At 35.2% G+C, this 63,869-nt stretch overlaps 3 protein-coding genes across 3 annotated transcripts; 1 reads left to right on the forward strand and 2 right to left on the reverse strand.

Annotated features, from left to right (window-relative positions):
- Positions 1–16,282: 16,282 nt before the first annotated feature.
- On the forward strand, positions 16,283–32,453 carry LOC150098609 (BTB/POZ domain-containing protein 6-like). The gene is made up of 3 exons (XM_090405166.1): positions 16,283–16,395; positions 16,787–17,031; positions 31,104–32,453. The coding sequence occupies exons 2-3, from the start codon at positions 16,790–16,792 to the stop codon at positions 31,768–31,770; spliced, it is 909 nt and encodes a 302-aa protein (XP_090261292.1). The 5' UTR covers positions 16,283–16,395; positions 16,787–16,789; the 3' UTR covers positions 31,771–32,453.
- A 5,342-nt stretch (positions 32,454–37,795) lies between these two features.
- LOC150098610 (uncharacterized) lies at positions 37,796–46,485 on the reverse strand. Its single transcript, XM_090405420.1, has 2 exons — positions 46,245–46,485; positions 37,796–39,051 (listed from the first exon to the last, which is right to left on the reverse strand). The coding sequence occupies exons 1-2, from the start codon at positions 46,481–46,483 to the stop codon at positions 37,965–37,967; spliced, it is 1,326 nt and encodes a 441-aa protein (XP_090261546.1). The 5' UTR covers positions 46,484–46,485; the 3' UTR covers positions 37,796–37,964.
- A 9,815-nt stretch (positions 46,486–56,300) lies between these two features.
- LOC150098611 (BTB/POZ domain-containing protein 6-like) lies at positions 56,301–60,732 on the reverse strand. Its single transcript, XM_090405617.1, has 3 exons — positions 60,662–60,732; positions 60,283–60,527; positions 56,301–57,962 (listed from the first exon to the last, which is right to left on the reverse strand). Exons 1-3 carry the CDS (start codon positions 60,674–60,676, stop codon positions 56,801–56,803), a joined length of 1,422 nt encoding a protein of 473 aa, XP_090261743.1. The 5' UTR covers positions 60,677–60,732; the 3' UTR covers positions 56,301–56,800.
- Positions 60,733–63,869: the final 3,137 nt, after the last annotated feature.

Genomic DNA, 63,869 nt, shown 5'->3' on the forward strand with positions numbered 1-63,869 from the left:
TATATATTAGAGTATCAACATGGACACATTAGCGATTTTTTATGTCTAATGTGTGTGTGTGTGTGTGTGTGTGTTTAAGGACAGGTACTTTAAGAATATAATTAATTATTCAGAAAAGATCGAAACACGAGAGCCATCACGACTTTCTCTAAGAATTCCCACACTTTAACAGGAAAGAAATACCCAAAATGTATTGGAAAATTAGTACAACCATCTAGAGAAGAAAAAAAAACTGTATGTTTGTGTGACATAGAATATAGTTAAATTAAATTATCATTCCAAACTCAATAACAACAAACATTCACGTCACGATTCTTATCTTATCTTGATCTTGATCTGGTTAAAAGTGTCCCACCAATCACGAGACGATTACTTAACCACTAAAATCATCCTTCCCATTCAAAACAATAACGTCACTTATTTACAACTAACAACAAACATTCACGTCACGATTCCTTATCTTATCTTGATCTTGATCTTGTCAGAAGAGCCACCCCTACTACTTTCCTCATTCAAGCTTTCGACGTCGTACGAAGAACCTGCCTCGTTTTACGAACGCTGAGATGGCAGACATGCACCTCGGTTACCATATTAAGTATCCAACTACGATTGAACTGTTCAGTTACGCCTAATAAATTTTTTTACACTGCTTACTGCCTTGTGTTATTTCTGTATCCTTTGTGTCCCTGTTAGTACCTTCCGGTGGCGTTTCCGGTCATGCTTTCCTATGTGAATATGTTGATTTTTATGTATGTTCTCTATTTCCCCCCTCAAAGTTTTTACGTGGAATTTTGTACCACCCTGTATATATATGATAAATAATGAAAATGAGAAAAAAATAATTTATTATTTATAATGATATTTTCGTTTAAACAACAAAAATGTGTTGCCCTCAATACCCTTGCAGATTATATTCTTTTGCAAAGTAAGCAATTCTAAAAAATACGATTCTCTTAATTATTTCATACCCTCTCCCCAATCGGTATTCCAATAGAAATAATTTCTTTTATTTCCATGAATTAGAAATAATTTACGGAAAATCACCTTAATAAAAGAAATTATTTCTATTTTGTCTTTCAGCGAAACTTAATTGCTTAAATTGATTTTTAATTAACATAATCGAGTCCAGTTAACTAATACTACCTCAACATAATTTTGAATCCTTGCTCAGTGAGATCTTCCACTTCAATTTCATGCTGAGGTTCCTGCACATACATCAAATTACGAAGGGTGAGACTGCCTTCGGCTACTAACGACCTGCGAGCTGGAATTCGAGTCCTGTTGGGTCCGACTAAGAAAACAACATCAGACGAACGGGGATCTGACATATGGCGCCGTCTGCCTCTGACCAACATTTCTTGGGTGTCATCCCCTTCAACCATTACGTCCTTCAAATATAGGAAAGCAATAAAAATGTTATGAATAAAAAAATCAAAAACTAATTTAAAACAGAACTTAGCATTGATAGAAATAGAAATTAGAAAAAAAATAGAAAATAGCATTAATGTATCCTTGAGAAGATGAATAACATAATTGCTAACATAAATATCCGTAAATTGTATTCCACTATCTATCTTACCTGCGGTACTGGCATTGGGAAACTAGAGCAATAAGTCCTCCAATTGTCAGAGAATTATATACAATGAACCAAATGCGGTGTGCCTAATGCACACTAAGTATAAATAACACCTTCGGCTTTTATCAGCCACATGACTGGGAATTTACCTGTTAGATAAAGAGAACGCAGGACTGATAACAGGAGCGGCTCGTGCATTGGCACTGCGGAACTCTAGCACCCTGATTTTTCCCGATATATAAATATATTTATTAATTTATTTATATTTGCTTGTAATGTTTAATTTTATCGCCAACAATCTTATAAAATTCTCTTATTCTGTATAAAAATAATAAAAATCCATCTTGTAGCACTTAGGAGGGCGAAGGACGCTAACAGCACTGTGTTTACCATAGTGTCATTACTACGCGCGCAAGCCTATGCAAGTCATAGTGAGATACGAGTTATTAGCGTAATGCGGCACTGTCGGTCGCGCAGTTCCACTGTTGTTTATATGCAGTTTACGCCAGTAGTAGAGTATTCGTAGTGCTTATCGTGTTTACTTCGTCTCTTTAAATATTTGGACATTACAATTAAAGACATAATATTTGTTATAGTTTTTATTTCAGAACATTATTGGGGTTATGATAATGGATTTTATTTTTATGTAATTTCCAATTATACCAAACTGTATAATTTTATCGATAATAAACAATATTTTTCATGTTTAATTTTTTTTTCATTTTTACCATAATTTTGATATTTTAACCAAACACGTATACACTGTACTTACGGTGTATGTATATTTCGAAAGTTACAGAACCCCCACGATTTCTAGCCACCAGCCGTCACTGACTGACTTTAACAACGTTAAAGTTCTCTTAACTCTCGTGCTGTATTCCTGAAAATTAAAACTTTTCAAATGGAAGTAAACAACAACATGCTACATAATTATGGCTTCCGTAGCTGGTGCACAATTCACACTTGGCTTCACCTGAGAACTGTTAGGCTCTTGTCTTTTAAATGTATTCCTTTTCCAGATTTTACTTAAAAGAACCATCGAATCCCAAGTAATGTATTTGCTTTTCATTTCTAGTATTGCTTCATTTAGATTTAAAATAAATAAATGTCACTAACACCTGTTTTGTGATGCATTTTCTATCAAAAATGTCACCTGCTCATTCCTGTCGAGGAAAATTGTATCTTATCGGCATCCATGAACACGGCAAATATCACTAAAGTAGTTTCAGTTAAGTAAACATACTGTTCAGGATGTGGACAAAAGAATGAGTAATCTACAATAAGGAACCATTTGTAATGTATTAGTCCCCGTGTTCCCATTATATACTTTGGTTGACGGATTTATAAGAATGTTTTGTAAAAGACAAGTAAACTCAAAATGCTAAACATGTTTCTCTACGTCATGCTTTTAAAAACGCATCAGTTTTCCAAAGTCGAATATTAATGACAATAACTACTGAATTCAACATTCAAACATTTATTAGTTAATTTTATCTACGATTCTCTCTCTCTCTCTCTCTCTCTCTCTCTCTCTCTCTCTCTCTCTCTCTCTCTATCCGTCTCTTGTACATTTCCAAGAATCCAAAAGAACAAAATCCAAGAATCCAAAATAGGTAACCCTCGTATAACGCGGTACATATACATCTTTTCATATATTTTTCAACTGGCGACTTAAAAATCAAATTTTATCTTCGTTAAATTTATGTCTACCCGTATCGCGCATGTAGTGATAACTAGCGAATTTATTTTAGGGGAAAAACCCTTTAGCACGCATGTACGTCAATTGTTTATCATATAAAGTGTAATTGTTGAAAATTATCTTCGTTTTCTTCCAGGAGAGCGCTTTAAAACCATCAACTTGTTGATCTCAAGCTGTGCACTTTATTTTCTGGTGAGTTACATAAATACGTAAAGCTTTTTTTATGTAAAAAAATATTTTTATAGTAATGGCCATTTAGAGCGCTTTTGCGATGTGCTTAAAAACGAAATTAGTGAATTAATTTATGGGGAAGATTTAAATTAGAAGAAACTGGTACAATTAATAGATGATGTTGAACCAAATGGAGGGGCAAGTTCTGCCGAAGATTCTGATTGTGATGAATCCGTTAAAGAATTCTGTTTAAAGAAATTAGCAGAAGGATTGTACTTGGCAAGAATGTTAGGAAGCTATTTTACGGATAATGATCCCTGAACGGAGCGCTCCGGAAAATTCACGAGATAATTGGATATTTGTTTAGATCCATATTATGAACTTAATAACAAATTGCAGCATCGTGGTAAACAAGGTCTTATTACTGACTTCTTCATAACTAAACCAGCAGAAGATTGCAATGAAGATTATACAAATGATGTCCAAGAGATTTCAAGTGATGAAGACCTCCGCCCACTCGTAAATGAAGAACATCTACGAAATGTTAGTTCTGACGATAGTGATGACGATTAAAATATGCCCTTTATGTTCAATGAAGTTTACGTACAATTTGTAATTTTATAAGTTTATACAATATAATTGTTTCATAGTTTATATGTTTTCTTAACTAACATGAATTACAAGAATTAAATAAAAAATATATTTCGTTCGGTATGTCATTGTTGATTATATAATTAAAAATAAATAAATAAAAAAAAACGATTTCGAAACATAACCCTACTTTTTCTATGTAATCTGAGTCTCGTATAAAGCGATTCATATAACGCGGCTTTTCTATGGAACCTAACATCCGCGTTATACGAGGATAACCTGTGTGTGTGTCTATATATATATATATGAAAAGTTTTTTACCTTGGGGGATAATATATATATATATATATATATATAAGACGGCAATAATTAAAGAGGATTGTTCAGAATCCAGTAGTGAAAGATGTATTGAACAAAACACTCTGGAACATGAGTTTTATTTACAGACGATACAAAAAATAGTACACATTTCTGTCACCAGGGGACATTTGACACTATACGCACTTGGTTTGGGATTAATTAAATACAGTAATGGCTAGAAGAGACCCAAGAAATGAATTTTTGTGTTCGTACCCCCTCTGTCCAAAAAGAAATCGAGCTTTTCGAAAATAGAAGAAACTAGTGGCGCCACCTGTTGTATCTTTTTGTTGTCGAAAGCGGCAACCTTTATTAGTGTTGTTTCAACTGTTTATGACATTTGTTTCCTTAGAAGCCGAGTTATAGTGCCAAGAGTGACAGTGTGTTTTGACAAACGGTCGAAAAATGAGTTTCAAAAAAGAGCTGCGATTGGTTTTTGTGTTAAACTTGGTAAACGTTTTACCGAAATGCTTCAAATGCTTCAAAAAGCATACGGTGATGAATACTTATCCCGTAATCAAGTTTAGACTTGAGTATGGGATAAGTATTCATCAGTGGTTTAAACGATTTTAAAGTTGTCGTGAGACGCTTGAGGACCACAAAAAAGCCGGGCCGTTCAAAAACTGGACTGAGCGAAGTTAACATCCAGAAAAGTGCGTGATGTCATCAAAGAAAACCAGAAACCGTCGGTGAGATTGATTGAATATGAATTAGGTATTCCAAAATCAACTGTGCACAACATTTTGACCGAGAGTTTAGGCCTTCGTAAATTGAATTAGCGATTTTTTCCCCACAAGTTGACCGACGACCAAAAAATGTATCGAATTGAACACTGCAAGGACCTCATTAAAACCGCTCGTAAGGACTCAAACCTCCTTAAAACGATCGTTACTGGTGACGAAACGTGGTGTTTTGAGTATCAGCCCGAAACTAAACGCCAGAATGCTGAGTGGAGACCACCAGAAGAGGGACATCCGAAAAAAAGTGGCTTGGAAAAGTCAAAAGTAAAGACAATGCTGATTTGTTTCTACGATTCCAAGGGCATTATCCACAAAGAATTCGTTCCGCCTTGCCAAACGGTTAATGGTGAGTTTTATATCGAAGTTTTGAAGCGATTGATAGCAAGAATTCTTCACGTACGGCATGAATATTGTGACGACCGACGTTCGACAAATCGCACTGTCACTCTTGGCACTATAACTCGGCTTATAATGAAACAAATGCCATAAACAGTTGAAACAACATGAATGAAGGTTTCCGCTTTCGATAACAAATATATACAACAGGTGGCGCCACTAGTTTCTTCTATTTTCTAAAAGTTCGGTTTCTTTTTAGACAGAGGGTGTGTAACTTACAGATATGATTCTATGTCTCTGCTCACCACACCATCACCACATTGCTTTACTGTGACTTTCAGTTAGTGTAAAGGAATCTGATGGAACACGAGAATTATTCGCAGTCCAAGTGCGGCAGTTGTGTCAGTTAACACTTCACCATTCAGATAGAAATGTGCCTCGTCACTCCGCAAGATCGTACACGGCCATGCTCATCCACCTCCATTCGAGCTAAGAACGGCATTACAAACTGCCGTGGAGTTTGCAGTTTCCAAGTGGTGATACATACAAGTGGTGTATTATGTTATCCACCATCCACCCATTTCCCCATGTACGGTCCATTAATTATTTCTGCCTGTTAACTGCCTATGTGAAGGATGAAGAGACCACGTTAGCATATTAAATATGATATTGTACTTGGATTTAGTTCATTTTAAGTGCTGAATTATATTTTTGTTAAAACTGATGTAAGCTAGTAGAACAAAGAAAGACGCCTCATGAAGAAAGCGAACTTTGACAACTTTTTCCATCGTAGTTCAGCAAAAAAAGATTATGATTGTCATTGGTTGGATGTGAATGATTCCAGCATTGGATTACGAATGAAGAAGGTCTTCCTCTCTTCACAAATGCTACTAAGTTTGGCATCGAACACACTCGTTGAAATTCGTTGGAATAATTTCGGTACGTGTTATCTATTCGTTTTTGTTTAGAATTTAACATTATCAGGTCTCTCTCTCTCTCACTCACTCCCATTATCTCTAATGAAATTGATAAAAGCTTCGTATACCAAAATCTATGTATTATGAATGCATAAATACATGCAAATATAATCCAAAGTGACACGCGCTCATATTCCAAATAAATAAGGTCAACAGATTACAAACGACAACTGCTGAGATTCAAAGAATCACATTTATTAATCAAAACATGTTTTCCAAAAATAAAAGGTCACTAATCCTATTTAACAAACCAGTATTTATAGAAACTTTTTCCTGTTTGTGATTGCCTTATATATTAGCTTTGAAATGAATAACTATTAATAGAAAACCATTTCTTATTTCAATAAAATTCAGTCATGTTACCATAAAATTTAACCCAATTAAACTAGACAGATCTTTTTCGCAATAAAAATTGAAAATCATTCAATCAATATGCACGTGACTTACAACACCTTGCTTTTTAAATTATTATCTGAATCATATGCAAGGAACTTGAATCTTAGTACGTTTGCCCAGGTTCGTATAAGTGAGATCTGTAACCACAGTCATCATATCCACCTATTTAACCCTTTTGTTATACCTATTACACCTGTTTCATGAACTCCCTCTATTCTTTGTTTCCTGTCTGTTTCAGCGATGTATTTAGAAACTTAAATTCACTTGAATTCTTCTGCCAGATTTTGATTCACAGTTCCATCCTGTTCTAGAAATACTGTATGTAGCAATGAGAGTGGAAAGTGATTAATAAGATTCCAATAAATGAAGGTAACATATGTCGTATGATTCATTAAGCAAATGACTTGGAACTACCAGTTGTTCTTTATAAGTGTCATTTCGTTGTCGATACGAAAATAGATGAAATTATTACGAGTAAGGATTTCGAGGAAGCTGATCCAAGTGTTGTGGAATTCATAGTAAAAAGAAATTCCCTGATTCTATCTTCGGAATTTGCTCTTTTTGAGTCTGATTACAAGTGGGCAGGACTGGAATGTGATAGAAGAAAGAGTGTTGGAAATAGTGAGCCTTTGGAAGCAATACTTCTTCCTGTAATGCGTTACATTCGTTTTCAAGTAATGTCTGAAGAGGAAAAATGCCTTGTGGATACTCAGTATCATCTGAAGAACGTGATGTCTTGCAAAGAATCTGAAAAAAGACTGTATAAAGAAGTGGAAACTAATGATCTAAAGAAAGTCGAAAGTCATGCAGTCCTGAAGGCCGAAGAAGAAGAGAAGAAGATAAAGAAGAAGAAGGAGAAAGAAAAAGCCATTCGAATAATAGAAGCAGAAATCTGTGTAGACATTAAAGTAATAATGGGATATCTGTTTATCATTGGGGTTCAGTTCTCTTTAGATAATAGTGAATATAATAAGACGATTTCTAAGAGGTTTAAATGCGGGGAATATCTGGTGACATTCATCGTCAAAGATGGTAGTAAACCTTTAAGAAACTCTATGGAGATAGAAACAGAACTGGAGAAAACAACTATGAAATTGGAAAGAAAACAGATATATCATATTACGTTTATGTTACATGAACCTATTCTTTTTAAAGGCAGAGTTAATGGTACTTTAAAATTTGAAAGAGTGGAAAAAAGAATGACTCTAATGTGGCATGAAATCAATGTGAAGAAGACGTACCCACTTGCTGCCAGTGCCACCACGAAAGCTGAAATTTCGATTATCAAATGGATTGTTCCTAAATCAGAGAAGAAGAAATTCAACGTACAGTTGCTTTGGAAACCATAAACCTCAGGACTTAATAATGATTTCAAAGATCTTCTATATGAGCTGTCCTCACACTCTCATTTTGAAAACTTGTATTCTATTAAATAAAGATTACACATATGAAAAAATCTGGTTTAGCTGTTTCTCCCATAATCTAAACAACCAAACCCGAAATTTAGAATCCACAGTCTCAGTTCTATACCTGCCACACTTTCATAATATTGATTTAAATCATTCACAACACAATCCACTTCACATTCTTATTCATCTCAACACTTAAATTCCACAAATGGCTTTTATTCTACGTTAGACAGTTTTTTTTACATAGTCCAGAAATCCTGCTGTAGAAACAAAACATGGAATTTCACGTCTACATTAAACGGGTTCAGGTTGAAACCGGTCTAGGTAGTGACCTCCCAGCATAATGTAATAACAGCATACATTTCCTAGGAAATGTGTTTTACATTATGGAAAATACCTAAGAATAGCGATCTGAACTTTCTTCACCTTTGCAACGAGTTGCCCGAGATTGTACTTATTACTAGGACTACTTGCATTAGCTCACGCTACTAATTCGCCAATACTTTATAATTTACTATATTCGGCATGAAACGCTCTGATTCCAATCTTTCAGTTTCTTATTCGGTTTTAAAACAATGTGAGATTTAATATCCCCTTAATTTGAATAAAGAAAACATTTTAAGAAATAAGCTATCTCAGCATCATCATGAATCCTCTTTCAGTGAGATCATTGACCTCAATCGCATTCTGTGGGTTTTCTCCGTAGAGTAAATTTCGGAACACAGAACTACCCATTGCCAATATGCATCTGTTGGCTGAAACCTCAATCTTATCCGGACCTACTTGAAACAGCACATAGCTTAAGGCCCAGTCGTTCATTAGGCATATCATTTTTCCTTGAAGCATTCTTTCGTAGGAATTGTCCTCTACTTTTGGGTCCTATAAAATTAAGAACACATACCTTTATTTCATATTAAGTAGTTCAAGTAACTTGATACAGAATTATGTTTGGTCTCCAGTGGGGAATGCCTTTAACTTGTCCACAATGCTGATCTACTAATACTAGGTTTACAAATATATATATATATATATATATATAATGTAATTTAATCCCATATGAACATCTTTCTACGATTAAACCTTACCTTTAGTCTGGACGTTGGTGGAAAAATTCTAAACTGTTCTGCAGTGATTAAGAGAATTTGCAAAGTGAACTGTTGGTTAGAATTTATTAAAAATGATAAATTAAAAGTGACACTATTTTCTTATCATTGCCGGCAGGGTGCGCGTAACTAGAAAGCGAATATAGTAATCAATTGTAATATTAAAAATGATTAATTGCGAAGAATGCTTTGATAATGGGATAATCTGACAGAAAAACAGATAACAGGTCATACTTTCTTGTTTGGAATTCTGTTTGTTTTTTTCTTGGCATATAAAATTGAAAAAAATAACAGAAATGTTGTGGAACCGGCTATAAATATCTGACGTTTTTATTATTACTTGTTTTTTACTTTTATTAATTTTCAAACACAAATACATATCACAATATAGTCAACAGCTCGAGACAGACGTCGAATTAAGAGGTATAAGAGACAATACAGGAGGATGTATGACAATTACGAAGACACGAAGACCGTCCTAAGAAATATCGCTCAGCTAATTTTGAAATAAGTAGTTTAATGCTTTGGCCTCAAAGGCTTAATTGTTTCAGCCATATGGATCCAAACGTCATACACTACTTTACTCTGAAATGCTTTACTCGGAAGTTCAGAAACTATTCAGTTTAAAATATAAAGATTATTCGATGTGTTTATTTGGAAAGAGAATTTAATTTTTTCACCAGAAATGTGTTTGTGATTCTTATCGTTGAAGGCGCGGTTGTGGTGTTACAATGACGTCACCTAGGGAGAAATGATTCTGCGTAATTCAGTATGCATACATTTATTCATTGTTTCACGTTAATTACAGAAATGCATGAAATAAGCATCACAGCAGATATCGATTTGTGTGAAGGAACAGTGCAGAATTATGTTCCATTCTGAACATAATTCAGAATGGAATTTTACATAATTTAATTTTTAATTTAAATAGGTTGTTGATTTAATATTAGCATTAGCAATTAACTTCGTATGTCTGACATTTTAAAGGTGAATACCATTTCTAAATAAGATTACTTATTCTACCAATCGTTTCGTTTAATCCTAGTGGGTTGATTACGAAACAACACAAACTACAAATCATCAATCACCCAAAGTCATACATTGTCCATTTACTATGAAACGTTTCATTTTGATTGTAACACAAACTTCCGGCTGTCTATCAGCAGAATAGTTTCTACCTAGATAAAGCAACTTGACGTTCGTGAGATTCGAATGAGGAAGAAAGCAGTCACTAAAATACCTTTATCTGATTAGCTGGGTAGATAGCATGCAAGAATTACGACCTGGTGAATGACTATGAAGATGCAAGATGACATCACCCAGGAAGTGGAGTTCAAATTGGATTGGATTTTTTTGTTTTGTTTCATGAATGCTTATCTGAAATCGCAAAAGGGGTGACCAAATATAAATGTAGCTAATCCTCGGACCAGAGAGGTGTGAAAGTTTTCTTTGACACCTCCATGGTCCTAGGTTCTTTATTATTGTTGTTGTTGTTGTTGTAGATGTACCTAAATGCGATTGCAAAACCTAAAGAACAGCAGCACTTTGTGTGCAGGAAAGAACGAAGAAAGAAAGAAATAAACTTTTGATGGATTTCTTAAACAGCTGAAGATTATAATCGTTGGGATAGACGTGGGTTTAAATCTCGTTTAGAACGCGAAGAACTTTTATCAGTGCTTTTCTACTGAAGGTGAGTTAGTTGTCTCACACGCCGTGGTAGGTTTTCCTCCAAAAAACTTGAGTTTTTCGTCCCGCAACTAACAAAAACCGGTCAGAAGAGACGCGCAATACTTTTAGGCGTAGGGTTAATCGCCTCATCCTGGAGTTATTGTGACAAAATCAAAGGATACTTGGAGGGTGATGTGTGTTTAAGTACATGGTAGAACCACTGATGATGATGATGACGATTATGTGTAATTATAGAGAGAGAGACAGAGAGAGAGAGAGAGAGCAGATGACTAGGAGATATCCAGGTTACGTCTTGACGATATTTGCTGGAATTAGGAGCTTGTCGAGAAAGAAATAAATGGTGCTGTAAGTTGGATGAGCACAAACGAAGACTTGAAGGTAGGTACGGCAGAGAGCATTCCGGGAGGAGAACTAGAATCATGGCCGGACTAAGACATTTTGCGCCTAAGGTAAACTCCTTCTTTGGCGCCCCAATTTTTTTTAATATTAATGTAAGTAGGTATAGGTTTTCTCAAATGATTAATAATTTCGTAACTTCAAGATTTCTACTTATCATTTCACGAACAAAAAAAAAAAAATAAAATAGTACATACAAAAAAATTACTAACTTATTGGTTATTAAAAATATTATGGGTTTTACGCTTTTGATTTTATCAATTATCATTTACATATATATTTTTATTGATTTTAAAACTGCGAAAGTTTTTATTCTTTCACTAATGTCTATTTTCTGAGCAACAGCAATTTCAATAGATAACAAGGCTTAAGAATTTGATCTCTCGCTCCCCATTGTTGATGGCAAATATGTTTTGATAAGTTTCAATTTGCTGAAACTTCTCTCAGCTGTTGCTGCTGTAATAGGAATCGTCAGGAGAATTCTCAACCACGTATTTGGAATTATATTCTGCAAATTATTTGCTTTTAAAAATTGTAAAGTTTCCAATGGCGAATTGATGTTTTCCTGAAGTAAACTGTTTAGAGATTTAATTTCTTCAAAGAGCTCGTTCCGGTCAATGTCACTATTATTTTCATGATTAATAATTGAATGAAAATCTATACACTGATTTATTTAATTCATTTAAATCGCCAATTTTAGTTATATTAAAAAGAAAACCCCAATTTCGCTCGTACGTTTTTATTTGTTCAAATCTTTCTTCAACAGATGTTAATTTTGTGTCTAAAATGATGTTGAGTATTGTTATTCTAAACTTTATTCTCTCATCAACAGTAACAAGAGTGTCTTCAGATTCATAACTAAATAATTTCTTCCTACGAATTATTCTTTTTCAGTAAATATTGGCTCCGTTCCCAAAGGCTTTACTAATTCCTCGGCTTGAGTCAAAGCATTTTCAAATTCTAGCGTACGATATTATCTAATGAATTCCGTACATCTTATCTTCCTGTCCCTCTTTTACGTTGCGGTGTCGAGGGTTTATTAATCATCGGATCTCAAGCCCTTCACAGGATAAGGTAGTCAGTCCTACGCCCCGGTGTATCCCATGTCCGTAGTGTTGTGTTCTCAAGGCTGGTTTGCCTACTTGAGGGATGAAAAAGCCCAGATAAATTGGGGAGAAAAACCCTGCTCTCCACGCACAAGACCTGCTAACTTTTCTATGGCTGAGAAAGATCCTTCAGCTCCTCACGTCATCTAAGGGAATCGAACCCAGGACACTCCTTCCCCAGCTATATGATTGTGAAGCGTACAGCCACTAGGCTAAGCACTCGAAGGAATTCCGTACATGATTTTAATAAATTTATAACCGTTTTTAAATCCATACTCTTTGTTTGCATTGATTTGCTAACTATGCTAATCTGACGTAGTATGTCATACCACGTCACTAACATAACTGAAATAGAATAATCGCAAAGTTTTCCTGTTAGCTAGTGTTAAAGATTCAGATTTGGTGGCTGCATCGGTTGAATTTTCACTAAGTTTTATCAATGCATCATGAATTTCGACAATCTGATACCTAACTGACTTTATGCATTCAATACGACTCTCCCAACGAGTTTCACATATTTCTTCATAACAGTGAAATTTGGTACATTATCAGTTAAAATTTTCCATCTAGCAGAGAATGCTGAAAATAATGTATAAAGACGTTGAATAACACCAAAAAAGAAACAGATTCTGAGCAAGACATTGCTGCATCTCCTATAACTAAATTTAAAGAATTGCAGCCACAAGGTATGTAAAATGCTCGGGGATTTACTTGCCGTAAACGAGCTTGAACACCTTTATTTTTCCCTCGCATATTGGACCCATTGTCATAGCCCTGTCCTCTAATATCATTAGTATTTAATTTAAATCTAAAAAAAAAAAAACCTTGACACCGTAAAAGGTAGAAGAGGAGGATTAAGAAAGAAACAAAAGTGGTCTTTGTATTCTTGTTCTCCACAAAGAAACTTAGAAAGACAACCTTTCTACTTTACGTTTCTCCAGTATTTCCATTATATTTCGCTGTGGGTCGAATTTGTAGCTTTTCAACACAGATTCGGTACCAGAGTTTGGGCGTTTGCAGAGGGTTTAGAGTAGCTGCTCTGTAACCAGCACTCTAAGTATTTGAATCCTGCCTTAGGCATTAATGTTTGTGATTGTCTTTAGGTGGAAGATGACTTTCATCGCTCGATGTGAGATGGAGGCCTGAAGTGGCTTGAAAAAGTTCCATGGTTGGTTTCTACAGTGAGGTTTCCGAACTATGTAAAAAAAATAAAAATATAAATATATATAATTCATAAAAATAAAAATGCTTAACCTATTCATGGGACGAATGCACTATAGGTTTATAAAAAAAAACATTCGTGGGTGAGATCCACATATAAAAAGTAACCAGGATCGGCTAAGCAATAGTACACCTAAATACAGAAGTTTCAAAGAAAGCTTCTGGGTTAAGGTGCTGTGATTGTTCTTATTGTTGTTTCAGATTATACTGAGAACATCACAGGACACAAGCCAAATGTGTCATGTTGGCCATTTGTGTGTTCTTTGTCCGACTTTCGCTAACAAAATACAGAAACTAATGAGTTTCCATGAGGAAACATCCATCCTGCAATTTCTGGACCAACTTGCTTTTATATTACTTTGACGGTGTCATAGATTATAGGGAACAAGAAGCAAATGGTGAAGTCCTATTGATAATTTTTGATAACTTTAACCAATCCGGTTCAAGCTGGATACCTGAACTGTGGAAAAAATGGTTATATTCATCTTGAAAAATACTTGTAATTATATGACTCCATTCCATATGTACTTCTGGTTGTAATAACTCCATTTAGCTACTTCCATTAACTGATGATTTAATTGTTTATTTCTTTTTTTGTTTCTCTATTTCAGATAAAAAGTTTACATGTAATAATTTTCACCTTACAAGAAAAGAAGTAGTTCTTAGCAAGACAAATAATGAACGTCAGAAGGAGATTAATTTAAATTAAAGCAAAACGTCTTCGTAAACTGAAAAAAAAAACTTACTTGAGTATAATCTTGAATTCAATCTGTCACATCTTCAGCAGGCATATTATTTTTCTTCTCCAGTAACCTTCGAAGGGTACCACTCCCCATGGCCAGTATTCACCCGTGTGCTTGAATTCGTGTTTTGCATGGTCCTACATGGAAGGTAACGTCGGGAAACCTGTGTCCTTCCAAGAGACGGATCAATTTGTCTTCTAGAGTCTCTTTTTCCATATTGGTGTGCTTAAAACACAATAACAAATATTCAAACACAACTACGCACTTAATCATTACATTTTCAACAACATGACATAAGCTTACTTCTGTAATGAATAATTTTGGATTTATGAAATTTATATAAACAAGAAAATCGATCTACCGTAGAACTCACACTATGACAGACAATAATGTTAGTGTTAGAAATCAGAGACAGATGGCTAGATCTGTCTGTATTACATTCGTTTCTCCTTAGAAACTTGAATATAATTACAAAAAAAAAGTTAATTAGGGCTACGTGTGTGTGTGTGTGTGTGTGTGTGTGTGTGTGTGTGTGTGTGTGTGTGTGTGTGTGTGTGTGTGTGTGTGTGTGTGTGTGTGTGTGTGTGTGTTTTCATTTCCACATAATTGCCATATCATAGACTAAGCAGTGTAGACACATTTTCCTATACGATATATACAGTACATGCAGCTATATACAGTTCCTTAAAACCCCTACGCCAAATTGGATTATACCGTATTTTCCCTAAAATAAGACCGGGTTTTTATTTAGTTTTTGCTCCAAAAGACACATTAAGGCTTTTTTCAGGGGATGTCTTATTTTTTCATTACAACAATCTACATTTATTCATGTCCGATTGCTCATTTGGCAATAAGTCTCGGGTTCATCTGTTTACACAGGCGTTTACCTCTCGTCCAAAGGCGCCCGCTTCGGTATTTACAAATCATTAATTATATTATGATTTATTTTAAGTATTACTGTCAATAATATTATTTAGTTATATTTAATTATATATTAATATTATTATTTTATAATTCAATACGTCCGTCGTATGTTGCAATGGACGTAATAAATGCATCCGTCTGGCTGACGATCTTAAGTGTGGCTTATTTTGGGGGTAGGGCATATATTACGAGCCTCCTGAAAAATCATGCTAGGGCTTATTTTCCGGTTAGGTCTTCTTTTCGGGAAAATACGGTAGATATAATTTTTGATATCAGCCTAACCCCATTCTATAGATTTCTGTTCTTAATCGAGTTTTATTATTGTGATAAGAATGGAAGTATTTGTTCTGATGTTCATTCCCTATAAGCCATATTTCGTTGTACAGAATTTACAACTAATATTTATACTCATATACTTCGACAAATAATCCCAGCATATTCAATTACTTCTTCAATTAATTTCTGTTCCTACTTGAACTTCATACTTTTCTTCATTATAGAAGACAAAAAAAAAAATCGGTAGTCCTTACCTTCATTTGGTAATGGCTGAAAACAATTTCTCTCCCAGTTTCCTTTGTTGGAATATCCTGCAAACGAAACTATTGAAATCGTTGCCTTATAGACTTTAAACAAACATTTTATTCAATAAATAAAAAATACTTATTTCAATGTTTAAACGAAAACTTTAAAGTGGATGCTTCGTATCTCACTTTACTTGCTGATATAATTTATCAACAGGTGAAGTGAGATATGAATTATTGCATTGTGTAAGCACTTTAATCCATTTAGGGGAATCGTCTTCAGTTTACAGATAAAAATATAAAATGTGCATTTCATTTATCATATGACGACAATGCAGTTTTAGTTTTGCTTTGTGTTTCGTTGTTATTCCTGTGACATTTACGAGTTGGCTAAGCCCAAGAGAGGTCTTAGGAGTTTTCGTTCTCTAACACTATCACAGGTAAGATGAATAGTGTGAAATTTATATAAGTTACAAGAGTTAAATAACTATACTTTTTATCAAATATTTTATCGCAGAAAAAGAATTGAATTTTCACACTCGTGAGAGGAGATTCGATAACTGGATTGCTGGTGGGCGTCTTTTGGATTAATGGGGCACCAAAACGGGCCGTATGTTATTATGGATTTTTATAGTTATTTTTTGTAAGTGTAAATGTGAAAAAAAGTGCGTAAAAAATAATTTTTTTGTAATACTCCTAATAAAAATAAGTAGACATTATTGAATCTAACATCTAACTTATTGATAACAATGAATACATTTCAATATGCGAATGGTATTTTAGGTTTTGTTCTAATTAGTTTTATTTTATGTCATTCATTTGATTATTTAGGAGATGGAAGGCGATGCAAAGATGGACAACATTCTTCAAGAAAACATGCAGCGACTCCTGTTGGATGACCGGTCCAAAGATGTCACCTTTCGTGTAGGGCCAAAGCTGACGCCAGTTAAAGCTCACAGATGCATTGTGGCTAATGAAAGCGATGCTTTTCATAGTTTGGTGTACGAAAAATATCCTAAGGAGAAAGAAATTGTATTGAATGACATCCCCGTGAATGGATTTAAGATTATGCTCAAGTAATTGATTTCAAAAGTGAATTTAAAAAAAAGAAAATGATTTAAAATTATGGAATCACTTTCAGTTACTTAACTTCGATAGTGTCCATCACCCTCGAGTATCCAATTGTGATATTAATTCAGAGTATTTTATACAAAATCGGATATCAAAAAAAAAATCGACTTTTGGCCATAAAATTGTATTGCTCATTTTACAACATTTTAAGCACTCTCCACTTCAATGGTCCCCCTCTACTGGAGATACATCGATCCCAACGTTTCTTCCATTGTTGGTATGCTTCCTGGAACGCACTTTCCAGGAAGTGATGGTGCGCAGTTCTCTTATGGCATTTTCCTGAATCTCCTCTATGGTTTGGAAACGACGTCTTTTCAAAGTGGTTTTAAGTTTGGAAAACAGGAAAACGTGCTTGGGCTAAGTCTGGAGAATAAGGTGGATGGGGCACAACGGATGTCTGATGTTTTGACATGTTTTGTCTGGCGCATTGTCGTGGTGGAACATCCATGTCTGATTTACTCACAATTCAGGCATCTTCTTGCGCAGAGCATCCCTCAAACGCACTAAAACTTCTGGTGCAACTGTTTGTTTGCCATCTGACCACGTGGTACAAATTCATAATGGACCATGCGTTTCCAATCAAAAAACACAACCAACATCACCTTGATCTTTGGTCGACTTATTCGTGCGTTTTTTCCTTTGGAGACAGTTTGCTTGGTTAAGCAATTGAAATATTTCCTTAAAACGTTTAACAAGTTTTAACACACACACACACACACACACACACACACACACACACACACACACACACACACACACACACACACACACACACACACACACACACACACACACACACACACACACACACACACACACCACACGTTGTTCTTCAAGATCTTTCATTGTCACTTTGTCACTAGTCCGACGAACAGCTTGTGTACGTACTCATTTCAGCGGATGTAACTCGACGACTAATGCTCACAGCAGAACTGGGCAAATATCAGTTTGTTGTCAAAACCTGCTATTCACTCAACTGCATCTAGCGCTCAACTGCTATTGAGCGCTAGATGCCCTCAATAGCCGCAGCGCTCTCTTCGTGCCTGTTGTCGCTTTGTTTGAACACGCCTCATGTGTATGTAATTCTCACACAAAAAACGTAGAACAAGTACTTAATGAGTAATCTGTGATAAGGAGAAAAAGAGAGAACCAGATAGAAAGAGAAAGACAAAGAGGTAGATGGAGTAAAACAGGAAGAGGAAAACCATGCTCAGTACTCTTTTATTTACACAACAACGTAGTGTTGGGCAACTGCTGCTTGTGTTTTAACAGTCCCAATTGATAAAGAGTGACGATGAATGTCAAATTGGTGGAACATTATCAATGCAAACGAACCTGTAGAAAAGAGATGTGAGATGCTGTAATGAGTCCATCAGCGAGGGATCCTCTATCAGCCAAATTATTCTCCCACGGATAACATCGAAAATTTTTACGAAGGATATATGTGTATCACCGCCAAATTTTAACATTGGTCTAAGAATAAGTGATTTGAGATTTGTACAGAATAGGTATCTGACTTTTCGTTTGATTACATGGCAGAGTGGAATCATACCAGAACCACTTTATTTTGACCTCCAATGGGTCAGGGTGTAATGCGGCTATTTCCTTAAACTGGTCTTTGACTCATTTTCACTTAAAAAGCAAACCATTCCTAGTTGGAGAAAAACACCAACCAGATCTCTGAGAGAGAGAGAGAGAGAGAGAGAGAGAGAGAGAGAGAGAGAGAGAGAGAGATGACTTACGTTGCCCAATGAAATCCAAATGTGCTTTTTTCTGGAGGCCGAAAATCGCAGTTACAGTGTTTCGTCTCCGATGGGGAGTTTATTCTTATGTCTCCTCCTCTTTTTCCATAAGGAATGTTGAGCGATATTCATCGTGAACACCACCAGTTCATTTTGTTTATCTATGTGGTCCATTGTTCTTCCATTTGAAGTTATTGAAGTAAAGTGGCACTGCAGTCAGCCACTGTGAAGTATCTCAGATCGAAGTATCCTAGGAGACTTCCGACCATCTAGACAATCCTGCTTAACTCTTCTTCTACATCATCCCCAGATGGATCTTTCTTTCTTTCCCGAGTTGCATGTCCCTGATGATGAAATTCCAACATTGGAAATCCAGAAGAAAAAAAAAATCACAAAAATAATAGAAATTCAGCCAAATTAAAAAATGTCACGCAAAAAATAATCCCAATCCACTTCACTAACAGCCATTCAATATGAGATAGATCAAAACGTGAACTGGTTTTGCTTACTGAATCTCAACCACTAAAGTTCACCTCAAGTATTCTATGCACACTCTGAAGAATTTCTTCCTTAAGAAGACTCACAGTTTATTTCTAAAGCTTGATATTTTCTGCGACCCAAAATGTCCAAATAGATCACCATGCTTGAAGACCGTAATGTTCATAATTTAAACTGCTTCTTTTCTCTTTCAGCACAGTTCAAGTTCGATCCAGGAGAATTTTGGTAATCGAAATGGGTAATGGATTGCTGTGACAGCAGTATCTCTCCACCAGTCAGAATACTGAATGATTCTTAGAGCTATATAAACAATGTGATCCTCAACATCTTAAAGTTATCAAGAAATCTAAATCAGACATTGAAGAAAATCTTTCACTTACTCAAATGGCAGTCAAAGCTTTCGATTCATTGCTATTGTGGCTATTAGGATCACCTTTTGCTATTCCACGTTTTGGGTAATCTAACCTGCATCTGCAGACTGGATTACCCAAAATTACCAGTGATCGCCTAATGTAGATTAGGTTAAGCACCGGAAGAAAGACATTCTACGTTCGATTCTTGTCGCCAACTTACAACATTTGTAACCCTTTCTTCGAGTTAATTGATCTCCGGTACGGACAAGAGGCTTTTTTTCGCAAAGAAACTCAGGATTTTTGTCCAGTAATATCAAGAAAATCGACCGTGGATACCACATTTATTCAGACAGATAATGTACTGCTTTAGGGTTAAGAGCTATGTATATATATATAAAGATTGAAGAAAATTGATTTCTAATGAAGAAAACCCTAGCAATGCAGCCCTATGGGAAATGTCTAACAACATCTTCAGTTACCATGATCAAGTAGAAAGGAAAATAACAGAATCAAAGGAAATCATTCTCAACCCACTACATCTCAACAACCTGAGTTACAACCTTTCACACTGTCACTGTGTTGCGGTCAAATTCTTGCGTTCACGAGATGCTATACGCGTGCATACGCCCAACAATGAAGCCAACGAGGTAGCAATTTTGAATATGCAGATTTCAACGTTTCAACGTTGAAAAGTACTCGTATATACACTCATTTTCCTTGTTGTTTACATTTATTTCCTCCGTATGTTTTTTACTGGTTATTTCTTCTTTTTAATGTGCACCTGACGAAGGCTGATACAAGCTTAAACTAGTTGCGTAGTACTGATAAACTTTGTTTTCATTTCTGTCGGTTCTAGTCCTTCAATCTTCTAATAAAAATCTACAATAACCGAGTAAATCAAGCTCACAGTAAGTAAGCAAACAGACAAGTATATGTCAAATTTGCACCTGGTCACTGAGTGGACCAACGCTGAGTTGGGCGATCTTTCGGGATCGCGTAATTTTTGAGACCGCTTCACCTACACAAAGGTCGAAACCAGTCTGGGTGGTGACCACTGCCTTTAATGCATAGCATCATATATCTCCGCAAGGGGGTGTGCTTTGCATTAGGGGAAAAAATACTAAGGAAAGGGATCGGATCTTACTCCACCTTTACCACGAGTTGCCTCGGTGTGGCACTACTTGCAGGAGTTGCCTCAGTCTTGCATTATGTGCAGGCGCAAACTCGACTTACTTGTCTGTTTGCTTACCATTCCGCGAATTTAGGTTTTAACAGTTTAAGCTGCCACGTCTAAACAGAAAATAAGAGACTTATTAGTCACAGCTGATGGCTAGGAAAGTAGTGATAGAGTACTTTCTTCTTTTCTCATGTATTGATAAAGTACATGAGAAAAAAAAAAAGGCTAACTCAATTAATTGTGCGTCTGAATTTTGAAAATCTAAAGTACGCGATTTAACAAAGGTATACAGTTAATATGTACAAAAAAAACTATTTAAACAAAAGATATCTTATCCTAAACATAGGAGAAGACAAACAACGTAAATAATGAATAGAAAATAAGGCTTCCATTGGTGTACAGTTTTAGCTGTTTCAATCTAAACTCATGTTATGCATAAAACAGTTAATGAGTGCAAAGAACTGGAAATAGATTTTTCTGATTTGCTGTTTTGCCGAAATGAATTCTATTATTTCTCTGCTTCTCTGTATTCGCATAAAATCGCGAACATACACGGTTCAACATCAAGGAATAAACATAACAAACTAGTTTCTCCTCATTCTTTTTCATTCCATCTCTTTGTGCGTCTTTTACAAGCCAATCAAAGCTTTCCTCGGATGTTTTACCCTAAAGACTACAACCTCCTGTGATTTGACAAAAATCATCAATAGTTTTGTCTTTCCTATGAACCTCTTGTCGGCACATAACACATTTTGCACTTTCTGTGTGTGTGTGTGAGATTGATGTGCGAGTATAATAATCGGTAACAAAATGAGATCATATATATAGAACAGAAGTGGTCTTTAAACTATAAGCGTGATAAAGGGTTTTAGTTATGTCCTTAATAGGACATTGAAGCAAGAATGATATGAAACTTTGGTTTATTTAGCCAAAAGGAAACTTAGGCTGGCTGTGATAGAAATACTAATGGACGAAGATTAATGGAAATAAAAACTCCTGCATATTAATTAGCAGCAAATAGGACTATAACGAGTTGCCTCAGTATTTTAGTTATAAGATGACATCCCGATTGAAATGTTTGTCCACTTTTATTAATCGTTATTAAGAATTTCGCTGAATGACATCCACTGTCTCTAACTTTATACATGTAAGCTAAGTATTTCATGAAATACTTAGATAATCAGTGGCGAACTCAGAGGTGCGGCCAAGGGGATCTCCTCCCCCCGCCCCCAAAGAAAAAGGAAAAAAAGAACACTGGAAACTTTTCCAAAAATCTTTTACGAATTAAAATTGATTTTTTTAGTTGTTTCGTGTCTTCTGTTTCTATACTACTTATGAATTAGTGGTCACACCCTGTAGCTCTCGGGATTCAAGGCCGCTGTGAACGCAAAGTGAACGAAGTAGTGCTTGGGCAGACCGAGCGCTACTTCGTTTGCCCGAGCTGGGTCAGAGGAGATCACGAGTATATCATGTGTTGGTGATCATTGCAGATGCTCAGTCATAGGTGCCATGCGTAGTGTGTATTCTCAAATCGTCTCCGCAACTCGGCCCTCCTCCCCAAGATTAAAACTTGAGTGCTCCTCTGTAGCTAATAAAGTCAACTTTCGTAGTCAGAGAGGTATTAAATCAAAGAGCAAAACCAATCTCTCACTTCATAATGGAAGGTTGGATATGAAGTGTGATGAATCAGCCAAATCTAACACAATCGCTCAGTTCATTTTGGCTCGCAAAACGAAAACTGCTCAGCAAAAAGTGTTTATCTATTCTTTTCATATACATTTTAATTATAGATTACTATTTAATGGATAGTCATTGAAGAACAAATCAAAATTCTTTTCTAGTCCAACAAGACAGCGTATTTCTGACCTTAAGCTTCTGTGGTTTAATTTTCCATGATGTTATTTTTGGTAATAAGAAACCAGGAGATTGAATTTTAAAATCTAATTGCCATATATATATATATATATATATATATATATATATATTAATGCGCGTTTCACACAGCGTAACTCAACAACGAACCACATGTTTGATATCTCAGTACAATGTTGACCACAGATTAATTAATTAATTTATATTATATTATATTATATTATATTATATTATATTATATTATATTATATTATATTATATTATATTATATTATTTGTTCAAATTATTAATTATTTGACTTGTGGCTGATTGGTGAATATTTTATATAAACCGAGAAGTTGAAATATAATATTAATCTTACTTACAAGTGTAATTATACTTATTATGATATAATCATAATAAGAAACGCTAGATGGCGCCGTGAGATCCTGTATTTAATTTTTGTATTTTACCTATTTTTTTTAAAAACATTTTGTAATAATAACTGCAAATATATTGTTCATTTATGCATTTTTTAAACATTTAATGTGTTTCATGATATGAAACTTCCACATTTCCCTTTTTTTTTTTTAAATTACAGATAATTAAATATGACGAAACTCTTTCAATACGCGTTGATTAATTCTTTGCCAATCATTGTGTACAGGTGATGTACACAATGATTCGCGTGCATGCATTATCTTTTTGATGTCAAGAACGAGTGGGAAATTTACTTTTTTTTACATCAGAATAAGGACAAAGTCTTGAGTTCGAAGGGCTAACTAAGCATATATATATATATTTGTTTTCTCTAATATAAATGTTATATTTGTATGCAGTCAAAACTCGTGACTATATACACAGCTGTTCAATCAATCAAGCATGGTAAAATGTTCTCATCCATATATGTGCGTGAAATCTCGTCTTGTTTATATGGACTTTTCAAATGAAGGTGTGTTAGTCGATCTCATACGAGGCGAGGTGGTCAGAGTTTTTTTTTTTTTTTTTTTTTGCTCCGAGGAAAATGGGGTGTTTCATCCCGCAGATAAGTACACTGGTTATAAAATGCAGTTAACAAACATAATCCACTGGATTGTGTTTGTTAAATATGCAGTTATTTACAAGCTGTTGATTGAGAAATTTAATGAAATTAAAGGGCCGTACGATACTTTCAAATGCATAATCGAAAGAAAAAAAACATTAACCTATACTGAATAAAAAATAATAATAATAAGTCACATTAATTCAGTAAAATCATAAAAATACAATTCCAAGTATGAGAAATGATCTCTTCATTGCACTTTTCAAGTCATATTCGCGATTATCGTGAATATTATATAATACTAAATAATTAGTGACTTAAATAGTGGTTGTCCAAGTAGATTTCATACCCGCTCTCTATCCAACAGAGTGTCGGTTCAAATCTGCCATGGAACATGAATGTTTGTGATTGTCTTTAGTACATTTGGTCTCTAGATAAATCTAGGTTATCAGTACCGTGGATGACCTATGGTCATCCACTAAATATTAATATATGACACTTCAACATTTCAATTTCTTCGTAGATTTCCCCTTAAAATGTATCGACGACATCTGCTTGCTGTCATTTCCTTTCTTTATGTTTGTAACAGCAGCCTTTCAACAAATGTTCACGTTTTTACTGGGCAGTGATGAATCACCACATGATCACAGTAGATTAGCGAATACGATACGAAAGAGTGGTAAGGAATGAAAACAATAAACTTAAGCTACGAGGTCAATGTTTTTTACTGGCTTCGTATCCTAAGATACTGCAGTCGTAATTGCAACCAACTGTCGAAGTGATTTGTCTCTAGCATTCTTCTGTAACCAGGATAACATAAAGCACTCTCACACTTCCCTGCTTAAAAAACGGTAAGATTTTCTTATAATCATGGAATTTGGCTTACGTTTATTTACCGAAAACAATTCATCGAAAGACAACAATTCACCATAAGGTAATTTACCACGAAATAAAAAATTTAGAAAAATATTTGAAACACCAATTCATCTAACAAAAGTTAACCGAAAAAGCCATTCGTCGAAAAACAATTAGCCGGAAAACACAATTTATCTAAACACAACATCGAAAACTAATAATGCATTGAAAAATCACCGCTATCGTTCTTATCATTCTTCATTCTCTTACATCTTATTATTATAACATTGATATCATAGAAAGAATCGCGAGAGAATAACTGACTTGTGCACTTTGTTTGGAAAAACATGTTAATAAAACTCGGTTGGAAAAAAAAGATCGTCTCGCGAAATAACTGCTTGATTACATATAAATGCTTTTATGATTTCGTGTATGGAATAGTTTTGAAGCAATTCAACGAAATATTCGGATTATATATTCTTTTGAAGGAAAGATTTTTTACGATAGGTGCCAGTGAATTTCTCAATTTGTAGAATGATTCCATGGGACACAAATTCACATTCAGTTTGCTTAATCTGTTTCCTCATTCGAGTTTTAAAAAGTTCCTATTCATGGTACCAGTTTCGACCTATTAGCAAGAAGCTACTGCAGTAACTTCTCATATTTGTAGATTTAGGGACACAAAAACACACGTGTTGAACAGATTATTTTATTAATGACTAATAAAATAAAACTTGACGTTTCGACCTCTATGTCGAGGTCATCATCGGAAGAATACAACTGTATACGGAACCAAGCTACATGCTCATGCTTTGTATACCGGTAAACTAAATCTACGTAGTTAATAAATCCTTTTTCCTAGCCTGACCTCTAGTGATAAAAAAAAAAATATATATATATATATATATATATATATATATATATATATATATATATATATATATATATATATATATATATATATATATATATATATATATATATATATATATATATATATATATATATATATATATATATATATATATATATATTATAAATAAATAAATACAACTACAATAAACTGCTAGAGTCCTCATGTATTAATATTCTTCTGGATAGTTCTCATTGTTATAAAATGATTTCTTTCAGTTGCTGTTGAATGTTCCAAACACTTCACCAAGTTGTCTTCTTGTAGTCGTTTTTTTAGGGCTAGTTTAGGATGTTACACAGGTTGTAGATGGGTCCTCCACATTCTTGGAATGGTCAGGCCATCATTTTTGTTCAATCAGAACTATCCAGAAGAATATTAATACATGAGGACTCTAGCAGTTTATTGTAGTTGTAATTATTTATTTATAATATTTATATACATATATATATATTTTTTTTTTTTATCACTAGAGGTCAGGCTAGGAAAAAGGATTTATTAACTACGTAGATTTAGTTTACCGGTATACAAAGCATGAGCATGTAGCTTGGTTCCGTATACAGTTGTATTCTTCCGATGATGACCTCGATATAGAGGTCGAAACGTCAAGTTTTATTTTATTAGTCATTAATAAAATAATCTGTTCAACACGTGTGTTTTTGTGTCCCTAAATCTACAAATATGAGTGCTGATCACCGTGTAACCCTAAAAGAAAGAAGCAATGGCTTGTTGTTAACAGGACATAAACCATCGTCTTCCTTGCCAAGAATTCACTTGAATTGAAGGTTCTTAACAGAGTCCGATTGAAAATGTTTTCACATGTGGCCGAAGCAGCCTCAAGAGACACACACACACACACATGGGAGCAGGATATTGTATGGTTGTGTTTTCAGTTGAATGGTTCTAGTTTACGTAGCCGTCGGGAGACCTTGGCCAATTCTTCTTCTTCTTATAATGATTCCTCTCTCATCCATAGTGTTTGGGCGAAATTTCGTAACACATTGACCCATGATATCTTCACGTGCGATTCTAATCGCTAATTGGTCTGTCGTTGGAAGGAGCGATCTAAACGAAGATATGACACCCACTGAACAAGCCAAAGAAAGGGTAATGCGGAAATATAATCGTAACTCATGTTCTTACCGAAAGTTCTGCATTTTGTGTAAACCCTTCGAATTGTAGATCAATGAGGTAGTCTCTCAATCTTTTTCTGAATGCATAAGCTGAGGTTATAGATTTGATTTCATTTGGGAGTTTATTGTAGCTGCTTGTCGCTAGGTATTCGAAGGATTTATGAAACATTTCTTTGTTTGCCTTGGGTACTACCAGCATGTTCCAACCGCATCGTAATCCATAGTGTACGTTATATACCAAGAAACTTTCAGCGTTCCTTTTTACGTATAATAGACAACCGTAGAGATATAGTTTCTGTAGTAGTAGAACATTATGCATGACGAAAAAGATCGTTGGTTGAATGTGCGAAGTCAGTAGTGGTTATAGCTCTAATATTCTGTTTTGTATTCTTATTAATGGAAGCAGATTGTTGTATTAATCTCCACCCCAACAGGTGATGCCACATTGCAGTGAGGAATTTACCCAGGAATTGTATATGCATCTTAAGAATGCTGCATTTACGAATTTTTTAATATAGTATATTCTATTAATTATGAATGAATTTATTTTATTTTTTTAATTAAAAATAACAGGAGTAATTAACTCTATATTTAAACCAAACCTAGTTCAAAAACAAACCAGGCTAAAAGTATACAATACATTAGCCTTACCGGTCTTAATGTATGGAAGCGAAATCTGGACAATAAAACAAAAAGACAAACAAAGATTAATAACAGCAGAAATGAAGCTTATGAAAAAAAACTGCAAAGTATACTCTATTTGATTACGAAATAAACGAAGATATTATGAAAGAATTAAACCAAGAACCAGTAATTGAAAAAATTAAAAAATATAAACATAGATGGATGGAACACGTTCAAAGAATGAAAACAGAAAGATTACCAAAACAACCTTAAAGTACAAGCCATTAGGAAAAAGAAAACCAGGACGTCCTCTTAAACGATTCAACGATGACTTCTAAGGCCGGAACAGGCCATACTTGGCCTAAATCCTTGATACGTATGATGATGATGATGATGATGATGATGAATGAATTTATTTGTTTTCAAAACCACTGTTAAAAATTAAATATTCGTGAAAAACAATTTGTTCTGTTAATTTTATAGAGCAACCTACAATATTTTATTAAATATGTTAACCATAGAACAATAAACTCAAAAAGCATTTGTGAAAAACTCTATTGTTTTGTTTTTTGGTTCGTTGCAAGAGTTTCTAAAACATCGTCGAATTTAAGAGTGTTTATGATCATCGTAAGATTTGCAGTTTTACTTTTTACCTTCGCATCAGAATATCAGGCTTTTTCTATTTGGTAATACGCTAATTAGGATAAGGACATCCATTCACAGTAACGAACTTTAATTAAAGGTAAAAATTTGGATAAAATATATCGCAATAATTTCTTAAAGAATCGTCAGCGTGAAAGAATGAATAATTGCAAAAATAAAAATAACAAAATGATACTATCGCAAGCCTACTTTCTTCGCAGAAATACGGTATTATCAAATTATTACTGTCAAGGACCCACTGTGCTATTTTAAAGAAAGAGGTTTTCATCAAGAAATCTCCATCCTCAAGGAAACCTCTCCTGTAAACGTTAATGTCTACAATCCAAGAATTTTAGACAAATACATCAACTGGATTTACTCCCAGTTGTACTCAAAGAGATGACGCTCATAAATAATTTTGATAATACCTTTCATTGATTTACTAAAATAAAGACCCAAAAGGCTTCACTTCGGCGATGTAAAATTACATAAATAAAGTGGATATTAAATCCAACATTATTTCAAAGCCGAATACAGAAATTATAAACGATTTGTGAGAAATTTGACCAGAAAGATTATGGGAATATCGTTCTCCGCCATACTACAAGTTGCCGTATCTGAACTTTATAGGAGACATGCACGCTTGCCCGAGCGTCCATATATTCGTCTCCTATTGGATCATTTTGATAAGGTTTCAGCTCCTTAGTACTGAGAGATTTTGCTCTCTTAGGTTTCAGTCTGGTCTCTGACGCAAACTAATGATGAAACCTTATCAAAATGGACCAATAAGAGACGAATATATGACGCTCAGGCAAGCGTGCATGTCTCCTATAAGGTTCGATTAGGGCAACTCGTGGTATTGGCCAAAATAGTGCACTACCTCATCGTAAATACACCTGCAACTGTTAATTATGATATGAAGGTAATATATAATGTGACACGTTTTGGCAACTCGTATGGGAAAGAATGACTTCTGCATCACTTCAAACCTGGGTATTTTATGTTACATCTGGGTCTGGCTCTCACTAATGAGACCTCAACAATGGTCGAAACCGGTCTAGGTAGTGACTCCCTTCCCATGATGCATAGCATCATACATGTCCGCAAGAAGATGTGTTTTGCATTATGAAGAATATTAAGGAAAGTGATCAGAACTTACTTCCCCTTTGCCACGAGTTCCCCTGTCATGAAAGGTTTGCTTACGCTTGGATCCGCCGAAACTTTTATAGTTTCTATATTCGGCACGAAACTCTTGTAATTTCTATATATTCGGCTTTGAAATAATGTTGTCTTCAATATCCACTTAATTTGTATAATATATAATGCATATTACATAATGCATGTTTTTTTGAAAAAAAAAACAAAAAAAACAAAATAATGGAAGCACTTATTGTTCATATTTCTTTATTAATATGGTGTTGGAATGGACTGAAGTTCTGAGTTCTTGGTGAATTCTGTACTAATCTTCTTGAAGAACATCTTCAATTTTTTAAACCCGTTGGAGGTAGGAATCTTTTTATTATTCTAGTCTCCAAAACTGATCAGAATGGTTCAATAATGTTCAAGTCTGATTCGTGCTGGTTAGAGATGTTGAAGTTCACCTTCGTGCTCTTCAAACCACGACTGTACAGTCTTTAACTGGGCATTGTTGTCTTGGAATACTGCACTGTTGTTTGGATATAGCGTTTGGATCATAAAATGCACTTCGGAAAATGTCCAAATAATCACTTGCAGTAATTTTGCCATGAGGAGTAAAAATAAGACCAAACGAATACCGAGATATTGCTGCCAAGGCCATCACAAACCGCCCCTGTGCTTTACTGTTCAAACCAGGCACTCCGGATTGTAGGCGTTCTTGGGTGTTTTTCAAAGATAAACTTCTGATGTTAGAAAACAGCGTGAAGGTCAATTCATCTGATCAAATCAAACGTTTCCATTTTTCTAACGTCCAGGTTTGACGGTCGTTATGTATCTCAGCCTTCTTTTGAAAGTAATCACAGGTTTAGCAATTGCAACTCTACCATGAATATTGGATTTTTACAGCTCGCATCGGACAGGTTTTTCTGGAAACAGGCTCTGCAAAGATGAATATTCAATTCTACTGTGATCCGTGCTGCAGTAAATCTGTGGCTTCTTTTCAAACATTCCTTCTTCATACTAGACGATCTCTTACTGCCATTTTTGATTTTCCTCCACTGTTTCTCTTTGATATCTTGCAATGATCTGTATATACCAGGATGACCTAGAGACTGTCAATCCTGATATCCTTGATAATATGGCAGATTTTGGTCAGTGACACACCGGATAAACGCAAACCAATGATTTTTCCTCTTTCAAAGTCGGACAAGTCTCCGATTTTTTGACGCAAATTATAACTCAGTACAATCCCTGATGTATTTGCAAGAGAACAACAGAGTGTAAACAAACCAAAACAAGAACATGCGGTGTGCTGCCACCACAAGTTTATTCAATGTAGCCAAAACAGAAATCATATTCTAAATATCTAATATTCCATTATTTTACCCCTCTACGTTAAAAATAATCCATCCAGATGGTTCACTAGAAACAAAATGTTAACAATGCAGCCTCTTACGTAATGGAATTCTTTTACTTCTGATCTAAGGCATTTTACGGCACGTTTCGAGCCATCTCAGATTTTACGACGGTGTCTAGTCGATTTCCAGGCCTTTGTATGAAGAATAAACTGAATTCATTTGCAATTCAAAGATCTCTTTGTGCTGTTTCATGTTTCTTATTACTCTTTGACCGAGAATGCTGTTAATTGAATATCGAAATAATAATAATTTGTTATTTATTAAATATTCTTTATTTATCACAAGTATGCGTTATGCAAGAAGCGGCTCCTGGAACCATTGATCCGAACTGCTGGTCAGAACACAAACAAACGAACAACTCTAACACTAATTAAACTATAGTAGAAAAGATGTCATAGCTATAATTCTTAAACAGCAATTCTCGATTAGGAAATTGATCTGTATCTTGAACTATAAATAACAGCTCAAGAAGCAAGGTTTTGATGTGGTGTGGTGTGCTGTTGCCGATAGATTTTATTTGGCAAAAGGGTAATGCTTTTGCCATATAATTGGGTTAACTGTTATTTTGTATTAAATGTAGAAAAACGTCAATGAAATAAAATGCTAATGATATTTAAAAAAAACTATCTTTGCAGTTATCTCTACACTAACTTGTTACGTGACATGTCATTGGATGAGACAGCAGACACTCTGCAGTGTGCTAGAAGATTTAATATCGATGAACTCAAACACAAATGCCAAAGACGTTTAAATGAGATTCCAATAAATGAGGGTAACATATGTCGTATGATCCATTATGCAAATGACTTGGAATTACCGGTTGTTCTTTACAAGTGTCATTTCGTTGTCGATACGAAAATAGATGAAATTATTACGAGTAAGGATTTCGAGGAAGCTGATCAAAGTGTTGTTGAATTCATAGTAAAAAGAAATTCCCTGAATCTATCTTCGGAATTTGCTCTTTTCACGTCTGTTCGGAAGTGGGCAGGACTGGAATGTGATAGAAGAAAGAGTGTTGGAAATAGTGAGCCTTTGGAAGCAATACTTCTTCCTGTAATGCGTCACATTCGTTTTCTAGTATTGTCTGAAGAGGAAAAACGTCTTGTGGATACTCAGTATCATCTGAAGTACATGATGTCTTGCAAAGAATCTGAAAAAAGACTGTATAAAGAAGTGGAAACCAATGATCTAAAGAAAGTCGAAAGTCATGCAGTCCTGAAAACCGAAGAAGAAGAGAAGAAGAAGAGAAGAAGAACAAGAACAAGGAGAAGAGAACAAAGAAAAAAGCCATTCGAACAATAGAGGCAGAAATCTGTGAAGGGATATCTGTTTATCATTGAGGTTCAGTTCTCTTTCGATAAAAGTGAATAAAATAAGAGATTTCAAAGAGGTTTAAATGCGGGGAATATCTGGTGACATGCATCGTCAAAGATGGTAGTAAACCTTTAAGAAACTCTATGGAGATAGAAACAGAACTGGAGAAAACAACTATAAAATTGGAAATAAAACAGATATATTATATTACGTTTATGTTACATGAACTTATTCTTTTGAACGCAAGCACTAAAGGCAGAGTTAATGTTACTTTAAAATTTGAAAGAGTGGAAAAAAGAATGACTCTAATGTGGCATGAAATCAATGTGAAGAAGACGTACCCACTTGTTGCCAGTGTTACCACTAAAGCTGAAATTTCGATTATCAAATGGATTGTTCGTAATTCAAAGAAGAAGAAATTCAACGTACAGTTGCTTTGGAAACCATAAACCTCAGGACTTAATGATTTCAAAGATCTTCTATATGAGCTGTCCTCACACTCTCATTTTGAAAACTTGTAGTCTATTAAATAAAGATTCCACTTATGAATAAATCTGGTTTAGCTGTTTCTCCGATAACCTAAACAACCAAACCCTAAATTTAGAATCCACAGACTCGGTTCCATACCAGTAATACTCTCATAATATTGATTAAAATCATTCACAACACAATCCACTCTTCACATTCGTATTCATCTCAACACTTAAATTCCACAGATGGCTTTTATTCTACGTTTGACATTTTTTTTTACATAGTCCAGAAATCTTGCTGTAGAAACCAAACATGGAACTTCACGTCTCCATTAAACGGGTTGTGGCCTCACATCGGCGATGAAATCATCTACCACGTATAAGACAACGTGATCAGAGAATACTTTCCACTATCAGATTTATTTTTAATGTCATATTTTTAATGCTATAATGCATTTATTTTTAATGCCATGGATACTGAATGAACTGCATAGGCTAGTACCTAGACTCTGTAGCTCATTTAGTATCAATGTTACCCTTTAGTTGGAAAGACCTGGCTACGTAGAATCCCATCTGGATGTTAGGTTACAATCTAGACATCATTTGAAATAAAGTGAAAGTCAATCCCTACTACTATTACTGCTGTTGGAATTCTTTGGACTGTTTCTTGAAGAAAATGTATAGGAATCACAGATCTGTTGTATTTATCTTTTGGAGAAATTATTTTCAGCGTAATGCTCTGAATGTTATGAATTTCTAGTTCGCTGTCATGAGGGTTGGAACAAATAGCAATAGCAGTTATTACTGCTACTTTTTTTTCGAAATAAATTCATTTGCCATAATCTTGGGATGCTATAAATAAGTGTGCAGATGATTAATTAAATAACTTACACATTGTTCATTTTCTTGGAATATTACAAAGTGAAGTGAAGTGAAATTTGTCATATCATTGATTGTCATATCTACAACAAACCTGCTCACTAAACTTGTAAACAAAACATTTAGATTAGAACAGGCTGGCTAAGAGTTAGATAAACTGGGCGCCTTCTCCAGAGAATATATATGATACTTTTCAAGCCAATTCAGGCCTACATTAAGCAGGTTTGTGATCTTCCACCAAGCGATAAAATTGATTTTATAGTACTTAAAGATATCACAAACATCCAAGATATAGTGGGATTCAAACTTACATCCTATTTCGTTGGATACTGTTCACTTGACCAGACAATCTTGGTTTGGTTGGGATTATTGAAGCAGCTAAGGCTATGAGTCCAGTATTAAATGTCTCTTGATTTCATGAGTTCTCCGGCCTATTCGTTTGATTTTTGCAGGAAAAAAAATCTCGGTGGTGTGAAACAAGCTAACTGACCTTCATTAAAAAATCTGTAATAATGGTCGTTCGCATCCTACTAGGCGGGATTCGAACCTAAATGCTTCTATTCAAAGGCATAGTGGTTAACGTAAGTTCATTCAAAATTAAAGCCGTGAAGCTCTGAGGAAAACATATGCACATTGCAGTTAGTAGCAATAGGCGATCTGCTGTAGTTACTATTCTGGTATCACTGAATTTAAAAATCTTTTTAGAAATATGTAAATAATTTAGTTTTCCTGCTTTGTTGTATCACATCAGTTCATCAGCGAAGCTGATTCTGGATTCATCCTCAAAAATCAATGTTTTATTGTTTTCTGCCATTTTCTAACATTGTAAAAATTCGTGTATTCTATTGGCCTTCACAGCCACTGTGGCTTGTCTCTATCACAAGATAGAGACAAGCCACAGCATCCTTTGGTCCGAGACTCGCCTTCTACACAGATGTCGCTATAAATTCGAACGCCGATTCAAAGAGAGTGCTGAGGCCTTACTTCAACGCCCTAACTTGAATCGAAATGACTGTATATCCTTGTCAAAAATATGGGAAAGTTTAATCCGGATAACACACTAATTTTTTTAATTGAGACCAATTCCTACATTAGTCTAATGTTATCTGTAATTGAATTTATAAATTAAGATTGTTATATGAAACTGTGAATTAATAGCTATAATTTATTCATCACTCTGATGAAATTTACGTTTCTTTAGTACTTAATGTATCTGCACGCGGTTTGTTCTACTTTTCAATGATCAATTGTTTGTATTCCACCTTGTAAAAACCGTTCCAGTGATAGATGGTGAGTGAGCAGGGAGTATATATGAGGAATTGAGTAAACTCCATGTCAATAAGAATGTACTACTTGTTAGTATATTACACACGTGCCTTGAGGGAATGTTTGAAGATTTTAACACCTTTATTTACCTCTTTAACATGAGTCGTAGATTTTCCCTAGTTCCAAAGGAGTGGAAAGAGGACAAAATTACAAAAACAAAAAGTACGAAAATAATCTGACACGTAGAAAACATCCTCTGCATTCAGAATGGAGAACGTATTTAAGAAAGATTAAAATGGTCAACAGTGTCCGAAAAGAACTGTGATTTGAAGGTGCACATCCCTGGCACTCAATTAGAAACCTTTATTTAATACTGTGTTGGCTCTCCTTTTGCTCTCTCCTTCTTCATATTCGTTTCTCATAGATTTCAAAACGTGTTGGAAGTCTACGTCTTCAACAAAACAGGCTTTCACTAGACAGTCATTTAACTGACACAGATTTCACGGAAGAGGACGTATTTTCGTTATTTGAGCTGATGCCATCCTGTACGTGAAGGATGAAGACAACCCCCCCCCCCCATACACACGCACACACAGAAATGATAGCAAGTCAGCTCTTTGCATGCAACAAATTCTCTTGGTCTACAGCAGTTCTCAATGGCATTAACTTTTATGTGCATTTGCAGTGATATTGATCTGACAAATCAGTTAGTTAATGGATGGATAGATGTCAGCAACTAAAAGGTTATGATAAACATATAAGCAAAAACTACCATTAAAAGACTGCGAAACAGAGAATTTGAAATAAAGCTTGCTAGATATGCTTACATAAATCAGAAAACCTTTCATACATTTCTGAACTACAACTAGTTGTAGATGCAGAAACATTTATATCCTGATGCCAAGTCGATAGATGATAGATGTTTAGATCACTGGTTATAGAAGGATCTTGAGGCTTGAATCATTGGTTGGTTTGCTGTGAATGAAGAAGTGGAACGGAACCTGCTGTTATCAGCAAACCTATGAATACCATTTGATGTAGCAAAGAGAATGTCATTCTCGTCTAGGGGAAACAGTGCACAGTACAAACAAACAACCCTGGTGTATTTTGGCATTAAAAATAAATCTGATAGTGGAAACTGTCCTCTGATCACGTTGTCTTATACGTGGAAGATGATTTCATCGCCGTTGTGAGGCCACAACCCGTTTAATGGAGACATGAAGTTCCATGTTTGATTTCTAGAGCAGGATTTCTGGATCAGGTAAAAAATAAAACCATGTAAACTATCTAAAAATAAGACTTGTAAAAGAAAAGCAGAAAAATATGTCAAATTGGTTAAAAAACGGACAAAATCATTTCCTCATCTGAGGTACTGGTGTACTATAATAAGTTTACCATATAGGTATTATTTCTGGGAAATTCCCATGTTACTCCTCTTAAAAACTATCTAGTGTGGTTAAAAGATCGAAATAATTTTCCTCAGGTATTCTTTTACCGTCTTCAAGATAATTAATAAAAGTACATTTAGCATCCCAAATCACCGATGCCACGACCTTTCCTGCTGATGGAACTGACTTTGGCTTCCTTGGCGATGAACAGCTGGCTTCTGTCCCCTGTTTTGACTGTGCTGTTTGGATTCACCATTACACAAATTTCTGGTATATAATGGTGAATGCAAGTCTCATCCATAGCAATACATTGACGCACAAAATCAGTTTTCCTCTTATTAATACGCTCCAAGCACGATTTTCATACGAATGCGTTTTTGATCTGTTGTGAGGAAGCGTGGCACCCATCTTGCGCAAAGCTTTTTCATTTGCAATTCTTCATGCAAAATATATCCTACATGTTCTTTTGAAATGCCTACAGTCTCAGCAATTTCATACATTTTAACTCGCCGGTCATCCAATACCAATATCGAGCACTTGATCAATGATTTCTTTTTTCGTTACACTTTTTGGATATCCTTCACGTAGACTGTTTATACGGCTGCGGCCGCGATTATACTCGGCAGCCTATTTCTTAATTGTCGAAACCGTAGGAGAAGAGTGCCCATAAACTTTTATGAACATCGAATGAATCTCGTTTGGCGTTAAACCGTCTTTTTACAAAGAGTTTTATAACCGCACGATACTCAATTTTATCCATTTCAAGGGATACAGACAACACTTTTGCTTCAGACAGTTATATAAAACGAACTACTTGATAGAATCACTTGCGATTTCAGATGAATGCTTATGATAGATGTACTAACTTCGAAAAAAAAAAAACTTGCCGATAGTGTTGCCATTTATGGTCGAGGCCGAGAACTTTTCAAACTACCCTCGTACACTATATTACAAATAATCTAGGAATTTAGTAATGCAGTGATTTTAATATATTTACGCCACAAATGATCCTTCTCTTAGCGTATTTCACTTGACAAAATAGCCTACTTAACGCTACGATACAGTTCTTAATTTTACTTTGGTCGTTCGATTATATATCTGTGAAAGGTAAAAATCTTCACTATCTTAAACAAATAGAAAATTATAAACCAAAAGGAAAGATAAGATATATTAAGACATTAATTTCGTTATCGTTAAAAATTCAAAGAGCTCAAATTCTATGAAATATTTAGAGAATTTTTTTATAACGGACTTCGAAATGTTTGTTCCACTATCCAAGTCCTTAGAATTTCTCAGATTTGGGATTAAATCTGAATATTGTACTTAACTTCTGTTTTCATCTAAATTCTATAATCTGCTGGATTATAGAATATTTGTGATCCAGTCAGAAGTCAAAGATCTATAAGAACTACTACTTCAGATTTTGCAAATTTGCTCAATTTGGGTAACAAATAAAACATAAAGAAAACATAAACAAAATGACCCCTGTTGAATGACTACGACAGAATCCATACTTGATTGCTTTTATGTTAAATTTCCGGTCTCAGATGGAGATGGGGGATTTTCCCCTCCCGCAAAACACGTAAACAGGACAGAGACAGTTAACACACATAATACACGGGCCTCACAGATGCTTCGGACTCAATTCTAAATAATAAGCACATCATCAAAGTGATTGATTCACTCACGCAAAAAAATCTATCACAAACATCCATACCTGTACTGAAATTCGAACCCTGAAGCCTGGCGATTAGAAAGTAGTTCGCTATTCATTAATACCAATCTAATGTCTCGCGATATCCTAAACAAACTGGATTTCTTATCTAAAGATATTCAATTAAATAAAGAATAAAGTTCAGAATAAATTTCTCTCCCAGCTCAAGACTAATGTAAGAGTTGCTATCAACAAAGGAAACTATTGTATATTTAAGATATTGCATATTTTGTAACTGTAATTTTAAACCAAACACATCACGTATACAAAAGGTGAATCAAAGATTTCCACACGTATTAAGACAATACAATCTTTATTGTATGGATGATCTACATTGTTTCAATACATTTTCTTTGCTTTAACATATTTGGGTATTACATCGTTGATGGTAATTACACAAGGGGAAAGCTTTTACTTCAATCTTGATGTTGCTCATTGCAACAATGTTCTGGCATCGGCCATAGCCTAAGGTGTCCACATCAATCCCATTTCAATATCTCGATGAGTAACTGACTTCAGCACAGTGAATTCTGCAGCGGTAGGCGAACATCTGATTGGTATCATCTGAAATCCTTGAATTTTGCGCCATCTCCTTCTAACTGCATTATTTGGGATGGAGAAGGTGAAAGTAATGTGTACTTCTACGTCTCCACGTTTTCTCAACCGAAGAGGTCTTTGCAGTTCGAATATCACCACATTGTTATCTGGTGGTGGTAAATCGAAGTCTGATTCCTGGTTATGTTCGTACTGTCGTGGCCGAGAAAATTCTCCGTATACTATATGAGGTATGCCGATACCTGTCGCCATATGACAACTCACATTAAACCGTTTGTTCAAAACCAGGTCGTTAAACGAATTCGAATCTTTGAAAGACATTTTAAGTCCAATGATGTAAAGGTATCCTTCTGTTAGTTTCACAGATACGCAAATGACTCTTTTTTTGTCTTTACAAACCTTTCCTTTCTTGGGTAGCAACAAACATTGGTGATCTTCATATATTCTGTTGAATACGCTGAAGGAGATTCGCCTTTTGAAGTTCAGATTAGAATTCGCACTCTCCCAATCGGTAATAAATCCAGATTCATTTGCCTTCACACCTTCCTCCTCGGACATTACGTGGAAACGGATGTGTGGCAAAATATTCCCCAATACGTCTTGCAAGGTTAAATTCTCGTCTTTTCTTCTGACGCGCTCTTTTTCACCCCATCTGCAAACAGCTTCAAACAGCTCGAACTCTGATGAAATATTTAATGAATCCCGTTTCACTATGAACTCCACAGTACTTGCCTCAGCATCTAGAAAATCTCTTGATTCAACAATATCTTCAGTGTTCCGGTCAATCTCTCTATAACACTTGCAGAGAACCTCAGTCAGATTGAAGGTCTTAGCACGCTGGAGTATGGTGCACACCCTATCGGCTGGGATCGGATTTCTTTTAATAAATTCAGTACACTTCACATCCAGCTTTTTGACAGAATACTTCCTCGCACAACAGAGCGTGTCCACAGCTTCTTCTACAGACTTGAACAAAGCCCACTTTATACTTAGATACCTATAAAAGAACATAATATATATATAATGATAAATGAGAATCAATAATTTATTATTTTTATGGCTATCTATCCGATTTTTGTTTAGGAGTGCCTCTTTAATAATGGCATTGCCTTTTAACTGAAATTTTAGGGCATTACTGATGTGTGTGTGTATGTATGTAGTCTTGCCCGTAAAGATCTGATAGTAGAACCTGTGTAGGTGACATCACAATCTTTTTGGCAAGGAAATTTCTAAACCGCATTGTGGTATTCTAGTATTTCTTTGTGTCTGTGAGATTTTGTAAGTTTTAACAGTGTTGCCAATTTTTGGTTTGTGGTGAACACCAGTTTATTATCGGTGTGTTTGAAAATGTATTTGTAGGCTTTGTATGTGTTCTGGATGTCTGGCTCCCACTAACCAGACCTAAATTAAGGTCGAAACCGGTATGGGTAGTGACATTACCTTAATGCATAGCATCATACATCTCCAGAAGGAAATGTGCTTTGCATTAGGGGAAATTCTAAAGAAAGTGATCAGTTTGTTTGCTTACTTGGGAAAAAGGATTAAAAAACCAAGCTTATAAAATTGCTTGGTATCTTTATCATATATTTGTAGTATTAACTCGGAATTGGGATATGTTCATATTTGTACATACTGACTATAACCGAGATCAATTAAACTCATTCAAAACGAAACATGTTTCATCGGATTTTCCGACTTCTTCAGGCGTGGGAACATATTATCGGTGCCATGTTTCCAGATAAGAAATATGTCATCTACAATTCTCAGCCAAATTTTTGGTTTAAGAATAGCTGAAAAAAGTTTTGAAAAAAGTAGTAGAAAATAGTTTACAAACAAAATAAGGGATTGGCAATGGGCAGCCCCCCGTCTCCTATATTAGCTAACATCTTTTTTGAAGATTTCGAACAAAAGGCAATCTCCTCAGCTCCTCTTAAACCTAAAATGTGGCTAAGATTTGTAGATGACATATTTCTTATCTGGGACCATGGCACCGATAACCTTCAGTCTTTTTTAAATCATTTAAACAACTTCCACCAAGATATCAAATTAACAATGGTGGTTGAAGAAAATGGATCTCTTCCCTTCCTGGACGTAAGACTTACTAAGACATCTGATTCTAATAAAATCTCAATCTTAAGAAAATCTACTCACACCTGCATGCGTCCTCACATCACTATCCTGCAAAGAAAGTGGGTATCATCTCCACCCTGGCACATCGTGCCAGATCTATACTGTCAGAAGATGAAGAGCTAAAAAATCTACAAAGAACCTTCACAGGTAATGGCTAGTCGTCGAAAACTATTAACAAGCATCTATACCACCGCCAACAAAACAACTCAGAAACACAAGACAATCCAAAAGGTTATATCTCCATACCATACATCAGCTCGCTCTCCACGAAACTAAGAAGAATTTTCCGAAAGTTCAATATAAAAACCAGCTTCTCTACTCTTCCTAAACTAAGATCGATTTTAAGCAAATACAAACAAGCTCACAACCATCGACAGTTCCTAGGAGTATACAAAAGCACGTGTGACTGCAGGAAGCAATACTATGGTCAAGCTGAAAAATCCATCCTCTTACGTCTGGAAGAACACCAGAGGGATTGCCTACAAAAGAACATTGCCTACAAAAGAACTAGAGCAAGTGCCCTGTCAAGCCATCTAATGTTTTCAGTAAATAGAAATGATGAAGGCCGTCAACATGAGATAAACTGGACAACAACCTCAAACCTTCATACATGCAGTGACGAGGTGGAGCACCGCATAGTCGAGTCTAAGGAAATTGTTATGGACCCTCATCGCATAAATGACAACCTCAGCTATAATCTACCGAACTCTTTCAGCTCTGCTATCCGACATTGGCACACTCGTGAAATCAGACACACGCAGCTGCTTAACAATAGAACTTCAACACGGACTGTAGTTACAGTTCAAAGCTAACTGATTTTGTAATAGTCGTTTTTATAGTGATACGATGTTTCTTGTAGTGTTTATTTGTTTTCTATGTTCCCACGCCTGAAAACGTCGGACAATCCGATGAAACATGTTGCGTTTTGAATAAATTTAATTGTTATTCTAGTCTCGGTTCTAGTCAGTATATACAAATATGAATATATATATATATATATATTTATATATATATATATATGAATCATCTTTAAACTTGAACTATGTTTCAGGCGCAAACTTAACTGTTTGCTTACTTGGGATTAGGAGTTAAATAACCAAGCTTAGAAAATTCTTGGTAACTCTAATATACAGTATCCCCAAGTAATATTTTAACTTGGGGATACTGTATATTAGGGTTACCAAGTAATTTTATAAGCTTGGTTATTTATCTCCTAATCCCAAGTATCCAAACAATTAAGTTTGCGCCTGAAACATCGTTCAAGTCTAAAGATGGTACAACACCAGGGCAACTCATTGTAAAGGCGGGTAAAGCTCTGATCACTATTCTTAGTATTTTCCCATAATGTAAAGCACATCTCACTAGAAGATGTATACTGCAATACATTATGGGTGCGGTCACTACCCATACCGGTTTCAACCTTTTTTGAGGTCTCCTCAGTGAGAAGCTAGACCCTAAATACCGAGGTTGATTGACAATTGACATTTTTGTTTTTAGGGGTGAAGCAAGATGCTTTTCATATTCCCCGCTATATGTTGTGGTTACAGTGAAGGTAAAATTTATGAGCAGTTTGCTCGCTCTAAATAAGCATGGAGATTATGCATCGGTATGGGATGCTAATGTAGCTTTTGGTCTTCTATATTTGAATATGTCCGTTGGATCGTATGCTGCAGCTTGCTGAACCAAATCGTTGGGATGTGTTGACGTCTTTATGAAAAACTTGGCTGCTAAGGATTGTAGAAAAGATAAAATATAGGGAATATTTGTGTCTCTGTGGAGTTGATTGTTTCTAAAATACCACGGGGCGTTCAGAATCATTCTCAAGCACTTGTTCTGCACTCGCGGTATTTTGCTAATGTTAGCATTAGAGTTGTGGCTCCAGGCTGGAGAGGCACAGGTGATTATAGGACGAATCGTCATCTGGTATAGTTGGAATTTGATTCTGTTGCTGAGCTTACTATTTCTATTAATTAGCGGATAGATCTGAGCTATGGCTTTAGATGCCTTTGTGCACGCAGACTTGGTGTGCTGATTGAAAGATAGCTTTTTGTCGAGAATTACACCCAGGTAATTTGTTTCTGTCTGCCAGGGAATTTTAGTATTGAATAGTAACACATCTCCTACGGGAGACATTGGCCTTTTTGAGAAAAGAACAGCTGAGCTTTTCTGGGGTTTGACTTCCAATCTCCACTTAGAGAACCAACTCTCCAGCTTTAGAATGTTTTCTTGAAGCTTTCTGGTAATGAAAAGGGGTCTGAGAGATCTGGTAAGTATTGCTGTATCGTCCGCATATAGGGCCAAAGTTGAAGTCATTGGATTGTGCGGGATGTCTGACATGTATATAGAGAACAGCAATGGAGCCAGTAGAGATCCCTGCGGCACTCCAGCAAAGATGTGGCGCTGGGAGGATGTAGAACCGTTAATTTTTACTTGCATTGATCTATTCTGAAGATATGAATGGATTAAATGAACCATTTTAGTGAGGTACCGGCTGAGATAAGTTTGTGCAGGAGTCCAAAATGCCAGATTTTGTCGAATGCTTTGGATAAGTCTAGGAAAACAGCGCCTGTGCACTGGCGCCAGTTGTAGCTGGTGGTGATGTATTCGACAATTCTGTGGATTTGCTGGGTAGTACTATGGTGTTTCCTAAAACCAAACCGTTCTTTAGGGAGGATGTTTAGGTCATTTACTGAGGTTTGGAGTCGTGAGAGGATGACCTTCTCTGCAACCTTACCCAGATTTGAGATGAGACTGACTGGACGATAATTTTGCGGTAGGTGTGGGTCTTTGCCTGGCTTATGTATAGGAATTACGTCAGCCAGTTTCCAGTTGGAAACTGGCTGATGTAATTCCTATACATAGTGAAATCTTAAAATTGCATTTATTATACTGGTCAGGTACACTACTGCTTTTCGGGGCAGAAGTTTAATCACCCGATTAGTAATGCCGTCTACCCAGGAACTTTTTTGTTCTTTAATTTTTTAATAATATCATATATCTCAGCAAGTGATGTTGCTGCAATATGGTCAGTGCTAGTGATAGGAAGTTTGAGTGAGTGTCTGACCTTGCTGTGAATCTTATATATGTGTTCAAAATCAAGGTTTCCATACGAAAGCCTGCATTGCTCCTCTAAGTTGTATGCTATAACTTCTGCTTTGTCTTCTGCTTTGTATGCTATAACTTATAAAATTACTTGGTAACCCTAATATACAGTATCCCCAAGTTAAAATATTAATTACTAATATATATATATATATATATATATATATTAGTAATTAATGATATACTTGGTCTCTATGAGCGTTGAGTGCGTCTGTTACTCCCCCATTTAATCTGTTTAGATTTATTTTATCTTCTGGTGCACACGTGTTACGGAATCTTTTCCTAGCTCTGTTTTTGTCTCTGATCAAGTTCATGATGTCTTCAGGCAAACGATCTGGCTTGCGGGCAGATTTGTAAGAGGAAGCTACCTTTATAGCAGAATTAATTTGTTGTCTAAGATTTGTAACTGCAGTTTCTACTTCTTCTTCTTTTGTGCGTATGTGAGGAACAGGTCCAATATAATCCTTGAGTGGTGCTTTCCCATGCAATGTACGATTCAGAAGGAGGACACAGGTATTCTTGATTTCCCAGCTGTAGTAGAATTGGATTGTGATCGGATGATAGTTCATTTATAGCTATATCCAGGATGTCAGCAGTGCCGAACGTACTGAGATGAGTTGGTTCGGTGGGGCCTGCCACAACAGCGTTGCTTGATCCTAAGTAATTGGAAAGGATGCAACCATTTTTGTTTGTGGTTGTACAATTCCACGCAGGATGCTTGGAATTCAGATCCCCCGGCAATAATGGTGGGTTCTCTGATGCATAAGATGGCATTTAGATCAGAATGAAGTAGAGATTTTTGGGGAGGGTTGTAAGCTGAGTAGATTTTCAATTTGCCAGTGGAACTGGTGACTACTTCCATTCCTGTGATATGAAGGTTAGTGGTTGAAGTATTGCTCATAAAGTGGTGCTTAATGTAGTTTTTAATGAAGATGGCAGTGTCGCCGCCTCTGTAGAGTAGTCTGTCATTTCTGTATAGGTGATAGCCCCTTATAAATATAAATACCAAGGTTTTAGTAATATAGAGCCTTATCAACTTTACCTAGAGAAGTTTCTGCAAGGGGTTTTTATTTTTAATAAGAATCTCTGGAGGAGATATAGATGTAATAAATTATTAACTTGGAGATACTGTATATTAGGGTTACCAAGTAATTTTATAAGCTTGGTTATTTAACTCCTAATCCCAAGTATGCAAACAATTAAGTTTGCGCCTGCAACATAGTTCAAGTCTAAAGGTGGTGCAACACCTGGGCAACTCATTGTAAAGGTGGGTAAAGTTGTGCTCACTATTCTTAGTATTTCCCATAATGTACTGGTGATAAGAATAGTGATAAGAATACTAAGAATAATGATCAGAGCTTTACCGACCTTTACAATGAGTTGCCATGGTGTTGCAACATCTTTAGACTTGAACTTTGTTTCAGGCGCAAACTTAATTGTTTGCATACTTGGGATTAGGAGTTAAATAAACAAATTTATATATATATATATATATGCCCTAAAATGCCATAAAAGTTGGTAAAACGCCAATGACATTCTAAAAGGGGGCACTCATAAACAAAATGGGCTAAATAGCCATAAACATAATATTTCCTTAGAGGAGTAACATGGGAATTTTCCCAGAAATAATACCTAAATAATTTGTTATTTGTAATGATATCTTTCGTTTAATCAATAAAAATGTGTTTCACTCAATAACCTTGCAGGTTATATTCTTTTGCAAACCAAGCAATTTTCAAAAATAGAATTCTCTTATTTATTTCATATTTCCACACGCACGTCAGGTTGTACGATCGGTGTTCAAGTAGAAATAATTTATTTTATTAAGATCGTTTTCCATAGCGAAGTTAAAGTATTTATTATGGGAATAGCAACAGAATGAAAAACACCTCTTTCATGTGATTGTTTCGGAGATTGAGCTCTGCGTTAAAAATTGATAAACCCTTCACTATCTTATAATTTTTTCGATCATTTGAATTCTATAATACGGAGGATGGTCTTACTACGGGATATGGAAGCCATCTAACACCTAAATATATTCCCAAGAGATTTATGCCCATGCTTGGATTGAAATCCAAACTGTAGTAGTTCGACAATGAATATGCTCCCTGAACTCAGAGTTATTGATGATTATATCAGCAACGTATGCTAGTTATCGCAAATAGAAAGTCTATGGAAATAACAAAAGATTAATACAGTCTACTTGCTTTGTATGTACTTTAAGATAGAACTAGAAGTTACAATATTGTTATGTTCTTTTTCTAACATTTCTTTTTCAGAATTCAATTTTTATAGAAAAAACAAAAATAAATAAATTCTCTAAGTCCTTTATTCCTAAAGGAAATAAGCTAATCCGCTTGCAATTTTTGTGGATGGACAGTGAATAGCTGGACTCCGCTGTCTGTTGCCACTGATAGCTGAGTCCATGGCTATCAATGATTTCAATAGGCATTGGGAATAGGGTATGGCAAGCAACCATCTTGTGGTCCATGAATCTGGTAATATATATTATTATATAACTCTCTGAAACATAGTGAATTGTACTGTTGAGATTTCTTCAGTTAAAACTCGAGATTCAAAAATATTGAAAAAAGAGATGATTGCGTGTGCGAAAAAATAGGCGATTTTGACACACATTTCAATTTTTTCTTAAAGCAAAAGAAGAGCTTCTCTGAATCATCTAAACAACTTGTATCATATTCACTAGCGTGTGGATTTTGTAGTATTGGAGCGAGGGGTATGATGAGGGTTACATGGATATGCCCAATCACATGAAAATAGCAACAGAATGAAAGAAATGTTTTTCATTCTGTTGCTATTCCCATAATAAATACTTTAAAATTCACTATAGAAAACGACCTTAATAAACGAAATTATTTCTATTTTGTCTTTCACAGAAACTTAATTGCTTTAATTGATTTTTAATTTACAAAATCGAGTACAGTTAACAAATACTACCTCAACATAATTTTGAATCCTTGCTCGGTGAGATCTTCCACTTCAATTTCATGCTGAGGTTCCTGCACATACATCAAAGTACGAAGAGTGGGACTGCCTTCGGCCACTAAAGATCTACGAGCTGGAATTCGAGTCCTGTTGGGTCCGACTAAGAACACAACATCGGACGAACGCGGATCTGACATATTGCGCCGTCTGCCTCTGACCAACATTTCATGGTTGTCATCCCCTTCTACCATTACGTCCTTCAAATATAGGAAAGCAATAAAAATATTATTAATACAACATCAAACAAAAACAATTTCGAAAAGAACTTAGCATTAATAAAAATAGAAATTAGAAAAAAAACAGAAAATAGTATTAATATATCCTTGAGGAAGATGAACTACTCTACATTGTACTAATCAAGCATTTGACGATCTCTCTTTAAAAGAAAGACGACTCTTTTTAAAAGAATGTGATTATTCACTCCTGTTAACATAAATATCCGTAAATTGTATTCCACTATCTATCTTACCTGCGGTACTGGCATTGGGAAACTAGAGCAATAAGTCCTCCAATTGTCAGAGAATTATATACAATGAACAAAATGCTGTGTGACTAATGTACACTAAGCATAAGCAACACGCTTAGTCTTTTATCATCACATGACTGGGAATTTACCTGTTAGATAAAGAGAAAACAGGACTGATAAGAACGTTAAAGTGCTCTTAACCCTTGTGCTCTATTCCTTTAAATTAAAACTTTTTCAAATAGAAGTAAACAGCAAGCAATATGCTGCATACTTATGGCTTCTGCAGCTGGTACACAATTCCCACTTGGCTTCACCCGAGAACTCTTTCGGGTATTACTTAAAGGAATCGTCGAATACCAAGTAATGTGTTTGCTGTACATTTCTAGCATTACTTCATTCAGATTTAAAATAAATAAATGTCACTAACACCTGTTTTGCGATGCATTTCCTATCAAAATGTCACCTACTCATTTCTATCGAGTACAAATGTATCTTATCGGCATCCATGAACACGGCAGATATCGCTAAAGTAGTTTCAGTTAAGTAAACATAATGTTCAGGATGTGGACAAAAGACTGGGATAATCTGCGATAAGGAAGCATTTGTAACGTATTAGTCCCCGTGTTCCCATCATATCCCTTGGTTGACCGATTTAATAGAATGTTTTGTAAAAGAAAAGTTGTGTAAACTCAAAATGCTAAACATGTTACTCTAGATCAGGGATTCTCACTCTATGGTACGCGTACCACTGGTGGTACGTGAGCCGCTGCCTTACTGGTACATCTAATATCTTGAATTAAATATAGTGGTACGCCACTGGAAAAGGTTGAGAACCCCTGCTCTAGATCATGCTTTTACAAACAAATCAGTGTCCAAAATCGAATATTAATGACAATAACTGATGGATTCAACATTCACACATGTATTAGTTGATTTTATCTACGATTCTCTCTCTCTCTCTCTCTATTCGTCTCTTGTACCTCCCAAGAATCCCAAAAGACCAGATCTGTGTAATACCTGGATGGCCTTCAATCCTTATAAAGACATATCCCCACCCCATCCCCATCATCCCAGTCTTGTTAGTGATTGCTAAAATTCGAGCATCTTAATTATGATTTAAATTAGATCGAAAGTAGCAAAAAAGTCAATTATATCTAATTATGAGCGTGTATTTTCTCGATCGCAAAACTAATGTAAATAACTATTTGGGAGTATTGATCATGTGCAAACGGAGAAGTATTTTAATACCGACTAGTTTCACCAAACTTAAGCTGTTGGCATCGTCAGGGTACAAGCACTGAGGTTAAAACATATCACAAAATAGATCTTAACTGAAAATTCTAAAAATTATAGTTACAAACTAAAATAACATTGAACGTGAATAATACACGTATCACGTGTACATGCTTTACTAGTTGTTGCTAAGGAAGGTTCTATAGTTTCTATATGTTTCTAGAACTATAGTTCTATAGTTTTTAGAACGTTCTATATTTTTTTAAAGAAATTTTCCTAGTTTTCTTGCCAAGATAGACTTGGCAAGAAAGTTAGGAAACTATTTTACGGATAATGATCCCTCAACCGAGCACTCCGGAAAATTCACGAGACAATTGGATATTTGTTTAGATCCATATTATGAACTTAATAAACAAATTGAAGCATAGTGGTAAGCAAAGTCTTATTGCTGACCTCTTAATAACTAAACCAGCCGAAGTAGGCAATGATACATACAAATGATGTCCAAGAGATTTCAAGTGATGAAGACGTCCGCCCACTCGTCAATGAAGAACATCTACGAAATGTTCGTTTTGAAGACAGTGATGACAATTAAAATATGCCTTTTATGTTCAATAAAGTTTACGTACAATTTGTAATTTTATAAGTTTATACAATATATGTGTTTCATAGTTTATATGTTTTCTTAACTAACATGAATTACAAGAATTAAATAAAAACTATATTTCGTTGGGTATGTCATTGTTGTTTACATAATTTAAAAAAAAAAACGATTTCGAAACATAACCCTACCTTTTCTATGTAATCTGAGTCTCGCATAAAGCGATTTATATATATAACTCAGCTTTTCTATGGAACCAAACATCCGCGTTATACGAGGGTTACCTGTGTGTGTGTGTGTGTGTGTGTGTGTGTGTGTGTGTGTGTGTGTGTGTGTGTGTGTGTGTGTGTGTGTGTGTGTGTGTGTGTGTGTGTGTGTGTGTGTGTGTGTGTGTGTGTGTGTGTGTGTGTGTGTGTGTGTGTGTGTGTGTGTGTGTGTGTGTGTGTGTGTGTGTGTGTGTGTGTTAAAAACATAGATTTAATGACTAAAAACAGAGATAACTTATAAAGATTTTAATAAGAATAATACGACTAGTTTCGGCTTATAACAGCCTTCCTCAGGTATTCTTAAAGGAAAAGAATAGTAATAAACATTGAAGTATCTAAACAAACTGGAAATTACAGGTACAAATTGCAACACATAATTGATACATAAAAAAACGTTGTATTTTTCAAGTTGTTCTAACAGGTGTGCCATTGTTTATTGCAAGTGTGCGTGCAGGCTCATGTGAACTCCAATATTGAATAACTGCAGCATGGCTATCTGGGATGTTATAACTCAAATTGTTGTTTAAGTGGACAAGGTTCAGCAGGATTTCCCTTGATTCTACAATTTTCCTCTCTAACTCCTCATCACAGCGAAATATATTTTTTGATCTATCCCAGCAAACGGAGTGGCTTTATTGATCATCATTAGGATTATTTGAAAAAAGAACATGACTGGATAACGCAGTTGCATGAGATCTTTTGTAAGAGATGTCTCTCTTATGCTCTTCTATACGTTGTTCAATAGATTTGTTAGTGTTGTCCAAAATAAGGGATATTGCAATCGCACGATAATTTATATACACCTGGATATTTTAGGTTGTGATGAGTAGGTTTTGGATGGCTGATTAGAGAATGGATTTTACGAAGTGTGGTGAAGAACCTCCTGATATTATATTTTTAAGGACTTTAGCTAATTTTTTAGAGATTGTGCTAATGTATGGAATGGAGATGCTACCTTTAAAATTAATAGTTTCTGTTGTGCACTGCTTAGGAGGATCCATAAGAAATTTCTTAATCGTTGTTTCAGAGTATTATGGATTTTGGCTTAGACAAATGTGCAATTGTTGGAATAACAAGAGGAAAGTTTGAATACATGAACGAAATCGAGCTTCTCAATGGTGAAATAATCAAAGCAATAAAATTCGAAGACAGCTACAAATATTTGGGAATTTTAGAAGCATCACAAATTCTGCACAATAAGATCAAAGAAAGAACTAGAGCAGAATACATAAGACGATTAAGAAAACTCCTTATATCAATAATTAATGCTGGAAATTTGATAAAAGCAATTAATACCTGAGCCATACCTGTTCTGAGATATTCAGCAGGCATTGTTGAATGGACCCAGCTAGAGATGGAAGATTTAGATCGAAAAACTCGAAAATTAATGACAATGCACCATGCCCTCAATCCTCGCAGTGACATTGATAGGCTATATCTATCACGCAAAAAAGGAGGCGGAGGATTATTACAAGTGAAGCAAGTTATTGAAGAAGAAAAACGAAATTTAAATGATTATCTGCAGCAAACAACGGAAAAATTTCTAATTGAGGTAAGTAAAGAGGGTTTATTTAAACCCATGGAGGGAAAATTGGAATACAAAACCAACCAAGTAAAAGTTAGAACTGAAAGATGAAAAAATAAAGCATTGCATGGAAAATACCTTCACAGCATAGAGGACAGCGCTGACAGCAACTTGACCTGGCAATGGATGAGAAATGGAGCACTAAAGAAAGAAACAGAATCGGTAATTTTTGCAGCACAAGAACAGGCCATTAAAACCAACGTTATGAAAGCAAAAATACAAAAAATTCAAGAAGACAGTAAATGTAGATTATGCAAAGAAAATGAAGAAACGGTAGACCACATTATAAGTGGATGCAGCAAAATCGCACAAATTGAGTACCGTAAAAGGCATGATAACGTAGCTAAGATAATCCACTGGCATTTATGTAAAAAGTATGGGTTTGAAGTATCTAAAGACTATTGGAAGCATAAAGTTCACCAGAAAGTGGTTGAGAATAAAAAAGCTAAAATGGTCTGGGATTTCAAAATCCAGACTGACAAAAGTTTGGAATGTAATACACCCGATATCACAGTGGTTGAAAAAAGTGAAAACAAGGGTGTTACGTTTATTAAAATATCAGTGCCAGGAGATAGTCGGATTGACAACAAAGAAAATTAAAAAATTACAAAATATCGCGATTTGCAAATCGAAGTTGAACGAATCTGACAAAAGAAAACGAAAGTTGTTCCCATAATAATAGGTGCTTTAGACGCCATCCCTAAAACATTGAAAAAACATCTAGAAGCACTCGAGTTAGATGGATGAAAAATTGGGTAGCTGCAAAAGGCCGCTTTCTTTGGCACAGCATTCATTTTCAGAAAGTATTTCCACAACTCATAGGCCCTTGGGTACGGCATATATATATATATATATACACAATCGAATATATATATATATATATATATATATATATATATATATATATATATATATATATATATATATATATATATATATATATATATATATATACACAATCGAATATATATATATATATATATATATATATACAGGGTGTTCGGGATAAATTTGACAGTTTCGCAAGGAAAAAGAAAATCTTCTTTGTATCTATTAAATTTAATGAATTGACAAAAAAACATTACAGGCAGAGTTAATTACAATACTATCAACAAGATTTACTCAAAATAACCACCATTAGCATCGATCACAGCTTCGATTCTGCTTCGGAACCTGGAACAAGCTGATGCTACAGTCTCCCTGGGAAGGGCCGCAAAAACTGTTTTAATTTTATCCATTAACTGGGCTTTTGTATTACTGGAAGTGCGATTGGTGTCTTTTTCAACTGCGCCCCATACAAAATAATCCATGGGGTTAAGGTCTGGGGAGTTTGGAGGCCAAACATTTGGACTGGTGAAGTCGTAGAAATTTTCAGACAACCATTTTTGACTTTTCCCAGAGGTGTGGCAAGGGGCCGAATCCTGCTGCCATTGGCTACCCTTGTTATCCAGGGCTTGACTGCAGTTAGCAACTCCACGAACAAAGCCCGAATTCCAATGCCAGGGTTCTTCAACACCTGTTCCTGCAGATTTGCGAGGAATTCTGCTGTACGAACGCAATCAGATCGTCTGCTAGGGATCTTTCTTCTTGCTACATCCTCGTAGTCACCATTGCAAGTCTCTAGTTCATGCCTGATTGTTTTTACTGTATTCAGGGAGCATTGGGCAGCAGTCGTTATATCCTTATTTTGATGGCGGGCACGAATCATCATGATACAAGTTATTCTCTTCCATGATTCAGGTGGGTTCCAGCTATCCATCCTTTCTGACATCTTGTATATGAATGAAGAAGGGTCCAAACTTTTAAATGAAGAGAAGTGTGTGTTAATACATGTAATTTACGGAAAAATATAATTAATTATAAATATGTCAAATTTATCCCGAACACCCTGTATATATATAAGAATAGTGATCAGATCTTTACCCACCTTTACAGTGAGTTGCCCTGGTGTTGTACCATCTTTAGACTTGAACTATGTTTCAGGCGCAAACTTAATTGTTTGCATGCTTGGGATTAGGAGTTAAATAACCAAGCTTATAAAATTACTTGGTAACCATAATATACAGTATCCCCAGTTAAAAAATTAATTATATCTATATCTCATCCAGAGATTTTTATTAAAAATAAAAACACCTTGCAGCAACTTCTAAAGGTAAAGTTGTTAAGGCTCTGTATTATTAAAAGCTTGGTATTTAGGGTCTAGCTACTCACTGAGAAGACCCCAAAAAAGTTGAAACCTGTCTGGGTAATGACCCCTACCCATAATGTATTGCAATATACATCTTTTAGTGAGATGGAATAGTAATCAGAGTTTTACCCACCTTTACAATGAGTTGCCCTAGTCTTGTACCATCTATAAGCGCGTGGTTTGGGATTAATTAAATACAGTAATGGCTAGAAGAGACCCAAGAAATCAAAAAGAAACCGATCTTTTCGAAAATAGAAGAATCTATTGGCGCACCTGTTGTATCTTTTTGTTGTCGAAAGCGACAATCTTCATTAGTGTTGTGTCAACTGTTTATGCCATTTGTTTCATTAGAAGCCTAGTTATAGTGCCAAGAGTGACAGTGTGTTTTGATGAACAGTCGGAAAATGAGTTTCAAACTGAGAGCTGCGATTGACTTTTGTGTTAAACTTGGTAAACATTTTGCCGAAACGCATCAAATGTTTCAAAAAGCATACCATACGGTAATGAATACTTATCCCGTACTCAAGTTTACGAGTGGTTTGAGCGATTTCAAAGTGGTCGTGAGACGACGAAAAGCCGGGCTGTCCAAAAACTCAACTGAGCTAAGAGTGCGTGATTATCTTCAAATAAAACCCAAAATCATCAAAGAAAACTGAAAATCGTCCGTGAGATTGATTGAAGATGAATTGGGGATTCCAAAATCCATTGTGCACAACATTTTGACCGAAAGTTTGGGCCTTCGTAAATTGAATTCGCGATTTGTTCCCCACAAGTTGATTGACTACCAAAAAATGTATTGAATTGAACACTGCAAGGACCTCATTAAAACCGCTCGTAAGGACTCAAACTTACTTGAAACGGTCGTTACTGGTGACAAAATAAGCGCCAGACTGCTGAGTGGGGACCACCATAAGAGGGGCATCGGAAAAAAGTCAAAACACTTTTGACTTCTTGGAGAAGTCAAAAGTAAAGACAATGCTGATTTGTTTCTAAGATTCCAAATCAGTATAATTCGTATAATTCGTATAATTCGTTCCGCCCGGTCAAACGGTCAATGGTGAGTTTTAATGTCGAAGTTTTGAAGCGATTGATAGCGAGAATTCGTCACGTTCGACATGAATATTGTGAGGACCGTCCGTTCGACAAAACACACTGTCACTTTTGGCACTGTAACTCGGCTTCTAATGAAACAAATGCCATAAACAGTTGAAACAACACTAATGAAGGTTTCCGTTTTCGATAACAAAAAGATGCAACAGGTGGCGCCACTAGTTTCTTCTATTTTCGAAAAGATCGGTTTCTTTTTGGACAGAGGATGTGTAACTTAAGGATATGATTCATTATGTCCTCCTTTCAGATTTCCACGCAATCAAAAGTCACAGCGGTTTAGATCAGGCAGACGAAGTGGCCATGCTGTGGGCAATGCACTGTTAAGCACTCTGTGTTCTGTGAAGTATTTTCGTAACATTCGCTGTACCAGCAATCCAATGTGAGATGGTTCTCTATCTTGCATGAATATGATAGAGCCAGGGTATCTTCGCTGCTACGGTTGCGGAACAACAAAGTTTTGCAGCATCTCTCGATACCAAACAGCAGAGACGGTAGAAGTCACTTCTCCGTACTTTTTCGAAGTTCTTTGGAAACCTACGAAGCAATAATAAACGATGCAGTGAAACCACACCACACTGTGGCTTTCAGTCAGTGTAAAGGAATCTGATGGAACACATGAGAATTATTCGCAGCCCAAGTGCGGCAATTGTGTGAATTAACACTTCACCATTCAGATAAAAATGTGCCTCGTCGCTCCATAAGATCTTCCACGGCCATGCCTCATCCACCTCCATTCGAGCTAAGAACGGCATTACAAACTGCAGTGGAGTTTGCAGTTTACAAGTGGTGATACATACAAGTGGTGTAGTATGTTATCCACCATCCACACATTTCGCCATGCACGGTCCATTGAGTATTTCTGCCTGTTAACTGCCTATGTGAAGGATGAAGAGACCAAGTTAGCATATTAAATATGATATTGTACTTTTATTTAGTTAATCTTAAATGGTGAATTATATTTTTGTTAAAACTGATGAAGGCTAGTAGAACAAAGAGATACACCTCATGAAAAAAGCGGACTTTTACAACTTTTTCCATGGTAGTTCGGCAAAAAAAGATTATGATTGTCATTAGCTGGATGTGAATGATTGCAGCATTGGATTACAAATCCAGAAGGTCTTCCTCTCTCCACAAATGTTACTCAGTTTGGCATCGAACACACCCGTTGAAATTCGTGGAATAATTTCGGTACGTGTTATCCATTTATTTCGGTTTAGAATTTAACATTATCAGCTCTCTCTCTCTCTCTCTCTCTCTCTCTCTCTCTCTCTCTCACTCACTCACTCCCTTTATCTAATGAAATTGATAAAAGCTTGGTATACCAAAATGTATGTAATATTAATGCATAAATAGATGTAAATGTAATCGTAAGTGACTCACGCTCATATTCCGAATAAAGAAGGTCAACAGATTACAAACGACACTGCTGAGATTCAAACAAATCACATTTATTAATCAAAACATGTTTTCCAAAAATAAAAGTCACTAATCCTGTTTAACAAACCAGTATTTATAAAATATTCTCGTGTTTGTGATTGCCTTATAGATTAGCTTTGAAATAAATAAATATTAATAGAAAACCATTTCTTATTTCAATAAAATTCAGTTATATTACAATAAAATTTAAACGAATGAAAATAAACAAATCATTTTCACAATAAAAACTGAAAATCATTCATTCAATATGCAGGTGACTTTCACCTTGCTTTTTAAATTATTATCTGAGCCATATGCACGGAACTTGAATCTTAGTACGTTTGCCCAGGTTCGTATACGTGAGATCTGTAACCACAGTCATCATATCCACCTATTTAACCCTTTTGTTATTCCTATTACACCTATTTCATGAACTCCCTCTATTCTTTGTTTCCTGTCTGTTTCAGCGATGTATTTAGGAACTTAAAACCACTTGCATTCTTCTGCCAGATTGTGCTTCACAGTTCCATCCTGTTCTAGAAATACTGTATGTAACAATGAGAGTGGAAAGCGATTAAAATCTTTACATAGCCTAATTATAATCGCAGCAGACCAGTTACGTCTGTTCTCCTCTTTATTAATAATACTTGCACAAATAAGTAAAATCTTTGGCATTGAGATCATTATCTTTTTTTTTCTCTACCAACAGTATTTCCCAAACATCTTACGGTGGCATGAATGTGTGAATATATTTAGACAGCAAGTGATTTTCTTTGCCTTGTTTATTTATTCATTTATTTGGCTATAAAACAAAGGATTTGTAATATCTTTTATTTAGCATTCCTTAAAATGCTTTAAGACAATTCGGTGGAAGGTCACATTTCGGAAGAGAAAATGTGCAATTAGGAGTTCCAAAAAATCTGAGAAAAAATACACATAATGTTCAATTTAAAAAATAAAATAAATTTATGGATATATTTAAAATAAAAATTAAAGCCTACAAAATTTAATATAAAGACTGGGAGAAATAGTGAAATAAATTAATTAAATGTTTGTGATTTCAAGTGTCCTTGAAATCACAAACATTTAATTTTTTTCAAGTGCCCTTTCAAGGAGGACACTTCTGATTTCAAATGTCCTTCTTGAAATCACAGGGTGTATATGATCAATATAATACTATTAGCTATTCGGAATATGTGTAGTTAAACCGTTAGTAGTAAAAACGTCTTCAGTACTAATTAGAGGCGGTTAGCAAAGCTTATCGAATCATAATGGAATCAATGTATGAGTACAGTACTGTCGACATTGTGCCTATAATACTCTACTTTTAAATGTATAACACGTCATAAATATAACCAATTTTATAATAATTAATATGATGATCAAGCTATTTTCACCACTGATTGCTTTGTTAATAGAAAAAATATTCACTTAAGTTGATGAGACGGACTATGAGTATTAAGCCTATTTTAGTTTCCAATAAATTCATTGTTATCATCAATAATATCACTGACTTTTTTGTAGATGGCTTCTTTACAACATATCTGACATAGAAAAGAAACATGAAGCAATAAAATATTTCAAATGTATGAGAAAAGAACGATGTATGTAATTACACACTGTAGGATGACACATTCTGCTACTTAAGGTTTCAACAGCAAACTCATTTCATACTCAGGAGAAGAAACTAAATTGAAGATGGTAAATGTGGTTGCAGTTGTTGGCAGTCTTACTAAGTCTTCCCAAAGACCTTTAAGTTGTATCCACTTCTTTCTTCTCTTGAAATCAGGGATTGTGAACGTAAACATAACTTCCCTAATTTGTTCTTCTGCATGCACAAGAAAAGGTGTGGCTAGTTCATAAGTAATACCTGTGTCGTCTCTAAACTCCTGTAAATGTACTTGGATTGGAATGTTGTCACCTACGGTGAGGTTACATTTTACAGAAAAGTCGCTTTTTGAAGACATTTTTCTGTTTAAATACTTATAGGTCAGTTTAAGTCCTACAATGAACAGATAACCCTTGTGGACTGTCACATTCATCGAAATCACTCTTGTCTTATCCGACTGATTTTTATCCTTTTCTTCGTCTCTTTGATTGTCGTCTTCGATTTCCAATATCACATGATGGAAATTCACGTATCTCCTGCCTTCGACAATCATACATAGTCCAGTCTCCTTTTGATCAACGCTGAAACTATTTTTATTCAAGCGGGTTGCCATCATCTTCAAGGTTTTTGCTTTTTCTATTGTTGGTAATGGAATGCCAGGTAGAAGCATATACTGAGAAGCTTTGTTAATCTTAGCGCTTGAAATCAACTCCTCAAATACACCGGTTTGTACTGCTTTCAACATTTCCTCTTCGTTCATTGCAAATAAACGAATATGAGGCAAAATGCAACGCAGTACTGTTTGTAAAGTATCTCCTGGCCTGCGACAACATTCGAACTTTCCCCATCGGAGAATACTCTGAAAGAGATCAAATTCCGATGAAATATTTAGCGAGTCTCTCTTCACGATGAATTCCATTATGTTTCTGTCAGCTTGCAGGAAGTCCCAACTTTCAATAATGCGATATGTATTTCTATCAATCTCTCTATGACACTCGTACAAAACATCATCACGATGAAACGCCCTAGCATATTGCAACATGGTGCACCCGTATTGTGCTAACACAGGAGAATTTGCAATAATAAACTCGGCACATTTTAACTCAAGATGAATTAGAGAATACTTTTTGGCGCAGTAAACGGTGTCCACTGCCTCATCTACAGATTTGAGCTCCAGTGAGTTTGTATAGAGATATCTAAAAGAAACCAAAAAAAGACATATTAGCTATATGGTATTGCGTAGTATTTTATAAAGTAATTTGAAAGTATGCAAATATTCCATAAAAAGAAAAACAGCTAAATTACTGCTGCTTGAAGCTTGTGAAGAAATAATAATTACCAAGAAATTAGGACAATATTACAAAGGCAAGTGTCTGCCTTTGTCATATTGATGGCAGATATGCACAGAAGGACATTGGTTCGTATCTAATATACAAGAAATATTTATAAATAACTTTAAAATGGAGATTTTTCGGATCGTTGCTGTTTACGTTGTATGCTGTTGATATACAGTTATTTGTAGATGACGCAAAGTTTGGAAGAACTGTGAGGAGTAAAGCAGATGTAACTTTTCCAGAGGGCTTAAATAGACTGCGTGAATAGGAATTAGATTGGGGGGTTACCATAATAATTGGTGGAGATATCTTGGAAGAAGTGGAGAAGATGAGTTATCTGGGAGTGGACAAAGATCTAAACTTTCTGGGACACATTGGAAAAATTGTGAGGACAGCACAGCACAGCGGATTATGGGAATGATTGGGAAGGACACTGACATATACACGTAAAGTGGTGTATCAGGCTTTGTTCTGGCCGCATATAGAAGAAAGCGCAAAGAATGAAGGATCCAGAGACGACTGAACTGATCAAGGCGGTTTCTGGTCTCAGGAATGTTGGGCATGAAGACAGAGAAAATGCAGTTCTGAATCATATACCTTACCCCCCCCCTCCTAGGTGGTAGGGTGTATGATTGAGAAACAAGTTACTAGGTGGTTATAAATGGATTAACGTGGAAGAGGTTTTAGCGATGGGAGACAGAGGTAGAACAAACGATCATCACTGGAGGCTGTAAGGGTAAGTGAGCAAGGAGTGGAGAGCGAGTTTTTGCATGCAGAGTAGTCGGTAATTGGAAGGTATTGCCAGAGAGTGTAGTGAGTGTGACAAACTATGTCTGTGGGACCTCTCGTGATGAGTCTTTTGACTACGTGTTGGTTTGTTGATAATAATAATAATAATAATAATAATAATAATAATAATAATAATAATAATAATAATAATAATAATAATAATAATAATAATAATGATAATAATAATAATAATAATGTAGAGATAGCCTAGTTCCATCCCTTCAGCCCTAGATTATTCCTTTTAAAAACAGATAAACTGATCAGATAGCCCAGAAAATAAAAGACAGAAAATTGTGGAGTTAAAATTAACTGCTCTGCTCAATATAAGTTGTCTATTAAAAGCTAAATTACTTAATCATAGCGGGATATTGTTCCTTAATACACAAAATAAGTGAAATATGGTTATAAAGATAGCATTATAGAAACTCGTCCATGAAAGATTACAGGACTTTATTGATTCTAATTCCGTATAAAATTTCATATAGTAAATCTCTTAGGCTACCAATTAAATAACCGCTCCCCACTGGCTCCACTTCAACCACTTCTAGACGGAATTTCAATCAAGTGATCTCTGTGGATTCTCTTCGGGATATTTCAACAATTCCCAACTTACTTAACTGATAATTTTGTATGACTACTTTGTGAACGATTTCTGCAGCGCCACCTTTTAGACAATAACTTTCCTGGTGACAGTATGAAAGTTAGAGATGCAGAAGTCATACGGTAGTAGACATTTTAACAGGAACCACATATTTCTTGAAATCCAGATCGGTTTTCTTCTTTGATAAATAACAGTGCCCAGAAAGGCTGTTCCATTGCAACATTCAACATTGCAGTTCATACTTCTCCTTACCTCTGAATCTACGAGAACAAGTGCATTTTAAGTTCAAGTTATAAATCTATCAATGTTTCTTTTTCTTTATTCCATCTTCTCTAATTCAAATCTATGGATAATTTGTTCGCCATTCCTAATATTTTGCCAGAAGCAAGAGGTAAACTATATTTTGGAAAGTTTCGTTAATGCGAATAATATAAATGAAATAAAAACGTGAGCATTGAAGCAGCATGAAATCTGTAATTCAGAATTTGTATACAGTTGGTTCGATTTATTCGTTTTCCAATGGGAAAATCTATTGAATCAATCATTGTAGCTTACTTTCAATTATCATGTTATGCACATCTTTGAAATATTGTCAAAACTGTTTCATTTATACAAAAAAACACCTAAGATTATATTTAATTATAGCTCTCATCAACCCACCTGAATAGCGTAGGAGACTATTCAACCAAAACAAATCACCAAAACGCATATCAATCTTAAGATGTTGGAAGAAATTAAATTTCTTCCGACATTTTAATGATAATACAGAAAACATATCACCAAATAAGTTACCTCAGCATCATCCTGAATCCTCTTTCAGTGAGATCGCTGACCTCAATCGCATTCTGTGAGTTTTCTCCGTACAGTAAATTTCGGAACACAGAACTACCCATTGCCAATATGCATCTGTTGGCTGAAACCTCAATCTTATCCTGTCCTACTTGAAACAGCACGTCGCTTAAGGCCCGATCGTTCATTAGGTATATCATTTTTCCTTGAAGCACTCTTTCGTAAGAATTGTCCTCTGCTTTTGGGTTCTATAAAATTAAGAACAATATTATGTTTGGTCTCTACTGGAGAATGCCTTTAACTTGTCTACATTACTGATCTACTAATACTAGGTTCATATATATATATATATATATAACATCTTTCTTCAATTAAACCTTACCTTTAGTCTGGACATTGGTGAAAAAATTCTAAACTGTTCTGCAGTGATTGATTAAGAGAATTTGCAAAGTGAACTGCTGGTTAGAATTTATTCAAAATGATAAATTAAAAGTGAAACTATTTTCTTATCATTGGCAGCAGGGTGCGCATAACTAGAAAGCGAATATAGTCATCAATTTTAATATTAGAAATGATGTTAATTGCCTGCGAAGAATGCTTTGATAATGTGAGATAATCTGACAGAAAAACAGATAACAGATCATCCTTTATTATTTACAATTATGTTTTTTTTTCTTGACATATAATTTAAACAAATAACAGAAATGTTGTGCAACTTGCTATAAATATCTGCCATTTTTATTATTACTTTTTTTTTTAATTTTTATTAATTTTCAAACACAAATACGAATCACAATTTTATTATTATTATTATTATTATATTCACATAATTGATACAGTCAAAACAGATATCATATAAATAAAAATATGACTGGTGATTCAGAACAATTCAGATTCTACCCAAGAATCTAAGAATAGTACGTCAGGTAGCGTCATAAAATATGGACTGTTCCAAATAATGCTCTTTTTTGTAGGTGATATGGGATCACTTCATTGATTTTTAATTGCTGTAAATAGCTGGACAGCTTCTTTGAAGTTGCACCAAGTGCACCGATAACTATTGGAATGACTTTGGTATGTTTAAGCCACAGTCGGTCAACTTCGATTGCCAGATTTCTATATTTAGTAATTGTTTCCAATTCTTTGTTGTTGATGTTGTTATCACTGGGTGCTGCAATATCGATAATCCAAACCTGTCGATGTTCGATAATTGTGATGTCAGGTCTATTGTGTTCCAAATGCCGATCAGTTTGTATTCTAAACTCCCAGAGAATTTTTGCTGTTTCGTTTTCCAATACAGTCTCAATTTTATGCTGCCACCAGTTATCAGAAGTAGGAAAGTCATATTTTTTGCATACATGCCAATGAACTATTTTGGCCACTTCATCATTGCAGTATTTATAGTCAGTTTGAGCTATTTTGCTGTAGGCACTGATTAGATGTTCTACAGTCTCATCTTTCTGATCGCATAATCTACATTTGCTGTTATTATTGATGTTGAAAATGTTTGCTTTCATTGCATTAATTTGTAATGCCTGTTCCTGAGCTGCTAGAATACATCCTTCTGTTTCTTTTTAATGTATCCGTGTTGTAGCCATTGCCATGTCTTGTTCACGTCGATTTTTTCCTCAGTATCTCGAAGAAATTGGCCATGCAAGGGTTCATTTTTCCAGCGCACATATCGGTTATCTTGCTGTTCCTTTTTGTAATCGGATTTGTTTCCTGTTGCTTTTTAGAAGGCCCTCGTGTGTAATTGCTTGAAGCATTGGCTGAGAGCTATTGTCGATGTAATTTCTTAAACCAATTCCTTCTTCTTCCACAGTCTGTCTCGCTTGCAGCAGACCCCCGTCCACCTATTCTCCTCGGTAGGTACAAACGGTCAACATCACTTTGTGGATGTAATGCATGATGTATAGTCATTAGTTTTCTAGTTTGTCCAGGTCTTCTTTTGTCCAATTTATTATGCCAGCTGTGTATCGGATCACTGGTATAGCCCAAGAATTAATTGCTCTAATTGTGTTTAATCCATTTAGTTTTGTTTTCAGAATATATATAACTTTTTTGATGTATTCTGATGCTGCCTGTTGTTTAACTTTCAAGTGGAGAATATCATTGGCTTCTCATATTCCTAGGTATTTATAGTGTTCGTCAGCTGAAATTGCTTTTATATATTTCTCTTGATCAAAATTAAAATTGTTAGTGTCATTAATGTTTCCTCGTTTAATAGATAAAATTGCGCATTTATCTAATCCAAATTCCATTTTGATGTCCTGACTGAAAATATGAACTATGTTCAATAAAGAGTCTATTTTCTGGGCCGGTTTTCCATATAGCTTCAACTCATCCATATACAACAGATGGGAGATTTTAATATTACATTTAAGAATTTCATATCCAAGTTTTGTTTTCTTCAGAATCATAGACAAAGGTATCAAAGAAATGTTGAAGATCAATGGTGACAAGGAATCACCTTGGAAAATTCCACGTTTAATGCCGATATCTCCAAATCCTTCATTATTCACTATCAAAGTTGTTTTCCATGATTTCATAGCAGCAGCCAGAAACGAACATATGTTTTTGCTGATTGCAAATATTTTTAGTGATTTTAGGATCTAGGGGTGTGGCAGGGAATCGAATGCTTTCTTGTAATCTATCCATGCCATGTTTAAATTAGTTTTTCGTCTTTTTGAGCTTCTGAAAATCATTTTATTAATAAGGATCTGGTCTTTTGTTCGTCTAGATTTTTAAAAATTGCTTTTTGTTCAATCGGATAAATCTGATTATCCGATAAGTAACGGTATATGGAATTTGCTATGATTGCAGTGAACAGCTTAAGCATAGTTGGTAGCCATGTTATTGGACGATAGTTACCTGGGCTGCATCCTTATCTTTCATGAAGAGAAAAGTGCGCCCAGATATCATCTAGTCTTCCACTGAGACTGACTGCAACAAGTAATTAAATTGTTCTGCCATTCGATCATGTAGATTGGTTAGATGTTTTAACCAAAATCCATGTAGTTCGTCTTTGCCAGGTGCACTCCAGTTTTTTAATTTTCTAGCTTGAGAACTGACCATTTCTTTAGTGAAAATGGCATTTTGTATTTGTTTTTGTTTCATTTCTGATTCTATTTCCTTAATCCATGAAGCATCTTTATTGTGCTCAATAGGATTATCCCAGATTGACTTCCAAATTTTGAGTCATTATTTTTATTATTATTTTTTTATTTTATTGTTATTATTATTACAAAATTTATTATTATTATTATTATTATTATTATTATTATTATTATATAAGGTGCCTCCATAGCACTTTATATAATAATCAAAATATTAAATCAAAAGACTCATCATGGGAGACCCAACATTTACATATTAACCGTTATTCACACAATACCTGTCATACTTCTCCTTAAACCCATTCACAGACGAAGCATTCACAACCACCTCTTGCAACGCATTCCACCCATTTACAACCTTGTCCTAACAACCTTGTTAACCAAACTTTTACACAATCTCCAGGAATGATCCCTCGTTCTCTCCGTTCCTGCACTGGTCTTAAAAAAGTTATCAGTATCAATCCTATAAAACTC

Source organism: Typopeltis vanoorti, chromosome 15 (assembly GCF_054136105.1).
Source record: "Typopeltis vanoorti isolate ZY-2024b chromosome 15, IOZ_Tvanoo_1.0, whole genome shotgun sequence".
NCBI classification, from domain to species: Eukaryota; Metazoa; Arthropoda; class Arachnida; order Uropygi; family Thelyphonidae; genus Typopeltis; species Typopeltis vanoorti.

Bases quoted from the DNA above. Each gene is read 5' to 3' on its own strand.
- LOC150098609 (XM_090405166.1), top strand. From the start codon at position 16,790: ATGGAAGGCGATGCAAAGATGGACAACATTCTTCAAGAAAACATGCAG. The intron at 17,032-31,103 runs GTAATTGATTTC...CTATCTTTGCAG, and splicing joins GGATTTAAGATTATGCTCAA to TTATCTCTACACTAACTTGT.
- LOC150098610 (XM_090405420.1), bottom strand. From the start codon at position 46,483: ATGGTAGAAGGGGATGACAACCATGAAATGTTGGTCAGAGGCAGACGG. The intron at 39,052-46,244 runs GTAGTATTTGTT...GTTCTTTTATAG, and splicing joins GGATTCAAAATTATGTTGAG to GTATCTAAGTATAAAGTGGG.
- LOC150098611 (XM_090405617.1), bottom strand. The intron at 57,963-60,282 runs GTAACTTATTTG...GGTTTCTTTTAG, and splicing joins GGATTCAGGATGATGCTGAG to ATATCTCTATACAAACTCAC.